The following is a 52,522-nucleotide window of genomic DNA, read 5'->3' as shown; positions in this document are numbered from 1 at the left end:
TTTCTATAGAGAACATAGCCTCTGTTTCACAAAGTTTCACAAACCTGACCGACATGAGTTGTCCAAACGTCCCTGTAGGACCACGGAAAAACTTTAGCTTGTGGGCTATTGAATTCAGTTAATCTACTAGACAGCCAAGTATGCGGTCATCCACTAAATTTCAATAGGTTGCTTCTAAATCCAATTGTTGCCACATTTCTCAGAAATCTGATCAGCTTTCTGAGAAACTAAACTTTCGGTTCCAGTCCAATTGTTTTACAGGACAGTTACTGGTAAAAAAAATATATAGTGTTTTAACCATTTCCCCAGAGACTCCCAATAGCTGTCTTGCTCTGATGCAAAAGCCCAATAGCGTATGAGGATATTATCACAACAGGTGTAAATACCTCAATGAAGCAAGTACGTGTAAACGGCGCTAAGCGCGGGAAAATTCGTGTGAGCAAGGCACGATTGTTTTTGATTTGGCTTCCCATTGGTAGTAAAAATGGTGCGAATTTTTCTAAACATTTACAGAGAGCGTTGTAAGGCAACATCAACACAAATGCGAAATACTTCCTACGTCCGAATCAAAACTACTCTCTCAGCGTAATTACTAGCTTTGCTACTGGCATCCAAAAGAAGAACAGATCAAAACAACAAGCGGTGAATATATACACAACTCCTCTCCTTAAACAACAAGAAGGGAAACTATGTTAGGACTATTAAAAACGCTACCTTGCATCTGGCAAGGGAAAAGACTATTCTCATAACCAAGTCCTTTCGAGGGTCACGAGCCTTTCTATCACAAGCTTAATTGCGCAAGTCAAGCGGGCTTTCAACATGGCAAGAGTTTTTGCACGTACGGATTGACAATTGACCTTCGTTGAGTGTTTTGGTAAAATTAATATGCTCGACACAATAGGCTTATTTTGGTAGCTCTTATAAGTCAAAGCGATATTAATGTTCCTTCCAGTTGACAACCTACTGAATGCATAACACCAGTGGATTACCCTTTTCGTTTTCAAGCTTTCTGATAAATTCAACACTACGTTTTTACTGAACAATTTGACTTCAAAGTTAATGGCCACAGAATGTGTTACAGCAGAAGTCAGGACCAGTAGAGGCACGAAATTCTGGAACAAACATTCCTTTTTCTTCCAAATAGCAAGTAAAAACTCACAAGATCTGAGTGGAATTCAAAGCAAAACTAACAAATACCATTTTCTTGTACAGTTCATGGGTTGGTTCTTACATAATAAATGCTGAAGAGAGCCTGGAAAATCCGATACAGAAAAGAAAAAGAAAACAGCTTTATAAAATCTACGCAGAATTCCAAGCCAAACTACCGAGTACGACTTTTTTGTTCAGTTCGTGAGTCAGTGGTCACAATAAATACCACACCGCACGAAATCTAAATCCTTTTAAAAACCGAGAAATTAAATTGCTGGACAGTTGCAGAAGCAGCAAAGTAAAATAGTTTTGAAAAGCATTTCCGTTACACAGTTTTATCCGACTTAATATAAAACTAGGTGTATTAAACTTGTTTCAATTAAATTAATTAAATTACCTTGAACGCCTTGGCGAAGTAATAAGCAAAAGCTAACCAACAGAAGCAGCATAGTTCCTCGACTCAATCCCATGATTTGGATACGCTGGAGTGATTATCACTTCAAAGAGTAAATAGAGACTCCTCTCAGACAAGTTTAGATATACATATATATATATTTTTCAAAGTGGTCCAAAAAGCAGCGTATTCAATGACAGGTGACAATTTTTGAATGCTTAACCTCATAACTGAACCATATTGTGATAATCCTACAACCAGGCTAATCGTGTGAAGGTTCCAAATACGCTGCCAGCATTGTTTTTGGTGACATTTGAAGATTTGAGGCTAATCGTTTACAGTAGTTTTTTTTTTTCAACAATCGAAGGTCGGTGGTTTTGGTAAATATAGAGATTAAAGCGAGCAAAATCCACCCTAAGTGCCATTGCTTCAATTCCCTTTGACGAATTTCTCGAAAAAAAAAATTGACTTAGTTCTTTTAAAGAGAAAAAAAAAGGCCAACTGGAGAAAAGCGTTCCTTTGCTTGATGCATGGAACTGGAGACAGGAAAAGGGACAAATCAAATCTGGGGGTTAATACGGAATATAAAAACAAAATGGAAAGTGGAAAGTGGATACATTATATTTTCTTTTTTCTTCTTCTTCTTCTTTTTATTATATTCTCTTTTTCGAGAATAGCACATTTCACTCTCATCTCCCTCGCACCGTTAAATCTAAAGAGAGATCGGGAGAACGAATTGAAGTCGAGTGATTTCAACCTACTTAACGACCAGAAAAGAGATGAAAGGCCCATTTTTAACCACTTATTGTTACGTGAGCAAGGTAACTTATCGAAATGTCTAAGATTTTCACATATATATTTTTTGGACGATAAAAATGATCCAAATAACAAGACACCAAGTTAACAGTACTTTTCGTGTTTTCTGTCTTCATAAATAGAAAGATGGAAGATCGAAACAGCTTATTCCATGGTACCATATTGTCGCGGTTTTCGTCAGTAAAAGGGTGACCCTAAGATGTTTTACCTTTTGTTAATACGCCAGGTTTTCTTATCGAGGTTACTGACCTTGTTAAACAAAACAAACTGTTTTCTTTTCATTGATCGCCAACCTTTTAGTTTTATTGACAGTAACAACGAACTTTTTAATACACGCAAATGCACGGAACAAACTACTTTCCTATTGTATGTGTCTGTAACTTCTTTGTGCTGTCTTCAAGTTATTTTAATGCCAACACAGCATACCATGTCTGTAGGTATTGTACTCTTATCTTCCTACTGAAAAGGCTTATATAACAGTACCTGCGTAATGTTTGTCACGGAATTTTCCACAACACGAAAACTTGTTCTTACACGTACCATTTAAAATGGCCGAAAATTAAGGAACCTTACTCCCCGAAGCAATCCTGTGACTATTACAGTTGTGTTAGCTAAGTGCTGAGAAAGTGTCTTTACTTGGTTCCACTTTTGTGTCTTGTTTAGTTCCACGTCAAGACGGTCGACTTATTTAATGCTTTATTGTTTGCTATATTTGTGTCATGACGATTTTACTAGCTTTAATTTCCAAGACTTAATTTCCACGTCCTCCCCAGTTATAATGATGGAAATTTAGTTTAGTATTGTCGTACCTACCCGCCTTGACTAGCTTTGGCTATTTGCGGGTAGGTATATACCTATCTTGTAACTTTCTGTTTTCAATAAAGTGTTGTTGTTGTGTTGTGTAGGGTTGTGAAAATTTGTGTCGGGATATCCATTTCCTGCACTTGACACATTTTTTTTTTTAGAACAGATTAACAATCCATAAATTTCAATTTCTTTAGCGCCAGCTAGACGCAAGGTCAGGGTACTAAAGTCAGTTCAGGCTTTTTTTTTTTTTTTTTTTTTCATTATTTTTCAGGGTAAGGGGGGGGGGGGGAGGGGGGAGGGTAGCTTACTCGAAACCAGTTGTAGTGCAGTGAGATGCGTGGGCTTCTGGGGAATAAAGACATTTTTTTTTGTTTAGCTCTCAAATGTAGTTTTGTTTGTTTCTTCTATTTTTTTTTTTTTTTAATCACATCTCTAAATTGGACATAACTACCAGGTACGGCGTAATTAACTTTTCAGTTCTCTGAATCTAACTTGTATTTTCCAACCAATTCCTTAGACATAAGACGGCGGAGGAAGGGGGGGGGGGGGGGGCTGGGGGGAGGTAGAGGGTAAAGGTATTCCATGTTTTTCTGTCATTCAAAAATAATACTAGAAATTGAGTTTATGGAAAGAAATTGATCTTTTATCTTTTTTTCTTTCTTTGTTTTAGTGCAAAATGTAAGTGAAGCTTCCTACAATTGTCTTAGTTTACCAGTGACTGTACACACATTGCCCTTCTGCAACTCTCGACAATTCAGTCTTTCATGCTTTAAACAAAATGTTTAGCCTGGGTTTATCTACAGTTTTCAAAAGAATTAAGCAAGATTGTTTACGAAGTCAGTGATTTACATAAAAAAAAAAAAAAAAATACTTCGGTACGCTATCTCAAATCAAAGTGCCCATCCTCTGCTACGTCACTGAAGCCGACCCCTCAGTTATCTCGAAGCTTTTGTTCAAATAATTTGGGTTCAGCGACCTTAAAGTAATAGTGATATTCCTTGGTCTCGCTTTCAGTTTTCAGTCTTGCAATAAAAATAAACAATAACGCAAGGTAGATTCGTCTGTGGTAAAATAAAACACTTTTTCAAATAGCTTCCTAGTTATGCGCAAGGCTTTAAAATTACTTTTGAATGATAAGAACAAGATAGAGCGTGCCAATACCAATTGCGTGTGAGTATATTTTTCATCACTGAAGCCGACCCTTCAGTTATCTCGGTTCTTTTGTTCAAATAGTCTGGGTTCAGCTACCTTAAAGTAATAGTGATATTCCTTGTTGTCGCTTTCGGTTTTTAGTTTTGTAACAAAAATAAACAATAACGCAGGGTAGATTCTTCTGTGTTAAAATAAAATCAGTTTTTCTGTGTTCAAATAAAACACTTTTTCAAATAGCTTCCTAGTGATGCACAAGGCTTTAAAGTTACTTTTGAGTGATAAGAACAAGATAGAGCATGCCAATCCCAATTGCGCGTGTGTTTTCGTTCGGCTACTTGTTTTATCAGCTCGTCAGGGACATATCCATAGCATTTTTTAACACTTTTATTTCTGATCCACTTCAACAGCATTAACGGAATTAAATAAATATCATCTAAACATCAAGTCTTTGGCTTTTAAAGATTTCATTCTCTCCTTTTAGTGACAGAAAGCAAAGGAATATTGTCTCTAATTTTTCCAGGCTTTTTCCATCGATCTGAGACACAAGGCTTTAAAGTTACCTTTGACTTAATAAAAAGAAGATAGGGCGTGCCAATCCTTATTGCGTATGAATATGTTTTCATTTCGCTACTTGTTTAATCGGCTTACAATTTAAAAATTGTTCGGGAATATGGTAATGTCAATCAACTTGTCAACAATCAGTGATCTGACCAATCAGAGGTTGCACTAGAATCTAGTGCACAGCGGGTTCCCTGGAACGGCGGCATAAAACCTTTGTCTACAGGCTACGCCGCGCCCTTCCTCCCCCCAGTCCCCCCTCGGCCAGCTCCCCTCTCGGCACAGTTTCCCCCCGGCTCGTTTCGCTCGTGGTGTTTTCTTTTCGTCATATCCCCTACTGTAGCCTGTTCACAGGCTAAAAAAAATTAACAAGAATTCAAAACAAAAAACAAAAAAAAAAAAACAACAACAACAACAAAAAAAAAAAAAAACATAAAAACGAACGTTACAGAACAGTTTCATTTTCCACTTTTAAAGATGTTAGAAGCATGATGACCATTGCTTTGCTCGAGGAACCGAAATGTAAAACTAACAAAAAAAAAAAAAAAAAAGAAAACACTTAATCGGTAGAAGGTCAGATCATACAGCTACCTCCAATTGTTTAGTTCTCTTCACCAAAAGTGAGGAGGAGGAGGACCGATCAGAATATTACAGTTCCTAGGTGTTACAAATGACACCTGCATCCTCGCCATGGTGACAGCCAACGTTTCCCCAGCCGGAATGACTGCAATCAAGCAGTGAAGCCTCTCCCCCTCCACATTTAAGGCCATTATCCAACCAGATAGGGTCAGATCCCTGACCGTATCGTGCACAGCATTCAGCGGAAGAGGCACTAGGGAAACCAAGCTGACGACACACCACGTGAGCATCATTGATATCCCACTCATCATCACACACTGTGCCCCAGATTCCTTTGTAGAAAACCTCAACCCGGCCGTAGTTAGCTCCTCCATTCGCTAAACGGATGGGAAGGCACTCAACACTGGCATCTCTGCTGTGAGTGCAGTCATGGTTTCCCCATCCACGGTGTCTGCAGTCGTAAAGATGAGACTCGCTTCCTGAACAGGCTACATCATCCATCCAAATGGGACCGGATCCCTGACCGTGATAGGCGCCTCGGAAAGCTCGTGTAGCATTGGGGAAACCAAGCTGTCTGCAAACCACGTAAGCATCATTTATATCCCAGGCATTATCGCAAATAGTGCCCCACCGATTATCGTAGAATATTTCCACTCTACCAGCGGCTAATGAATTACCACTCAAACGAAGGCTGCCTGTTGTGATAGCTAAAACGGAAACATAAGAAAAACATATTAAGTAAATATCACAGAATAATGAGGCATAACCTTTCCGTTGTTGTCGTTGTTGTTTTACTTTTTATTTTGATTCTTTTTCTGCGCATGTGTAAGATCAAAGAGAGATGACATTTTTATTCCTTGAATTTACCAATTTGAAGTTTTGAGAAACGTTTGGCCAAAAGTAAAAAGTAAAAAAAGTGATGTTAATGGTTGAAAAATGCTTTAAGATGCCAAGTAATTAGCGAAGAATTGCATGGTTATTTTTGTTAAATCACCGATTGCCGAATCGTAAAATGCTCAAGCAAAACTCACTCTTGAGAGACATAATTTGAGAAATACAGTCTAATTTCAAATGCATTTAAAAACACAGAAATAGTACGTCATTATCTAGTAAAAAAAGGACTTTATATTTGCCTTCTTTAGATTTTAAATTTTCCAAGCGCTTCCAGTTTGGACGCCATGACGTTAAACGGTTGCTGCCTAATCAACAAACGTATGATGTCATAAAATGTAAAATGGTGGCATGTGTCGTGTAATTAAATTGAAAGTCAAAAGTGGATGGTAACCATATCTAACCTAAGCACACTCAAATGTTCTCTTCTTTTTTTCAACTAAGCTTTGGAATTCAGATAACCTCGGTTATTGTACTGTATGATTTTATCGTAGTGTACAATTTTCTTTTCATATATTATATTGAATTGTAATTTTCTTTTCTTTTTTTTCTGCTTTTGAAAGTCTAGCTTGGTGTACTTTTTTGTGTTTGTTTGTTTGTCTTTTTTTAATTTTTTTTTCTATTTTATTTACTTATTTATTTATTTTTTTTTTTTTGCTCCAACCCGTCTCGATTAGCTTCGGCTCTTTCCGGTGGGAACTGTACGGTACTTCAACTCTTTGTTTATATTATAATAAATGAATAAATTTAGACATTATTTCAAACTTTCACGTCAACTTGTTGCAAGAGTAGTGATTTTACAGTATTCGTCACCGATATGCGTGTGTGCTTTTGTTTGTTTGTGTTTTATTTATTTATTTATTTATTTATTTATTCATTTATTTACTTTTAAGGGATACGGATAGATTCAGTCTTAACTTTGATTCGTGTATCAAAGTCACGCCGTACAAAAGCTTTATTTGAAACCCGCGGGTTTACCTAAAACCCGTAATGTGTTGTACACGATACCACAAGCTTTCATGCACATCGTGTATAAATAAAGGCAACCTACCTACCTACCTACCTACCTACCTATCAACTCTTCTCAAGACTCACAGTCTTTGCATGATAATATAAAAAGTCTTGAAACAAGTCGGTAACTTAGATTTCATTTAAAAAAAGCTTCGAATTGGCACCGACCCTGGATAGAAAGCGGGCAAAGTTATTTATTCATTTATTAACTCTTCCGTCGGTCCGTCCGTCCGTTCGTTTGTCCATTCATTCATTCATTCGTTCCTTTGCTTGCCCACTCACTCACTCACTCACTCGCTCCTGGTTCTGTCATGCCTGCTGGCATACATTCCTACGTTCAGTCATGTATGCATGTATTCATTTATCCACCTTTTTACAAAAGAGTGTCGAGCTGCCGGTACAAAGGAAACGATGGCCTTTTTTGAAATGCAGTAAGAACTTAAGGAGCCTGTGAACGATTTCCCATAATTTAGATATCGCAATAGCAGGAAGTAGATAAAAAAAATATATATATATTTCATATCCTCTAATTCCAGATACCTTGGAAGCAGTAGATCTGTTGATTTTGATTAAGAAGTAATAAGTCTAAATATTTTAAGCCCCGTCCCCACTTATATGACCAGAAAAATTTTTGAGCCATAATATACGTTAGTCACAATATTATGACACGTGTGAAGATTTGTTTCCATCGTGAATGCGTTAATTTGACTACGTACTGTACCTGGCAAAATATAGCCTGCGAACAGCAGACGTATTTCCGGTCGTACCTCCGAAAAATAACGTTGCGATATCGAGCTCCGAAACGATTTCCATGACGTCAATAGTTCTTCAACAATCAGAATTCGGCTCCTCTGTTTGTGGAGCTAACATGCGTGGGCTTTACGTGGGGATCTCGATGTCCGCGAGAAAAAAAAAATGGCGGAAGACTGGGAGAGTTCACTAGACCACGCGTTTGCCAAAGTATGGGACATCTTCGGCTCTGACTCCTGTCATGTTTCCATAGGTTTCGCATAAATAAACTTTTTCCTAGAGCGGTTTAACTCACTAATACGGGGATAAATAAATGTTGTTGGTTTCCAAAATTAACTGCATATTAAACTGGAATGATTAAACAAATGTTTTCTGACGTAAAATAATATGGTTATCAAATGGTCCTTGATTACGCATCTGTCACTTCTCAAACGCATATATGAATTCACAAAGACACAAAAATAAACAAAAGCTTTTCCAACAAAACATTTTATTGAAATAAACAATACGTTTGCTATTAGAGGCAAAAACCTTTCAGTTTTTTGCGTGCGTGCAAACACGCATGTAAAATTTGAAGACACTCCGTGTTTGTTTAAAGCGATCACTCGCAGTAAATTCGGGCACGTTTGTTATGAAAATTATAGAAGTTACAGAATTCTGGTTCAAATCATCACTTAAACCATTTGTTAAAAGCAAATCAACATCGGAAAACATCATTTACCGTGTTGTCGCCATTGTCCTGGTCTTACAAAGTCCGTTTGAAGCCCGAGGTTCGGTTTTAATTTTTGAGTCGGTTTTGTTGAATCTTTCGATAATTTTTTGATACGGAGAGGTCCGTTATTTTCAAACTTCTGCTTGATAGCATCGACGATCTGGTTGATTTTTTTTAAGGCCTTGCTGGAGGCATTCAACATGTTATAACAATAGGTTCTCGCTGCCAACGTAAACAGACAAATCGACTCCAAGTGAGCGATGAATTAACGCACCAATCTCCAGTTCACTCTTGCCAAAGATCTTCACTTTCTCCTTCAGACTGGAAATTTTATCCTTACACAAAAAACAATCTCCTTTGGCCGAGGTAACTTTTTTCGGCGTTTCCGCGCTCATGGCTACTTATGCCGCTTCTGAAGCAGTTGTCGGTCCTCGCGATTTCGCGCGTGTTATCAATAACATCTTTCTATCACTCAATTTCATTGGTCGAGTAAAGAAGAAAAGAAATGGCGTCACGGAAATAGTTTCGGAGCTCGAGATCACAGACGTTATTTTTTGGAGGTACGACCGGAAATACGTCTGCTGTTCGCATGCTAGTCAAAATACCATCAATCGTACACATCTCTCTCCCCAAGCTCTTCCGAAAGAACAAAAATCTCATACTCTCAAGGCAATAAGCATACGACAAGTTACACAGAAAAAGAAAAAAACAAAAAGCCGGGAATTAAAGGAAAGTCTTTTCTGATTTACGAATTCCGTGCATTTGATTTAATTTAAAAATACATAGATAGGTGTCGTTCTGATGTGTTTTAAATTTTCACGCTTTAAAGGGACTGCTTTAGAGTACCAACACCATAGGCTTAACTGCAGCAATTGAAATCTTAGGCAAACTTTTGAAAATTTCACTTTTAAAAACTTTACTGATATTATAATTCTTCCAAGTACTATAAAAACTGTTTCCCAAGTGACTTTAACCTCCGTTGAAATTTTCATGTCGAACTTTCATTTTGTGTGTATGTGTCTTATTGCGGATTCCGGATTTCTTGTTTTAGGTAAACCCGGCACCGGCTGGGAGCAATGTGACACGCGACAATACAGATTTTTGAACATTTTTCTTTCTCTCACTGACTGTAACGAGGAAATGGGTCTGTAACCTCCAGATTTTAAAAGAAAAATCTTTGACGCTTACGTGGATATCTAATTTACGTGGAATGGTTGGGATTTTCTTTCGTAAACGGGCGCCTTTGTGTTGCCGTTCGAAAATATTTTACGAGTGTAAAGTATTAATGAGTCAAATGAGTCAATGAGTCATGAGTCATGAGACATGAGTCAATGAGTCAATGAGTCAGGTCTGAAAAAAGAAATTCTGTAGAAACAATAAAATTATGCGTTATGTTTACTTATTTTGTCTAGTTGTTTTATACATACATACATACATACATACATACATACATACATACATACATACATACATACATACATACATACATACATACATACATACATACATACATACATACATACATACATACATACATGCATGCATGCATGCATGCATGCATGCATGCATACATACATACATACATACATACATACATACATACATACATACATACATACTTTATTGGCTCGTCCCCACGGGGCGTTTTTTATTGCTGCCTGCACAAGGCAGCTAGTTCCCTTTTAAATCTCGACCTGGGCTGTTCGTTAGCAGTTCCCAGGCCCTGCCGCGAAAAATATGGCGGCCTAAATGTTATAAATGCTGCGAACGAAAGTCTTTAATTCCCTTTGAACACAGCGCTTAAAGTGAATTGAGTTAAACCTGTTATGGAGTTTCCCAGCGCTCAAAGACTCAAATCTGTGAACAGTCGTTCTTTGACATTCGGTGTATTGATGATTTGGCCCGGTTTGAAGTAGAAAATCGGTCGCTCGGAGTGCCAAAGAAAATTCTTTCGCACACTTATCGGTAAGTTACTGACTAGTTTGTCACGCTGGTGTAAATGAAAAGGGGAAACCCTAACCGTAAATCACTCTTTTCACCCTTCCCACTTATCCCCCACGCCACTGCTTTGTCGTATCTAGTCTAAGTAGTTTTATCTACTTTTGTCCTCCATTTACCGAAAGCATGTCTTACCAGATGGACAAGGATTTCACTCACCTCACGCTTCGCTGATTGGTCCGCCATTTTGGGTTGGAACTCAGCAGGTCCGATCTTTATAAAAAAACCGCTGAACCGACCTGTTGACTCATTGACTCATGACTCATGACTCATGACTCATGACTCATGACTCATGACTCATTGACTCATTTGACTCATAAAACATCCGTTCTAATATTTTACAAGGCGTTTTTGAGAAATATTTATAGGGCAGAGAGTCTGGGCCTAGGACTGAAACACGCATGCTCAGGGTGGGCTGCTACCGCTTATTCGAAAACTACATTAAATGTGGCGCATTTTAATGTAAAATTCATGAGGGTTTGTTGAAGTTTGGTTTCATAAAATGGTCGTTTTCATTTTTCAAGAAAAGAAAAATTAAAAAGAATATACATTTAATTCATTTTTTATTTATCAGCTTTCAAAAAGAATAAAATTAAAAAAGCATTGAACATTCACTTTCAGTTTTCATTTTTAACTTTCGCAAAAACTGAATGACCTTAATATAAGCTAATATATACGCATTATTTTGGTAAAATTGCTTACATTTTCAGACCTAAAATTCAACTAAAAGCAAAGGCAGGCCCAATTGCAACCGAGTCCAAAGGCGTTCTTTATTTCCGAGTGTTTTCTGTATGAAATCAACACCCGATGGTAAACGCCAGGTCTTAAACCCAGGATTACTTAGCAGGCAAGCACACAGGCCGTTTTTGCAATGAATCTTGCTAATGTTGAGAAACTGCACCATACCTCTGTAAAATGCTTTGAATCCTCGATCGTAACCTGAACCATCCGATGTAAATTGCAAATAAAGTTTGTTAGAAGAACTCACGATGGGGGAAGGGAGAGAGCGTCCACTAAATCGACCAATCAGAGGAGAGGACGATGACCCGCCATCGTAGATAGTTAAGTAGTCGGCGGATGAATGCGTCCTAAAACTTGCAAATTGGAGTTGCAGCAATGTGTTTGAAGACAAAGTCCATCGACAATCAGCATTATTTTGGTAGGAGGTGCCATCGCGTGTCTGTATTACACCTTTTGTGTTGGTCAAATGCACCAGTGGATTACGTTCAGTACAGGAAGTGGTAGCTGTCACCAAAGGTGCTGTAAAGAAAGAGCAGTGTTGTAATTATGGCTTAATCTAAGATCGATAGCTTTTTACATTAAAAAAAAAACATCCTCTCGCGATCCCCCACCCCCCCCCCCCCCCTGTCACTTCCTCTCTATCCCCCACCCTTCTCCCGCCACCTCCAAAAATAGACCAAAACAAAACAAAAAGCTATCATCTTATCACGAGTAAGTTGCGCAAGCGCCTGGTCATGGGAAAGCGCTACCAGGCTAAGAGTAAGTAATCTACAAATTAGCTAACAGTACAAGAACAAATCTTACGTTTTATGAAAATAGCTTCAGAAGGCACAAATGTGAATCAAATCCTGTCTGTCTCTACCTTTGCCACAAAAATATTTAATACTGCTGAGCGTTAAGTGACATCGCGAAACAAAGAAATTGTGACTCATGGTTAATGACCTTTTAGCCTGGCTTATTTTTCTGATGGTGAAAGTCAAAAGTAATTGAATTGCGTCAGCAAAACCAAATAGTATACAACAATAATTTGGTGTTATTCAAGTTATATTAAGGAAGGAATTTCCTTTCTAAAACGGTTTGCGTTGAAGAACTAAGAATAGTAATAGCACAGAGTTAAAATACGCTGGAAAACGTACCTTCGCAGTTACGTTTGCCGTCGCCTATATGGCCAATACATTTACAGGCATACGAACCAGGGACGTTGATACAACTGGCCTTTGCATGGCAGGAGTATGATCCCACCTGGCACTCGTCCACATCTGTTAAAGAAAATTTATAAGAGATTCATTTATTTCGATTCAATATAGTTTGTTAAAAATGCAAGGAATTTACATTCTTGAGTGATTGGAAATGCACGTTATAATACACACGAAGAAAGCATTCGATAATGAATTCTTGACATTTAATTATTAAGTTGTTTACTTGTTGTTATTTACTTTTTGGTTTGTCTTTTCTTCTTCTTCTTCTTCTTCTTCTTCTTCTTCTTCTTCTTCTTCTTATTATTATTATAATAATAATTATTATTATTATGTCATTCTTTTGTTTTTATTCTGTTTTCGTAGGGTTGCGTCAGAGTTAAGAGGCTCAATGAGCTGTTTTGAAAAGAGTAAGACTGATGTGTGCGATGGAATTACAAACCTGTGCAATTGTTTCCATACAGACGATATCCAGAATGGCACCGACAGCTGTAAGAACCATCATTGTTCACACAAGTGGCATTGACTGGACAGTTGTGGGAAAATCCTTGGCACTCATTGTAATCTGAAGCGATAAAATGTCACATACAATGTTTAGACAGAAAACTCGTCAAATGTGAATCCGGTGTGTGACGAGTCTCCTGTCTCAATTTATACGTCTAACTTTCCCGGCCAAACCGACGAAAAATTTAGACGAGAAACTCGTCAGCGACGAAAATCCGTCCTAAATTCCTATTAGACGTGACAATCGCCACGGGATTTCTGTGTGTCCTACGATTTAAAACTGGACTGAGAGATCCCCCAAGTGCTTCTGGGATAGAAAATCCAACATGGCGTCGAAGCTGAATTTCACATTACTCGGAAAACTAACACGGTTAACCGTCCTTAAATTCATACTAGTCGGGTTTTTGTGAGACGAAATTCCGTCCGAGACGAGTTTTCCGTCTTCTAATACGAATTCAACAAATCACTTCAAATTTAGTGGCTGTTTTCAAGCATTTTTTTTAGGGTTCTCTTCTTTTTTGCAGGGCCCTTATTGATATCAGCATTTTATGCTAAAGAGGTCACCCTGGTTAAATAACATTTATTATTATTATTATTATTCTTCTTCTTCTTCTTCTTCTTCTTCTTCTTCTTCTTCTTCTTCTTCTTCTTCTTATTATTATTATTATTATTGCTTAGTGGTAAAAAAGTCCAACCAGTTATCTGGGAGGTATGAGTTCGATTATCGGTGAGGGCTCAGAATTTGATTTTTCAGATTAAGACTGTCACCGCGGCATTTTATGCCTCTTTTTACTATTATTACGGCGTAATGAAATAATTAAAAAAAATACACAAATGGTTTAAAAATGAATCCAGGTCTGCCGGGCTGGAACTTAAAAGTCCTAGGTTTTATTTTTTAACACCAAATGAGCTACACTGCTCAGTCCTGGCTTTCAGTGTAGGCCTAGCGACTGATAAATGCCATTATTTTTTTCTGTTCTTGGATACGAATAATAACTTCGTAGGCAATCGTTTTGTGTTTAAATTTTTCCAGCCGATTTTTTATGAGACTATTTAGCCTTACCTTTTTTGCAAGTGAACTTGTGACAGTCCGAACAATTGACATCGTTCCATTTGTACTCATGGCCACGAAGTAAGCCTAGAGTGTGAACACAATCTTCATCGCGAAAGTTGTTTGGTTGTTTGTTTGCCCAGTAATGGAAATCAAAAGGTGTTCCATCACTCCAAACAAAGGTTCCTTCAGCGTTGATGTCAGACAGACCCAGCCAGGCTTGTTCCCCGCTGTGCAGGTTTTGAACGTACACATTTTCTTCTTGGTTGTGAATGCTGGGAAGATTAGCTCCCAATGTTGAACATTTTCCCTGGCTGTTACTCCAAGAATCACAGGAAGAGACTTTGCTGTAGCAGTATCCCTTAAAATAGCTCCAGCTATCGGGACATACGTCTGTGAAAAAGATGTAAATTTACATGTGTTTCTGCAATGGAAGCCTACCTCTTATTTTTTCAGTTAAATTGGGTAGCTTGGAGGCTTCTTGCATTGTAATTGCCATGATTCAAGAAGATTATCTCAAGCTTTTAGACTGTAATCGGTTGCTTTGGTAAACACTCTTTCTTTATTTACTAATAGCTGTAAAGCTCTAGCCATATTAATTCATTGATGGAATCGGGGAGAAGCAAATATATTACATCCATTGTGAAGATTCCAGTTTCTTTCCCAATATGCACAATCGCAGTTCAGTTACTTTCAGGACTTGTACAAACTACTGGGAAATGCTATTTACCTGATAATACTGCGTATGACACAGTCAAAGGATCAAAGCGTTGTACAAACAGCTCCTTGAGGCAAATCCTAAATCCAGAGTTGCTGATAAACTTCAAAAGAAGACACAACCTCAGTATTTTCTTCGGCTGACCAAGAAAGCACAGGAACAAGCCCTTAACCCCCACCCATGCACCCCTTTTCCCCGCCCCACCATCCTCGCTTCCCAAAGGAAAAACTCTCCTAGGAACAAATTGCATTTTTTTCGGCTCCAGCAAAAGTTCATATAGAAACGATAATATACAGCAGATAATTAAATGGGGTTTTAGTTCTTTCGAAGGAGGGAGAATGATGCAGCACTGAAAAAGTGAAAAAAGACCATTTAAACTAACATGCTATGAATAAGAATGGAAAAAAGAGAACACTGGAACATGTAGCCCAAGAAATATCAAGAATGAAGTACAACCGACTTGCTGTAAAGCTCAAACATAACGACGGACACTAAGGGAACTTCTCCAAGGCCTTAGCCTAGTTTTCTTAGATATTAAATACTAAGTATGTTGGTATAGATAGGATTAAAAGTGTTCTTTAATATGTTTGTTTATGGAGGCATTTTATTTTTGTCTGTACTTACCTCAATCCAGGTTACAATCCCGTTACATTCTGGTACGGCATTTCCTCCACTAGTTGAATGTTTTGCTGATAGTAGCACTGTCGGATATTTGGTGTAACTCCGAATAAAATTCACATCCTAAAACGCACAAATAGTTCTGATTAGTCTCGTTTACTTATACTGCAAGATATGTGCCATTATTCACCTGGGCCATACATTGTGCAGAAAAAAAAAACTGAGACCTATTAATTACGGAACAGATTAAGTTTATGACTAATTGAAAGCCTTAAATGCAATTTTACGTACATGCATGTGGTCTTACGATATTTTTATATGTCTGGCACACGACCGATTAAGATGATTCAAATCCTGGAGTGTGATGGGCAACCTGAGCGGACAAGCTAATTGTTGCCTGCTCGTGGTTACCCGTTGCCCCGGCGTTCTTTCTGCATAGCAGGTTTAGTGTTAGCTAACAATTCAAGCTTTTCTTGTTCTTTTCAGGCAAACATGCATTAAAGCATTCGAAATTTTATCAATATTTTCCTAAAGAAAAGGAAAAGGGAGAAAAAGACACGAAGTCATCTTGATACAGGTTTTTTGGCTCCTCTGATAGTGCCGTCGATCGGTGAGTTGACCTCAATTCTCACTATTACAGAGATTATATAGAGTTTTCTAACTTGTATATCCTACTCCAATTTCTGCTGCGTTTTACAAAGCCACGATCGCCTTAATTATGAAAGTTGACCAAAAAAAATGTTTACAGGGTGAGACAATTCCCTTCAACATGCTATAAAGTGTTTTGAGGTATCTGCCTTGGTCTTTGGAAGTGAAACAGTGTGGTGGAGAGTGGGTCAATTGCGTTTCAGTTCCATCTTCAAATGATAACGTTTCTAGGTTCTGTGTTATACGTACTTTACAAAAGGCAAAGTTATGATTCTTGGAAGGCAATTTCCTGTTTTGGAAGCTGACATCATTATGCTCTGAAAACAGCGGCCTATGTAACGTCTTAAACGCCAGCCAATTCTGAAACAAAATAAAATAAAGAACGTCCATTAAAATATGCCTATGGCTCAACCCTGCGCAGAAAATAGAAAATATCAGTAACAACAAATAATTTTTAGTGCCATCAACCTGTAGCTCTAATATAGCTATTTGAGGCACCAACTAAATAACGCAATAAAACCAAAAATGTAAAAATCGACAAAAACACACAACAATACAAACTATGCCTGTAAAATTCAACTGTTAATTTAAAGTTACATAAAACACATTCTATTCTACATTGACCATCTATAAGATCAGATAAGTTCATTTTCCTAATGTTCATTTTAAAGCTATTCAGCTCACATAGCAATCTTATGTTTGTCGGTAATTTCCTCCATAAAAAGGGCCTATATATTTCATTCAATGTTTACCATATATAGGTAACAGTGTTGTATCTAGGAATTGTGAAATCTAAATTAAACCACGCAAGCTATACTCGACAAGTTGTAATAATACTCAATCGCGTACTTGAGGTCAAATCCAAAGGTAACTAGAGTCGAGATTGCAAGAACAGTGTTCAAATTGGAATATAGAATAGGGTCTAGAAGCACAAAATGGGAAGAGATTTGAAATAAGATCAGATGGACGTCACTAAAGCGTTTAAATGAAGACAAGAGAGAATTGGATTAGATAATAATAAAGGTTAGAGAAATTAGATGACGTGACGTGATGTGACGTGACGTGACGTGACATGGCGTGACATGGTGATGATGGGTTCAGGGCAACAAGAGAAGTAATATGACACGGGATAAAAAGTCAAAAACAGAAACGGAAAGTATGGATCGTGCTGTGGTAATTTATCTGTATAATATAGACATCATTAACATTTACTCACCACAGAGATGTCGTCATGAACTCCTGCAAAGTTTTGAAGTTCCCGGATACAAATCTTAAACGAACTGGCCGAGACGTCTTCGAGCCATACAGTGGCTGCATCATGTTTCAAACTGGATCTTTGGTGCTCCGCCGTTACGAATATTGTTGGCGAGGCAAAAAACTTCCCCTGCAAAGTATAAAGATAACAGTTGAGCAAGCATTATTGTTTACAATACGGATAAATGAAGGAATTCGTAACGGTTGAGAAAAAAGCATTATTTTTATTTTTCAAATAATGATTTTCAAATGGTTTTTGCTTCATACTCCATGAGCATGTTGACTGAAATTCACTTCTAAAGTATAACGCAGAGCAGAGAAATTTGGTGATCTATAAGGCGCTTGGTAAGAAACTGAATCTTACCTGCAGGATCAGAAATAAAATTGTATTTTATTTCTCAAGATAAACGGAAACGTACTATTAGGAGCACGGGGCCTTCTTCTAGGCTACCGCTGGGACAGAAATGACACAAAAGCGGTACACTCACGTTTGGCAAGGTTACCGCCTGACAACTGGTCCCTGTCCACCAACGAGAAAACGTTTCCTCTCCAGCCACTCCACCAGAGGGGGCACCCTGGTAAGCGACCCAGTCGACGGTAGCAAAATTATCTGTAGGGTAGTCATTCCTTCCTGCTCGAGTTACACAGGCGGTAAACTGAGTGCTATTAATGCTTTCAACCCACGGTGTGGTGGCCTCATGCACAAACGCTGCATCAGAGTAGTTTACATGGTTCACGGTGAGCTGTATGAAAATTTTTTGGTGAGGGTAAAATATGAACGGTTCAAAAGGAATGGTTTCACACTGATCTTCTGCCCAGGATGGATGGTTTTGAAACGTGTGTCTTCCTTTCTGTAGAGGAAAGCCTGCAAGTACAAATGAATATAGATCCATTGGGAAAAAAAAACATTAAATTTCACTGTTGGGGCAAGCGAACAATTATTGCGACACGAACAAACATATATAAATAAGATTGTTTCTTCTTAACTTTAAGATCTTGCTATTAAATTTCAGGTGTGACATCTCAATCGCAAGTCTTAATTAATAAAGAACAACACCAAATAATGGCGTTTGAATGTTAAACTGAATAAGCATACCGGTGCAGCTTCCGGGATGATATTCTGTGTAGTTTCCACGTGTTTCGCAGATCTCTCTCTTCAATAAACACAGGTTTCTGAAAGTACGGCCGTTAGAAGCGCACATCTGCTCTTGGTATGATGGACAGCTGCTTTCACATACGCAGGCAAATTGTTGTGGAGACGAAGCCTCGCAGTGACTGTAATATTTGCAGCTGGCGTTATTACAGGGATCAAGATCTTAAAAAGAATATAACAGAAATTAGACTTATGACTTATAGGGACCTTTCACCGTTAAGATGTATATGCTGATGTCCGATCTCACCCTTACACTTGAGTAATGTAAACTGCTTTTGAATATGTATATAGAAAATTCGGTATATAATACCATTACAATTACCGTGAAGGGACAATTAGGTAGTAGATTTAGTAATCGTTTCATGATAGGAAGAGAAAAGTATACTAAGATTACACCGGACTTTTCGGATTTTGCAACTGTAAAAGCTATGGAAATGAGGCTTATAGGATAGATAGGACGACCCTACCGCCCCACCCCCCCCCCCCCCCCCCTTTCCGCTGTTCCCGGTCTACATAGAGTTAAACTCGATTTCTTATTTTACTTTTAAATGGCACTACTTTAAGTGATAAAATCGTTCCTCGTGTCGTTTTTTAATAAGAATGCATTTGTGTTGGTAACTTTCTCTTTTTAATTTTTTTTAAAGCTAGACAAAAATTAGACCTCGTTTTTTTACAATTACCTCCAATAACCATGTAATCCACGGCAACACTGCTTCTCTGACCATCATATCCAGCATAATCTTTGATGCACACACGAAAATGGGTCTTAGTAACTTCCTGCAACACATATGACCATGCGTAAGTGATCTCAATGATGTGAATTGCATGTAGCAGTATAAATAGAATCACTCTACCATTGTAACGAAAATAGTGAATATAATTTTTTTCTTTTTGCTTTGTGAATGTTACAGTAAATGATACTCGAACGTCAAACACGATATTCAACTAAACTTTAATGTTTTTTTTTTCTTTTTTTTTTTTCTACTAAAGTTTTTAAGGGTTTATCATCGAATTTATTGCAGGCTGTGCTAGTTTTCCTTGAGAGATACTCCATGCATATAATGGCATTTATGGAAAGGCTTCAGCCAAAGCGGGGTCATTTTTTTATTTCTCATATCACGCAGAAACATTTTCTACAGATGACAACAAATTTGTTAGCGGGAACTCCAACGTAAAGATTACGCTAGCCGGAAGAAGAAAAAAAGGCAATCTTTGAGTAACATCTTTTACCTATAGCTAAAGTGTAGTTTTTTTTTTTTTGGCAGTTTGTATTTTGTTTCCCTTTGTTTATTTATTTATTTATTTATTTATTTATTTTTTGCTTGTTTTGTTTTCTTTGTTTGTTGATTTTTTTTTTGGTTTGTTTGTTTTGGCTTTGTTTGGTGTAGTGTAGATATATGAAAAAAAGGTTATGGGCAGAAACTGCCTGAGGAACCTTCTAGTATGAAATTTTATTGAGCGTTTCCCAGGTTTTTGCGCTGCCAGTTGCGGACTCATTAACTGACATGTACTATAATTCTTTATCAGATAAATTAATGGAAAAATTATTGTGTCAATCATATTTTTTGCCTATTTTTTTCTCATTCAGCTTCATAAAATGAGTATAGATATAAATGAAATTCTTCCTTAATTTTTTTATTCTTATTCACGTTTTTGCGGAGTCATGTGTTAAAAGATGTAGTAAAAGGATGCCTTACCTCCACCCAACTGGTCAATGGATCCTTCCCTAAGCATGCTCTTTTGGAGTTGTTTTGGCATTCATTGATAACAGTTGTGAGGACCACTGGTGCCATGTAAAACACTTTTGTAAAGTTGATAGTCTGCAAAAAAAATGCAAAATTGTTCAAATGGAAAGTTAGTTAAACACTTAGGTTTCGCAGGTTTCTTGGAATGAAGAAAATTGTATTACAATGTTGCTCTGCTTACTATAACTTCACAAAAGACGAAAGAGTAACAGCATGCTGAAATAAAGAAATAAACTTTTTGCTGATATGTAATTTTGAAACTAAAATGGATAGACCCTTTTAAAAATAGCATATAAAGCAACAGCTTTCGCTAGATTGAAGTCGTTTTTCAGGGACCAACTAAATTTTTAAAAAAAGTTAATCACACTTATCATGATGACATACTTTACACAGAGCGTAATTGTCAGCAGCAGTTGGAATCTCGTATTCAGAAAAATGAACCTTTGATGACTCTTTGGCATCCCACGACGATGGAAAATGTTCATATGCCATCCAGTTCTAAAAAAGACATAAATGGTGGTACATTAACAGTTAAACATACATAGAATGATAAAGAATAGCCTGGAAACATTTATAGTGGTTTGTTTTCAAAGATCTCCCAATTCGACAACTTAATTAAACCCTATCTAAACCGCGTTTTTGTTGTCTTCTGGGGCCGGGAGGCCTCCATATCTTTGACAGCGTTAAAGTTATGCCAAAAAAAAAAAAAAAAAAAAAACTTGAAGGGTAAATAGGACGTCCGAGAATATCTCTCAGAGGTTGGAAAGTGGTGACGCCATATGGCATGAGAATTGCATCATAATTTGGAACATGCGGCCATCTTGGATTTCCGCTCTTCCCAGAAACTTTCTGAAGGACACCAACTTGATCAACACCAACGGAATAACACTTAAACAGTTAAAAACATAAAAGGTAATGAACGAGGGTTGATAGCTGTCGATTTTAAACAAGAATATTAGAATTTCTGAAAAAGCTGCTTGTCAAAAGTTTGTGGCCGTGGCAACATCAAATTTAGTAAACATTTACTTGTCACACAAAATTGTGCATAACTGGAGACAAAAAAAATAATTTCTAAAAAAAATCGCCAAGTTTGGTAACGCTTGCTCACATAGTTAAAAAAAAGTTATAAAAGTGCAAGGTCCGCTCACAACCTTCCCACTCTTGATAACTCCAATTTAATTATAAAATGTTAGCATACCACTTTAAGATTACTGTGAGGTCCATCAAATGTTCTTGATTCTCGTAGGCAGACTTCAAACTGTCCTCTGGAGATACTTTCTATCCAAACATCCATTGCATCTTTCCTTTGATCAAGAGTTCCATGCTGAACAGTAACATGAACTTTAGGTGTCGTTGAAAAGGCCTGTGAGAGAAAAAATGCAATAAATGATTTTGAAATAATGATATTTTAGGTTTATTTTAAATCGAGGTTGACCAAAAAAGTAGAAGGTTTTTTTTTTTATGAAATATATCTTTCATCCGCAGTTCAGAATGCATCTTTCATATGTTTACATTCATATGTCTCTATCAGCCACTATAATTTCGGTAGTTTTTGACTAAAAACGATTACAGATGCTCATGCAAGTTCAAACCAGAAGTGAAATTGCCTCAATTCAAGAAACTAGCATTGGGAATATGGTGTGTCGCACGGGAAAGTGGCTTCTGAAGACCTGTTCGGATCTGCAAATGGCAATTCAAAAAGCCACCGCCTACCTAAGGGAAATTTAAGAGAGCAAGATTAAGAGGCAACTGATTAATTTGAGCCTATTACTTTGAAGTCACCAAGTCTCACTTTAATATCTCTGAAACCAAACAACGAAAATCGAAATCATAATAACATACAGCAATTAAAAACAGGATCTCACCTGAGAAAACGCCACCTGGTTGCATTTTGTCCCAGTTGTAAACAGAGTAAATCTCGTTTCGCCATGTTGAACGCCCGACTGAGATCCTTGAAAAGCGAACCAATCGATGGTGGTGTTGCCACGGGAGTTCTGACCGCCTATCACAACACACGCCTTGAAACGCCTGATTGTGATCCCTTCAACCCACACAAGAGCAGAATCGTGGACTTGGGATGATTCGTTGCCTTGATTAACTGAGGCAAACACTCGAACGGGAATTCCACTGGAAAAACTGCTGCCAAGTGAAGCATATTCGCAATGGTAAGCATCGTTGTCCACTGGTTGGACGTCAATTTTCCCTCTCTCAGCTCCTATTACATAAAACACAGAAGGCTTTCTGAACCAAACTATTTTCCAAGCTCTATCAGTCCATTAAGGCTAGCAATAGTAGTTGACTGTCGGTCGTGATTGATTGGCACGAGAAATGTTACATAATTTAACAATTTACAAAACAAACAAACTACCGAGTTGTACAAGGAAGGCGTTTGATGTTCTATGTTGTTTTCTTTCGATTTTGCTGTATGTCCTCAACCTTCCACACGCCTTTGAAATACTTAAAAAAATATTTACCGTTTGGATTGAAGTATAGTAGAATTCTGAAAGTAACGCCTTCACACTCGAAAGTAACGTTAATTTTTATCTTCTTATTGAACTCCGAAAGTAATAATGCCTCACAAATGCTGTAAGAATACGTGACATTTTGAGTCACGCAATAACTGTCACGTAATAACTGAACGTTACAAGGACTGAACAAGAAAAATAAAAACTGTCTAAAATAAACCCAAAGTAAAATAAGATAGGCATAAATTATGTGCCAGAAAAAAATTTTAAAACTATTCCGACATTTTTTGTATTTATTTTTATGTCAATCCCATCAGATAACATTTTCAAGTGTCACGCATTGCCAGCGAACACACCGTTCACCCTTTTGTTATAAATTATGTGTACTGGACTGTATTTCCTGGTTAAGATCTATGCAAAGTTCTTGCCTTAGTTGATCATTAGTTAGATTTTTTCCCTTTTAAACTAAAAACTAAGTTCCGCATGCAATAAATCTGTCGCGTGGTTTAAACACTCAGTCTGGTTCTGGTTGCCTTGACGGCTGAGAGACCCGTAGTGTTGGATAAATCCTTTACCTGCCCTCTCTTTGAAGACGGTGAATGGCGGATAAAAACTAATTTCTTGAATATTGATTTCAGGGGCTTGTAATCTGTTAGCACAGATGAGGTCGTCTCTCTCGGGGCCAGGTACTGGTCGAACCTTTAACGTCGACCGAATCTGTTTCTTTTCCATCGCCGCGTAAACCTTGTTCTGTCGTCAAAACAGTCCCCGGAAAAATGCAAATTAACAGCAATATTGCCGCGATGGTTCACTGGACTCAATGATAGCAGGAAATTGCGAGAGGTACTTTAATGCTGCTTGCTTCCTTCCATCTGGTGCTACATCTTGTGCATTCGAGGACAACAGGTAGTAATCTCGTAGTTACCGGCTGCTGACATATTTATGTCGGTATTGTCGGTTTTCACTGTCACGCCATTGAAAAAAAAAATCAAAACTATTCCATAAATGAAGCCAAGAAATTGACATGGTATAGAGGATAAATAAATATGGCATCTGTCCAAGTCTCAGGTCTGTGCGGCATTCCGTACTCGAGTTATTTGACAAAATGTTCCACATAAGTTTATAGAGCTTAGTGTGGAGACGCCATGTTTGTGTCCCTCTGAGGGGCACAAATATGGCGGCCGGAAATAGGAAAAAACATCTGGAGTTCACTTTTGCAAGAAAAGAGGTTTGTTTGGCCTTGTGAATTTTCGAATGTTTAGATTAATATTTCTCCTCAAACTTAAATTGTTTAGAATGCTAAAAATCACCCGAAGAGTCATTTTTAAGATACGGAAAAGCTCTGTCACGGCCGTCCTCCTGATGTCACGCACGATGGAAACTTGGAAATTGAAACTGCTCTATTTTCAAAAGGAAGCACGACATCGAGCTAAGAAATTGTGAACAGGTATATTTTTAGGTAATCTTTCCTTGAATGAAGGTAAAAATTTGGTAGGCCTCCCAGTTTTGAATTCTAGAATTTGGTGACGTCACGTGAAAACCAAGAATTGCTTAGAAAATAGAAACTGCAAAGGGGGGTTGATCAACTTTGTAGCTAGCAATTTTCATCTGGTTAGAGCGAGTGCATGGCTGAAAAACCTACTCATACTGAAAACGCGATAGCTCTTGGAGACGCTAATAAAGTCTTTGTTGTAACCCGTTTGAAGATTTCCTTCTTGTCAGTGTTATATAATATCACTGAAGCTGGAGAACTTAGAGTCACGCAACGACAGTCACATAAGAAGTGCATGTCGTAACACTTTTTTACTGAAAGTCCGTGGATGAGACCCTGAATCCAACGGGTCGTATTTAAAATGATTTGTTTCAGTGGCAGTGTATATTTTCTCTTTAATGAAGCTCTTACGTTTGAGCCTGTGGATAGAAAGCTAAATAAACTTATAAGTAAAATTAAAGTCTCCTCCTGCCCTTAAACACTACTGTCTATCGTTCAGTACAGTATAACGTGTTTACATAGAGACCGCGGGTGATATTTTAAAGTTTGACTAATCGTATAACAACTCCATTCCTGAGTCCCATTTAGTGATACTTCCGTGCAGTACCTGTTAATTTGCTGTACAAAGTGCTTCGAACTTTTGAGTCTCGATGAAATGCATTGTTAACTGTGACCAACCCAATACCAAAAAGCTATTGAGGAATAAATTTATTGTGGTCAATAAAACGCCAAAAACCTGGTGCTAACTTTTGAGTCTTGGAAGAAATACTCCAAGACTATATTTATACGGTATTTCCTGATAAACTCCTCCGGACGTGCAGTTTGTGGTGTTCTCGGTCTAAATGATTGTACGCACGAACAGTGTGGATAAACAGGGCGTATTTGCAACACTCGAGGATTCAGTGTCGTATCTTGCAGTCAAAATATTTAGGTTGGGGCCATTAACAGTTTTAAAAAGCATTAAAGCAGGTCACTGACTTAAATAACAAAACTACTCCAAGACCCCATACTCTGCTATTGTAAGTATTGGCACCGACCTTCCCGTTGTCTCGGAGTTCTTGGCAAAAAAGTTTGGGTTCAGTGACCTTAATTTGTCACAGCTAAAAGATGGCATTCCTTGCTGTCACTTTCGGTTTTCAGTCTTGTAAAAATAAACAACAACGCAGTGTACGTGCAGTCTAGATTCTCAATGGAATGGTTACCTGTGACTAACCCAATACCAAAAAGCTATTGAGGAATAAATTTACTGGGGTTAATAAACGGCTAAAATGCTGGTTCTAACTTTTGAGTCTTGGAAGAAATACTCGAAGACTTTATTTAAACGGGATTTAATTCACCGATTAATTCATCAGACGTGCAGTTTATGGTGTTCTCGGTCTAATTGATCGAACAAACAAACATTGGATAAACAGAGCGTTTTTGTAACACTTGACAATTCAGTGTTGTATGTTTCATTCAAAATATTTAGGTTGGGTCCATCAACAGTTTCAAAAAGCATTAAAGCAGGATTTTTACGAGGTCGTTGACTTAAATAACAAAAATACTTCAGCGCAATATCTCTAATCAAGCCCCCACACTGCTATTGTAAGTATTGCAACCGACCTTCTCGTTGAATCGGAGGTCTTGTCAAAAAAGTTTGGGTTCGGCGATCTTAATTTGTCACAGCTAAAATATGGCATTTCTTGATGTCACTTTCGGTTTTCATTCTTGTAAAAATAAACAACAACGCAGTGTACGTGCAGTCTAGATTCTTTTATGTTAACAAAACCAGTTCTAAAACACTTTTTTTCGAATAGCTCCCTCGAGCTGAAGCACAAGGTCTTAAAATTACTGTAGACTGATAAAAAAAAAAAAAAAAAAGACGAAATAGAACCTTTTGTTTCAGGGTCATCCACTTTCAACGGTTTCATCCTCTGTTGCGTGACTAAAGCCGACCCTTCAGTCAGAACTCGGAGCTTTTGTTCAAATAATTTGGATTCAGCGACCTTAAAGTGATAGTGGTATTCCTTGGTGTCGTTTTCAGTCTTGAGATAAAAAAAAAAAAAATAACAACAACAACAACAACGCAGAGTACGCAATTTAGTTTTTCTTTTTATGTTAACAAAATCAGTTCTGAAACCTTTTTTTAAATAGCTCCCTCGAACTGAGGCACAAGGCTTTAACGTTACTTTTGACTGCCGAAAACAAGATATAGAACGTGCCAATCCCAATTGCGTAAGGCGTATTTTCATTTCGCGGCTTGTTTAATCTGCTTAACGTCAAAAAAAAAATTCTTCATCAAATTTTTCCGGACATGTCTGATAAGCACAAAACACTTTTGTTACTGGCTGACCCACTTTCGACTGAATTCAAATATCACGGACAAACAAGACTATCGTGGTCTTTCCCGGTATGGTGACACAAAGCAAAAATTGTCCCCTTTTTATTTTAATTTTTTTCCAGATGTTTTTATTTTCTTATAAACGCCTAAAAACCTGGTGCTAACTTTTAAGTCTTGGAAGAAATACTCTAAGATTATATTTATACGGGATATTCCCGATAAATTAATCAGACGTGCAGTTTGTGGTGTTCTCGGTCTAAATGACTGTGCTCACGTACATTGGATAAACAGGGCGTTTTAGCAACACTCGACAATTCAGTGTTGTTTTATCTTTCAGTCGATATATTTAGGTTGGGTACATTAACCGTTTTTAAAAGCGTTAAAGCAGGATTTTTACGAGGGCCTTGACTTAAATAACAAAAAGAAACTTCAGCACATTATCTCAAATCAAGACCACATACTCTGCTATTGTAAGTATTGCAGCCGACCTTCCCGTTGTCTCGGATTTCTTGTCAAAAAAGTTTGGGTTCAGTGGCCTTATTTGTCACAGCTAAAAGATGGCATTCCTTGCTGTCACTTTCGGTTTTCAGTCTTGTAAAAATAAACAACAACGCAAGGTACCTGCAGTCTAGATTCTTGTATGTTAACAAAATCAGTTCTAAAACTCTTTTTTTTTAATAGCTCCCTTGAGCTGAAGCACAAGGCTTTAAAATTACTGTAAACTGATAAAAAAAAAATCTGAAATAGAACAAAATTGTTGTTTCAGGGTCATCAACTTTCAACGGTTTCATCCTCTGTTGCGTGACTAAAACCGACCCTTTTGTTCAAATAATTTGGATTCAGCGACCTTAAAGTAAAAGGTGATATATCTTGATATCGCCTCGTGTCGTTTTCAGTCTTGTGATACAAAAAAAAAAAATATATAACAACAGAAGCAACGCAGAGTACGCAATCTAGATTCCGTTTATGTTAACAAAATCAGTTGTAAAACCTCTTTTCAAATAGCTCCCTCGATCTGAGGCACAAGGCTTAAACGTTTTTTTTTTTTTTTTTGACTGACGAAAACAAGATATAGAACGTGCCAATCCCAATTGCGTGGAGCGTATTTTCATTTCGCGACTTGTTTAATCTGCTTACCGGGAATTAAAAATTCTTCATCGAATTTTTCCGGACATGTCTTATTAGCACAAAACACTTTTGTTACTGGCTGACCCACTTTCGACTGAATTCAAATATCATCGACAAACAAGATTCCCGTCTCTCCCGGTATGGTGACAGAAAGCAAAAATTGTCCCTTTTTATTTTAATTTTTTCTAGATTTTTTTGTTTTGTTTTTGTTTTTTCATCTTATGGAACTGCTCATTTCCAAAGTGGTCGATGTTCAACAGAAAATGGCTCGCACGATTGACTTTGCTAACCAATCACAGAGCATAGTGAAGCAAAACCAAAGCACACTGGAAATTACTATTGACACTCGAATGAAAACCGCTCTATGAGGATAATTGCCACCTTGGTACTGCCAGCCAAAAGAATAAAAATCAAAACAACGCGAAAGAAGCGAAACTTAATATACTAAAGAAATGTGTGATAGAAGACACTTAGCTCATAATTCTACTTTACATCATTTCACAATGACGATAACTTTTTAGATTATGTATATACAGTGTAATAATTAAATTTAACTATTTTTAAAATTATTTTTCACCCTGCTTCTCCTTGCTAATTTTTTTTTATTATTTTTAAAGGCCACAAAAGAAAACTACTGGGTCACCAGTTATTGTGTTTAAACCCAATAAATATGTTATTGTTTTTATAAAGTGTTTTGCTAAAATAAGTTCGACACAATAGGTTTTCGATACCAACAAACTATCAGTTGTTATTTTGATAACCCTAACAAGTCAGTAAGATGCTAATCTTCCTTCCACTTGACAACCTAATGGGTACCACCAGTGGACGAGTCTAATTAATGGCTTTTTTAGTAGGAAACCGTTCTATGCTTAAGTGAAGCGTATGTGTTTTTATTTACTTTAAGATGTTGTTCGTGCATTGGATCATGGAAGGAGAGTGAAACCAAAACCGTCTAAACGGTCTTTTGTTTTCTTTCTTCTCTCTGATATTAGTAGTTGAATAAAAAGCCTTGACCGATACACAATTTGCACATTTCAAAGTGATGTTTTGATTGTTTTCATTGTTCTGTGAATGTTAGCTTTAAAATACTACTGGGTGCTCTGACTTTTGCTCTCTTTTCAGCAAAGAAATGGTAAGAAATCGAGTTACACATATTTTACATACATTGCCGAGAAAATAGATAGACAGCTACTGAAGCAGCAATATAGTGTTTTAAAATTTGAGCAGAATTCAAAGCCAAACTTTCGAGTTCGACTTTCTTGTTCAAAAAAATTACAGGAATGTTGCTTAAGCAGCAAGAACAACGCCTAGCTTTGAAAAACATACAGCTTTATACAACTTTATATAAAATTAAGTATATAACAATTAACGGAAATCTAATTACCTTCAACACCTTGGAAGCATAACAGGCAAAAGCTAACCAACAGAGGAGGCAGACTTCCTTGACTCAATCCCATGATTTGGATGTCTTGGAGTGATTATCACTTCTAAAAGTGAGACTCCTATCTGGCAGGCGATATATATTTTTTCCAAAGCGAAAAATGCAGTGTATCAGATAACAGGTAACATCTATTTTTTTAACTTCATATTACTTAACCATGTTTTGATAATCCTACAACCTGCCTAATAGTATAAAGGTTCCAAAAACGCCGCCAACATTGTTTTACGCGACATTTGAAGATTTGACACCATCCCTATATAGAAGTATTTTCTCAACAATCAACAGTCAATGATTTTGGTAAATAGCGATTGACGCCAGCCAAATCCATCCTTATAAGAAAGTATTTCAATTCCCTTTACGAAATTCACAAAAAAGCCTTTATTCTTTTGAAGGAAAAAAAGCGTTCCTTTGTGCGAGGCGTGTTATGGAGTTTAATTCGGGACAAAAAACGGGATACGTCAAATTCGGGTGTTGATGAGGAATACAAACACAAAACGAAAGGTGGAATGCATTATAATTTCTTTGCAAAAGCTGGACGTGAATCGTAGAAATGGGATTCATAAATAGCACATTTCTCCCTCATCCCGAGTCCCCAATACCTCCAAAGAGAGATCGGTGAACGAATGGAAATCTGGTGAGAAGCTAGATAAAAAGACCCATCTTTAATCTCGTTGTTTTTCCATGTTCTAACAATATGTTGTTTTGCAAGAACATGAAAGATCAAGAAAAGGTATTCCATGACTTGTTTTGTCAATACAGTTCCCTACTGATGGAGGTTAGTGACCTTGGTTAAACAAACCAATCTGTATTCTGCTTTGTTGTTTGAACCTTTTATCTTTTAATAACAAAAATAATTCCACAATTTATTCACGCAAACTCCCTTCCAGTGATAGGGGAAGTTTTAACAGTTTAAATACAGAAAAAGAACTGCGCTCCTTTGTTTCCGTATCCGCTTCTTGAATTGGTGTTATCTTTAAGTTATTTCAATGCCGAGAGGCAACTTGCAGCGAACCATGCGTGTAGGTATTATACTCTTATCTTCCTACCGGAAAGGCTTACATAACAGTATCTACGTAATTTTTGTCACTGAATTTTCCACAATGCAAAAACTTGTTCTTGCACGTACCCTTTAAAAAGGCCGAAACCTAAGAAAGCTTACTCCAGGAAGCAATCCTCTAACTCTTACAGTTGTGATAGTTAAACGCTGAGACAACAAACATAGTTGGTTCTACTTTTTTTTCTCTTGAATATACCAAAAGCCATAAAAAATTGAAATATTTTAAATTCTTAGACTTCTTAGATGCTTTAACGTTTGCAAAAATTTGTGTCATGACGTGAAGATTTTGCTGGCTTTTAATCTCAATTTCTACGATCTCTCCTGTTTGAGAGATGAAAATTTAACACATTTTTCTTTCGAACAGGTTAAGTATCCATGGAGCGCCAACTAAACGAAATGTGGGTGCTAAGGTCAGTCAACGGGTTTTATTTTTCCAGGGTGGGGGTGGGGGGTGAGAGCTAACTCGAAACCATTTTAGTAGTATAGTGAGATGGGTGGGCTTCTGGTGAATAAAAACGGCTGTTTTCGTTTAGTTCTCAACTGTGTTTTTTTTTTTTTCTTATTCTTTTTCTATCACATCTCTATTTCTGTGAACGCAATCGGTCTTTTACAACAAATTCCTTAGACATACTACCGTGGGGGTGGGAGTGAGGGCACAGAGGGTAAAGGTATTCCATGTTTTTCTGTCATTTCAAAACAATGCTACAAATTGGTTTAAAAAAAAGGATATTTTATATTTTGATTTTTCTTTCTTTCTTTTAGTGCAAAGTGTAAGTGAAGCTTCCTACAATTTTCTGAGTCTACCTGTGATTGTACACACAGGGCGCTTTTGCAACTCTCGACAATTCAGTCTTTCATGCTTCAATCAAACTGTTTAGCCTGAGGTCTATCTTTAATTTTCAAAAACGTCAAGAAGGATTTTTTCGAAGACAGTGAATTAAATAACAAATACACTTCGCACGGCATCTCAAATCAAGACCCCATCCCTGCTACGTGACTGAAGCCGACCCTTCAGTTATCTCGGAGCTTTTGTTCAAATATTTAATTTGTGTTCACCAACCTTGAAGTAAAGAATGTTGTTACTTGGTATCGCTTTCGGTTTTCAGTATTTTACAAATAAACAATTACATAGGGTACGCAGTCTAGATTCTTTTGTGTTAAAATAAAATCAGTTCTAAAACACTTTGTCAAATAGCTCCCTAGTGGTTGACAAGGCTTTAAAGGCACTCTTATATGACTTACCTTTTGTCAAAACAGTTCGGTCCAATGGAGGTTAGTGACCTTTGTTAAACCAGGCTTTAAAGTTACTCTTGACTAATAAGAACAAGATAGAGCGTGCCAATCCCAATTGCGTGTGAGTGTATTTTCATTCGGCTACTTGTTTTATCAGCTAACAAATAAAACTTTTCGTCAGGAACATGTCCATAGCATTTTTTTAAACTTTTGTTTCTGATCCCCTTCAACAGCATTAACAGAATCTACACAACAACTCTTTGGCTTTTATAGATTTCAGGCTCCCCTTTTGGTGACAGAAAGCAAAGGAATTGTCTCTAACTAATGTATTTTTGCAGGCTTTTTTTTTACTCATACAAAACAAAATAGAGCGTACCAATCCCAATTGCGTGTGAATTTATTTTCATTTCGCTACTTGTTTAATCAGCTTACAATTAAAAATTCTTCATCATATTTTTCCGGGACATGTCTCATTAGCACAAAATACTTTTGTTTCTGGCTGATACACTTTCATTGCGTCAACTGAATTCAAATATCATCGACAAACAAGACTCCCGTCTCCCACGGTATGGTGACAGAAAGCAAAAATTAACCCCTATGTTGCCATTTTTTCCTTTTTTTTTTTATCTTATGGAGCTCATTCGACCCATTTGTTTATTTCCAAAGTGGCTAATGTTCAACAGGCAGATCACCCTGACAGTAAAGCTTGTATTTCTGTCGAAGACGTAGCCTCTGTTTCATAAGGTTTCCCAAACCTAACCGACATGAGTTGTCCAAACGTCCCTGCAGAACCACATTTTAAGCTAGAATTCAGTTAATCTCCTAGATAGGCAAGAATGCGGTCATCCATTAAATTTCAATAGGTTCCTTCTAAATGCAATTGTTGATACATTTCTCAGAAATCTGATCAGCTTTCTGAGAAACTACACTTTCGGTTCCAATCCAATTGTTTCACAGGACAGTCACTGGTTAAAAAAATAAATTAAAGTGTTTATGATTTACCCAGAATGAACAAGACCAAGAATGAACAAGAATGCTGTAATATGACAGACTCGAACAATAGAAAACTCCCAAAGCACAAACTCAGCCAAAACGCTAACAATTTACAATGTTTACTCAAGTTTGGGCTTATAGAAGATAATTTCACAGTTTTTCAATGACCATGGAATTCAGAATCCGGGTAGTAGTTACTCAATGGGGCCCTGAAAAAAATGAAGGAAAAAAATACGAATTTTTAAGAAATGCTTTTTTTGTGAGAAGGACTCTTAAACGCTGACAAACGTCAACAAATAGCTAAAACTATTATTTCTATATGTTTGCATTGCTCGAAATCGGGCGCATTTACAAGGCACTATAGCTTTTTGCTGACTTGCAAGGACCCATCTGTTATAAAGATCTCCAAAATTAAGGAATAAATCTCATAGTTCATTAGCTATAATCGTGTAAAGTTTGCTTATCATTTTTACATAAATTATGACCTAAATTTGGAAAGCACTAAATTTCTCGAATTGGGTCTTTGCGATTTTGGTGAAACTCTGTTCAGCGCAAGGCACTAATGCTCACTATGTGTGGCCGACAGATTTTCACGAAAAAAAAAAAAAAAAAAAAAAAAAAAAAGCCGGCAACAGCAAAATTTCGACTCAGACCTCAAAGGAGCGTGGCACTATAACCACGTGACATTTAATCCGATCGCCAAACTTTTTTTGCTACATTGTAGATTGATCTGTGTGTTATCCATTCTATATGTTAGACATACGATAAAAGTAAAGGTGGGGATACCATTGAGCTTCAAAGTAGGATGGTACCGCCAAAAAATAACTGGGTCGAGTCAACTTAAGCCAATGAAAATGTCAAACCAAGCCTTAATGGTACCCTGAAACGCACTCATTTTTATTCCAGCGCTTGGCACCGCTTACATGTATCTAAATTGGTTTCTTATAGGTTGATTGCGCTGTTTGCGCCTGATGTCATTGCTGACCAACAACTTCGGTTTTGCTTTTACGACACTCATTTGAAAACGGATTTAACATGGAGTGAACTACAGTGTTTTGAATCAGGAAAATGATAATAAATAGTTTCTCTTTATACTCATACTTACACTTTATTTATTTATACACTGTAAAATCTTCAGTATTACATTATAATAAGAAAGTATTAAAAACTTCACAAGTTAAAATAAAAATACTTTTTTTACAAGATTGTCATCATTTATTTAAATAGCGTGGATAATTTCTGCAATCCTTAGCTACGACGTCCTAGTTATTCTGTAGTATTTTTCAATCCCGCATTCGTTAAAAAAATTATTCGTGCAATTTATTTCAACGTGGCTTCCCTGGGTGCCAAAGTCTTTTCATGCGCGGTTTCCGGTTTCTAGTTTTCAAAGTGACCCGTGTCTTTGGCCTCCTCGTCGCACGCGAGAAAAAACCTCTGGCATCCAGGGTAACAGCAGGCGCGCTCAATGTAACATCAGTTTAGTCTCGAGTTTACCTATGTATCACATGAGAAAGTCGCCCTTCTAATTAAGATATTTGTTCAGTTACTAAAATTCAGGATCCATTAACCCATAAATAATGATGACTACTGGTCCCCAGTCTTCCTTGGTTAAGTCAACCGAAAGTTGTTCCCAGACCGCTAAATATTAGAGGCACCATTTACGAAAACAGTGGCACCATTTACAAAAACAGCGAAACAATTTACGAAAACGGAGGCATCATAAACGAAATTAGAGGCACCATTTACGAAAACAGAGGCACCATTAACAAAAATGGAGGCACCATTTACGAAAACAGATGCACCATAAACAAAAATGTGGTCACCATTTACAAAATTAGAGGCGCCATTTACGAAAACAGAAGCACCATAAACAAAAATAGAGGCACAATTTACAAAAACAGAGGCATAATTTACAAAATTAGAGGCACCATTTACGAAAACAGAAGCACCATAAAGGAAAATAACAATGGCTGAATTTTGGCGGCAATGGCACTCCATACTCCTCCCCCATCCCTTTTTTGGACCTCAGCTCAAGAAATCCCTACCCTTCTATATACCTAATGATTCTGAATGAGGTACCCCTTTCGGGCAAATCCTTCCGGTAAAGTCCCTTATAGGGACCCTCCTCCAGAGGGTTAATATGAAAGGAAATATTTGCTGGCAAATAAAATGTTTATGTTTTTGTTTCGGTCTTTTCGAGTGTTGAAAGAATATATTCGACAGCCGTTATCACAATGTTATGCATTCGAACAAAACATACGAGGTTTGCGTCACAGGCAAGGGCTGGGGGTTGTGCATTTCAATTAATTGAACCCCATATCTGTTGTCGGGGTTAACTATTTGTGACCTTGCTACCACAGTGGTCATTCGTTAGTTACATTCGTCGTATGAACATGTTGTCTGTTTCCCTTCTCCTCCCCTTTTAATTTTTTCTGTTCGCCTTTGGTCCTTGTTTAGAATTAGCCTGCATGACAGGCGCTTTATGAGCCAAGCGGGGCGAACGCGATACAGTTTCGCGCGCAGCGCGTCACGAGCGCGAAGCGCGAGACGAGGGGAAGAGAAAAATAAGGCGCCTGTCCGCAGTCCATTGTTCTTTCTGCTCCGCCCACTTATGCCCACCAATAAAAGTAACCACGGTGATGTCAACAGAACCAATAAAAAAACACGACCCATTATCGCGCGAAACTTGTCATCTTTCTGGCGCGACGCGTCTGCATTGCAGTAGAAATGAGGAGTTACGACTGTTTCATGCTTCCATGGTTTCGCGAACTCCTACCAAAGTTTACGGACCTAAATAATTTCATTCTTTATGTAGATTTTTGCAAAAACCTTTCCTGCAAAATTCTAGTTCAATTCCAATTTTTTTCCGTAACCCAAAGGCAAGAATGCAAGGGCGTTCAGCTGTCAAATCTGCTCTCGGAGCACGGTATTTTTGTGCAAGACAATAGCCCTTTCCACGGTTAACTCTGCTCATTTGAATTACAATGAAATGTAGCATGTATATGAGGCAATTTCGGGATATTTTTTTAGTTTTAGCCCGAAATTGCCTCGCATCCACGTTGGATAACATTGTAATGCAAATGAGAAAAATTAACCGTGAAAAGGGCTATTCAAGCCTGTCCAGTTGATCGTGTCCGAAATGCGCTAGCGGCATTTTAACTTCATGTAAAACTTTGGAAGAAGTAAAGCAGGCAGCTCAGGCCGGGCCATCGCCAAGGAATCCGTCGGTGAAAAGATTAGCGAAGAATTCGCCAAGCGCTGGGCCATGTGTTTCCGTGGATGGTTCGAATTCTCATCGTGTTCATTACCAGAGAAGAGCGAGAAAAAAGTTATCGCTGAGTAAAGAGAACTTGCCAGCCAATGAAAGTATATCAGAAATAAACCGAGCAGAGCGTTTGGATGAGGAAATCCGAGGTATGGTGAATGTTCTAGTAGAAAAAACACAAACAATAACTAAGGTATTGGTAATTGTGTAATTACGACACGAGCGAGAGATTTGTTATTACCTTGTTGTTTACGCTTGATATAAATTAAATTGAGGATCAGTTATTGTTCATCGAATAATTATTGTAGTCTCAAACCACTTTAAATCTTCTTTTGAATTGGTTTAGAACAAATTTTGATGTGATTTGAGGCCTCTGCTCAGGTTTTTGTCCAAAGGAATAGCTTAGATTAAGAGGACCGGGTAGTTGTTTTTGCGAGGTATCCTAGTTTAAAATAATTTCGCTCGCTCGTTTTATTGCAGTATTTGGATCTTCTCATCAATTCGCTCTCTGCTCACTTTAATTCTTTGATGTCTCACGAAGACTTGGATTATCAGGCTTTGCTTATGCTTGTATCCTTCCTTACATGCCAGAGAATTGAAGCGGCGAAAGAATTTGTTGAGTTATGGGAGGAAATCATAATTGTCAAAGATCCTGGAAAAGAGCAAGCCGTTTAAGCTTTTACCAAATCCTGTTGGTAAAAAGCCCAACACGTCTTTCTTCTGAAGCAGTGCTGCGATACCTTTCTTCTGTTTATCCTTTGAACAATCGATATTGGGAAAACTTTCGAGAGCACTTTTTATCGTTTCTTCCACACTCAAGGCCGCATTTTTTTGTTTACACATCTTGAGCACGCTACGACATCATCACGTGGTACTAATTGACCAATCAGCATGACCGTCTACCTGATGGACGGTCGAGCTTTTAAGAAACAGCAAGAACAATGGACTGCGGACAGGCGCCTTATTTTTCTCTTCCCCTCGTCTCGCGCTTCGCGATCGTGTCGCGCTGCGCGCGAAATATTGCGTTCTCCCTGCTTGGCTTATAAAGCGCCTGTCTTGCAGGCTAGAATTCACCCTGGCCTTTTTCTACCCTCATCTTTACTGGGCTTAGTGTGTTTCAGATTTGAAGAAGTATAAATTAATTCAAAGAAATTAATTATTCATCAAATCGGCTTTGCCGTGCGTTTCTCAAAGCTCTCGAAGAGCTTTTGGGGCTGAAAGGTATTTCTTTATATGAATTTTCTACAGATTGACGGCAATTTTTCGTACAAAGTAACTCAATGTGTTTCTTAATCAGTGGAAAACTAACAAAGTTTTTGCATTCAAAATTATAAAAATTGAACTTCTATTAATGAATTTTGTGTATGTAAAATGGTTTCGGGAGTTTGAGAAACGCACGTTTCTAAGCATTAAATAACTTTATTTATTTATTTATTAATTTATTTTTTATATCAAGGCGAACATTACTTAACTTATTGACTTTTCCTAAACTTTATCTGGAACAGTCTGATCAGCGATAATTGGTTGATCACGTGACATTATTTTTTCCAGGGCAACAAAATTTTTACAGCCCTTGTTTTTCTCAAATTTGGATTTTTGATCTCTATGGCAAACGTTAACATTTTACACCAAGGCATTTGATTCTTCCCGGGAACGAAAAAAAAAAAAAAGGCAGACTGAAGAGGAATAAACAATTCAATTTACTCATTCAAGGAACTGTTCTTACATTAATAGCTATTGTTTTGTTTATCAAATGTATTTCTATGACCTTACTAGGTCTTACTAGGTCAGTGTGGAAATAAAATTATCGCATTTTGTATGGCGGTCAATCCAACACTAATTAATCGGATCCACTGGCCACACAACTAAATTTACCAATCACTGTCCAAAGTTTTTATCAAACATTATAAGTAATCCGGCATTACAGATGATTAATAAAAAGCTTCACGTCTTGACTTAATACTTGAAAGCGCTCTCATAAACATCAACAAGAGCGCTTATTTAAACTAATCACAATGAACAAAAGATTCAAGCGCCCAATGCTTTCCTAGGCAAAACCTATGGCTCGTTAATATGAAGTTGTTAGTTTATTCTAAACCTGTTTGTAGTCTGATGATTGAACACAGTAAAACACAGCCAATGCAATTACTGTTGTCGGGGATGTTAAACCCTCGTGTTTACCCTGAACAACGGACTGAAAAGGATATAGGTATTTGTAAAGCTTTTAATTTGGATATCAGTACTATGGATGGAAAACGTTTGACCCTCTGATTTACTTTTTCTAGACATGAGCCATAGCCGAGATTGGCTAATTTATTAACAAACTATCCATATCTCCTTAAGGTTTTCTCGAAATAGCTGTATACAGTTCAACAAGGCCTCGTTCTTTTCGATCTTTTTTTTTTTTAACTGATTGTAATGTGGTATTCAGTAAAGGAGTAATTCCTTTCAGCAAATTAAAAAGATACTGATAATTATAAACTATTATACAATGAACTGTGTGAAACTCGCGTTTTGATTGGTCTGGAGGAGTGTGTGATTAGAGTATAGACGCACGATTGACGTCATCGAGTGGTGTGACCGGCGCACGTGATCAGAGTCTAGAGTCCAGCCAGAGCGACTGATCAACAAAGTTTTACAAACTGTTTTTGCGAGAAGCGGACAAACACAGGCAAATTTTCTGAGGAAAAGAAAACTGTCCATTAAAAAAATGGACAAAGACCATTGAGAGTGACCTCAACCAGGATAGGAAAGCTAGAACTTTGTTGTCACGTGAAAAGGAAGCAAATATTTGTCGAAATATGTCGCCGATAGAAATCCGGTAATGGCGAGTAATCGATTACAAATCGCAGTGAAGCGACTTACATGCTGTAATATTTTGAGGTCAGGATTTCCTTCTGGAATAAAGGTTAGTTTTGAAAATATTGTTAGTGAAATTCTTTCGGATTATACTTTAATTTAGAAGATCAGTAGTCCAAAACTGAGTTTGCTGGAAAGTTTTTGACTCAGCTCAGACAACGCGATGCTCGCTCACGAAATGTGTTGAAATGTCTTGGTTATTGTATAAAACAAATAGATTCCATTTTGCCGTGGGTCTGTACTCTGATAACGCACAGAGGACGTCAAAACGTGGTAAGAACATCAGTCACGCTACTCGCCTGCGGCTCGTAGCGTACTTCTTTGCTCTCACCACGTTTTGACGTCATCTGTGCGTTATCAGAGTACAGACGCACGGCAAAATGGAATCTATTTGTTAATTAAACAAAAGCTAGAAAAAACAGAAATTTCTCTTTTTTTTTTTTATCTTTTTTAAGCAAAAAGCAAAATTAAGTCGTTTTTTTCTTCCTTTTTTTTCAGTCTAGTTTTCCTAGACTGTCTTAGTCAACCCTTAACGCCCTTGATCTAAATCACTAAGTCGCTCCGAACACCTGCCATCGTCATTGAAAGAGGAGAAACTATTATCCTATTAAAGAATAATTAAAGTGTAAGGAGTACTGTTTCTCACGCAGATTTAAAAGGAAATATAATCAAATTAAAGAGCGTCAGGTTATTGGCTACTGTCTTGGTCTACTTATTAAGACTTAACACAACTGCACACGATATCATATATAGTCCTTACTTTTAGCGAAAACTAGGTGTTGCAAATTACACTTGCATCTTCGTGATGGCCACAGCCAACTACTCCCCAGCCATTATGAGAGCAATCAAATATCGAAGCTTCTCCTCCACTGCATCTGACATCATCCATCCAGATAGGGTCAGATCCCTGACCGTATTGCGCACCATGGGGATATGATGATGCACTTGGGAAACCAAGCTGACGACACACCACGTGAGCATCATTAATATCCCAGATATCATCACACACTGTGCCCCAGATTCCTTTGTAGAAAACCTCAACCCAGCCGTAGTAAGCTCTCCCATTTGCTAAACGGATAGGGAGGCACTCAACACTGGCATCTCTGCTGTGAGTGCAGACATGTTTTCCCCATCCACGGTGTCTGCAGTCGTATAGATATGACTCGCTTCCTGAACAGGCCACATCACCCATCCAAATGGGACCGGATCCCTGGCCGTGATGAGCGCCACGGAAGGCTCGTGAAGCTTTGGGGAAACCAAGCTGTCTGCAAACCACGTTGGCATCATTTATATCCCACGCGTCATCGCAAATAGTGCCCCACTGATTATTGTAGAATATTTCCACTCTACCAGCGGCTAACGAATTACCACTCAAACGGAGACTGCCTGTTGTGATAGCTAAAATGGAAACATTAGAGAAAAATTATTAAGTAAATATCACGGACTATTGAGGCATAACCTTTCCGTTGTTATTGTTGTTGTTGTTGTTGTTTTCGTTTCAGTTTTTTCCTGCGCAAGTTTACAGAACAAAGAGAGATGACATTTTTATCCCTTGATTTTCACAATTTAAAGTTTTGGGAAATGTTTGGCGAAAAGTGACATTAAAGGTTGAAAAATTCTTTAAGATATCAAATAATTAGTGGAGAAATTTTTTTTTTGTTGAATCACATGATTGCTAAACCGTAAAATGCCCAAGCAAAATTCTCACACTTAAGAGACGTAATTTGGGAAATACAGTCTAATTTCAAATGCTTTTAAAAAGGGGACTTTATTATTGCCTTCTTTACATTTTAAAGTTTCGAAGCGCCTCCATTTTGGATGAAGTTAAACGGTTGCTTCCTAACAAATGTATAATGTCATAGAATTCAAAACGGTCGCATGTGTGTAATTTGAAAGTCAAAAATGGACGATAACCATTTCCAACTTTAGCACACTCAAATGTTTTTTTTTTTTTTTTTTTTTTTTTGAACTAAGCTTCGGAATTGAAATCACCTAAATCGCCTATCTATTCTCCTATGTTGTCTTCTATAATTATTTTGTATTGTATAATTGTCTTTTCCTATATTATATTATATTGTAATTTTCTATTCCTTTTTTTTCTGCTTTTGGAAGTCTAGCTTGGTGCACTTAGCTTTTGGCTCCCACCCGTCTCGATTAGCTTCGCTACGTTCAGGTGAGGACTGTACGGTACTTCAACTTTTTGTTAATATTATAATAAATGAATGAATGAATAAAGTGTAAATAGGCGCTATTGTGTTGCCGTTCGAGGATATTTTACAAGGCGTTTTTGAGAAATATTTATAGGGCAGAGAGTCTGAGCCTAGGACTGAAACACGCATGCTCAGAATGGTCTGCTACCGCCAAATTCGAAATCTGCATTTTGATGTATAATGCATGAGGGTTTGTTGAAGTTTGGTTTCGCACAATGGTCGGAACGATGAAAATTAAACATACGTTTTCATTTTTCAAGAAAAGAAAAATGAAAATGAACATACATTAAATTCATTTTTTATTTATCAACTTTCAAAAAACAAAAACAAAAAATTCAACTTTCAGTTTCATTTTTCATTTATCAACTTTTGGAAAAAATGAATGACCTTATTATACACGTATCATTTTGGTACAATGGCTTACAAATTTCAGAGGTTTAATTTCAATAAAAGCAAAGCCAGGCTCAAATGCAACCGAGGGCGAAGGCGTTTTCTATTTCCGAGTATTTTCTGTATGAAGTCAACACCCGATGGTAAACGCCAGGTCTTAAACCCAGCCAGGATTACTTAGCAACTGGAATACGCTTTACTTGGCGGACAGGTACACAAGCCGTTTTTGCAATGAATCTTGCTAATGTTGAGAAACTGCACCATACCTCTGTAAAATGCTTTGAATCCGTAATCTGGATTTGAGCCATCCGATGTAAATTGCAAATAAAGTTTGTTCGAAGAACTCGCAATGGGAGAAGGGGGAGAGCGTCCACTAAGTCGACCAATTTATAGGAGAGGACGTTGAACCACCATCGTAGATGGTTAAGTAGTCAGCGGATGAATACGTCCTGAAGCTTGCAAAGTGGAGTTGGAGCAATGTGTTTAAAGACAAATTCCATCGACAATCAGCATTTTTCCGGTAGAAGCGGCCATCGTATGTCTGTATTACACCTTTTGTGTTGGTCGAACGTACCAGTACATTACCTTCAGTACAGGAAGTGGTAGCTGTCACCAAAGGTGCTGTAAAGAAACAGCAGTGTGGTAATTATGGCTTAATTTACGATTGATAGCTGTTTACATTTTCCAAAAAAAAGAGAACGCCTCTCGCGTTCCCCTCCAACTCCCCATATCCCCCCCTTCAAAAACAGGGAAAAACAAAAAGCTATCATCTTATCATGAGTAAGTCACGCAAGCGCCTGATCATGGGAAGGCGTTACCAGACTAAAAGTAATTAATCTACGAATTAGCTAACAGTACAACAGAAAGCACAACAACAGAAGGCACAAATGCGAATCAAATCCTGTCTGTCTCTAGCTTTTGCCACAAAATATTTAATACTGCTGAGCGTTAAGTGACATCAGGAAACGAAGAAATTTGTTACTCAAGGTAAATGACCTCTAAGCCCGGATTATTTTGCTGATAGTGAAATTCAAAAGTAATCAAAATGCGTCAGCAAAACCAAATAATATAAAACAATAATTTGGAGTTACTCAAGTTATAATAAGGAAGAAATTTCCCTTCAAAAACGGTTTGCGTTAAAAAAAAATATAAGTAGTAATAGCACGGTTAAAATACGCTGGAAAACGTACCTTCGCAGTTACGTTTGCCGTCGCCTGCATAGCCAATACATTGACAGGTGTACGAACCAGGGACGTTGATACAACTGGTCTTTGCATGACAGGAGTGTGATCCCACCTGGCACAAGTCCACATCTGTTAAAAAAAAAAAAAAATTAAATGGAGATTTATTTTTCTCTGATTCAATAGTTTGGTAGAAAAATGCAAGGAATTTACATTCTTGAGTGATCGGAGATACACGTTATAATACACACGAAGAAAGCATTCGATAATAGGTTCCTGACATTTGATTATTTAGTTGTTTACTTTTTGTTATTTACTTTTTGGTTTATTTTTTTTTATTCCGTCATTCTTTTGCTGTTCTTTTCTGGTTTCGTAGGGTTGCGTCAGAGTTAAGAGGCTCAATGAGCTGTTTTGAAAGGAGTAAGACGGATGTGCGCAATGGAATTACAAACCTGTGCAATTGTTTCCATCCAGACGATATCCAGAAGGGCATCGACAGCTGTAAGAACCATTATTGTTCACACAAGTGGAATTCAGTGGACAGTTGTGGGAGAATCCTTGGCACTCATTGTAATCTGAAGCGATATAAATGTCATATACAAAGGAATGCCTGCGCAATGAAAAAGTATGCGTTTACAGGTATGTTGTCGTTGTTCATACCTTGGGTGACGGAGGTCCTATGGCTCATAATCTGCTTACCTTCCCCCCCCCCCCCCTCCCCCCATATACCCTCCTTCCTATTAGTGGAATGATGAAAAGATAGGCTTTTCTTGCTAGCCCTGCTTTTGTAAATCACAGTTGTTTTGTCTAGCAATGTAACTGCTGTTAGTAGAAGGGCCTAAAGGCTAAACTTTACAGGTTATTTCAGGATATGATGAATGCAAGGAACTAGTTAGCCTTTGCTTTGTGTCACTCATAAACTGACATGATTTCTTACCTAAAATTTAACTGGTGGAGGCACTATTATCTCTTTATTTGGTTACTACAGTTTATCTTGAAGTGATTAATGATACAAAGGAGAATATCAAGCCGTTCTGAACAATTTGAGCCTAAATACTAATAATATCTGTCTGGATTGAAAAGAACATACACTCAGAAATCTATGATTTTTGTCAACTTTTCTTAACATATAACCTGTTTTTTTTTTTTTTTTTCATTTTTTTTCATTTCCCATTAAGTTTAAGGATGTACGATACACGGGTCACCAGCAGTCATTTTTAAGACAAAAGCTATTTTTCTCCTTACCCCCCCTCCCCGAAAATACCCGATGTAGACTCATTTAATTGTTTTGCCCAGCTAGCCCCATTCTCTCTCAAACGTTTATACAAGGCACAACGAACTCGCTTCGCCTAGCGTTTTGTTTGGCTTCCTGTAGCAAAGTTTTCCTGAGGACATCATTAAGTCTAGTGAGGGAACAAGTCTTACGAGTGCAGTTCCTGCCTCGTCTAATATGCTTGCTACCAGTAGTCCTGTTTTGAGCTAAACGGGTAAATTTGAGTTACTCGGGCTTGGAGTAAGGCTGGCATATTTTGGGGTTTTCTTGAGGAGGTGACAGTCTTTGGCTTTAAAAAGTAGCTCTTAAGGATGATTTCTAGTCGGGCAAGATGAAATTATGGGGAAATTTTAAATTGGCCAAAGACTTAGTTTATTTTCTTGTTGAAAACCGCCATATGTGTTCCCCGTTCCAATCTTTTTGTCAACATCCGGGACTTAAAGTTATAGGACTAAACACAAACAAGAAATGGCAAGGATTTTCTCTTCAAAAAGCGTGAGTTTGAAAAGCTATTCGATTATTTTTCGCCATTATGACTGTAGCATTGTTAGGCTGGTGATCGATTAGTCGAGAAGTGCGGTTTTAATCGGGGCAAGACAGCGTTTTAAATTGATTTTCCGTCTTCATTGTAAATTCAAGACGTAAAGAGAATCACGCCGAACGAACATCTGGAAATTATTTATGACATTGAGTCCGGAAATCCGACCAAAATCGCACCTCTCGATTGATCGATCGCTAGCCTAACAACGCTACAGTTATAACGGCGAAAAATAATCGGATAGCTTTTCAAACTCACGCTTCTTGAAGAGAAAATCCATGCCCATTCTTGCTAGTGTTTTCCATATCAGCTTAAGTCCCGGATGTTGAAATCAACATTTGAAAAGGGAAGGGTTAGCGTCCTTTTCCACCACAAAAAATATACTAAGTCTTTGGCTAGGTCAACAATTCGCGGAAATTTCACGTTGCCCGAATAGACATCATCCCTAAGACCTACTTTTTAAAGCCAAAGACTGTCACTTCCTCAAGCAAAGCACACAACATACTATTCTTTATAGTTCACGCCCGAGTAACTGAAAGTTACCCGTTTAGCTCAAAAAGAGAACTAAAAAAAGGAGGATATTAGACGAGGCAGGACGCTGCACTCGTAAGACTTCTTCCCTCATTAGACTTAATGATGTCCTCAGGTAAACTTTGCTTAAGGAAGCCAAACGAAACGCTAGCTCTAACGACTTAGTTCTGAGCTCAGAGCGCGCGCCCAATTCAAAGCCAAATCGTTGTGCGGTTTAAAGACGTTTGAGAGAGAGAGTGGGGCTAGGTTAGCAAATTAGGGAGGGAGGAGGGGGTAAGGAGAAAAATATTTTGGTTTTATAAATATTTGCTAATGACCATTGTAATCTATCAACTTACTGATGTGAAATTTAATAGGAAACGCTAAAAAAATAAATAAATAAATATCTTAAGAAAAGGTAACAAAAACGTCAATTTTCGCTTCTGTCGCCGAATTCTTGAAAGTTACTGACAACGGCTCTTTAGTCCGCAAGCCAGTTTTATGAACGAAGATGAAAAATTTAGGCTAAAACTCGTGAAGGCGTTACCGTTATTGACGCCACAATTTTCTCCATCCCACGGCTGTCTGCACGAGCAGGACAAAGTTTCCTTTTCGTTGTCAAATAAACAAGAGCCTCCGTTTAGGCATCCGGTCACTAGGCATCCCTGTAATAAAAAAGATAAAAGTATAACAACAGCAAAATTTTTATTTTATCAGGGGAATCCAGCAACAAAATTAAAGCAAAATACTTAATTAAAAATGTTGTCTACTGTGTTTCCAGATCATTTTGTCCCGTTCGTACAGACATTTCATGGTAAGCAAAAAGGTTTGATCTTTTCCCATGCTTAGGCTGAAATTTAACTTGCAGAGAGTCAATTAAGGACACGGAATTTTATTCCCGGAAGTTATTAACTGTTGTTGGTTTTATGAGAATACTGGCTGATCATTTGTTCGCATGTTTATTAAGATATTTGCCATTCGAAAAAGAAAAGAAAAAGAAAAAGAAGGAAATTATTTAGTTTTAAAATATGCCTTATCACGGTTTTGGACGCCATTTTGACGAGTAGGCTAACAGGTTTGAAATAACCGTGTTTGTATGAAAATCCGATGTCAAATAATTTTCATAAAACATCGCTTCTGAAAAGGTCATGAATTGGAAATCTTGGCATTAGGGAAAGGATTTCGAGAAAAAAATTGAAAGGATGCAGCTGTGCCAGAAAGCGTCCAGTCATGTTTTGAACTTTCGATGCATTTCCCTGTATTTTTTCCCGCCAACCTTTTTTAGTAGCAGTTCACGGCTGGCTCGCTATACACACAAATTTATGGAAAGTTTAAAACACGACTGGACGCTTTCTGGCACAGCTACATCCCTCCAATTTTTTTTTCTCAAAATCCTTTTCCTAGTGCCAAAAGTTTTGAATTCATGAATTTTTCAGAAGCGATGTTTTATGAAAATTATTTGACATCGGATTTCGATACAAACACTGTTATTTCAAGCCTATTTGCCTACTCGTCAATATGGCGTTGAAAACCGTGATAAGGCCTTTTTTTTTTTAGCTGACATTTTGCCGAAGAAAACGCAGAATTTCTTAAGCCGGACCATCATAACAGATATCTACTAAAATAAACATGTTTGGTGCCCATGTTTTATGGGAATGTGTGATGAACAACTCAAATTTTAAGCTTTCTTTGTATCCACTATATGTAATGATGAGTTCTTGCGCTTTCCAAATAATTAAGTCAACGTGAACCCACCTTTAGAAATATTGAGAAACTAACACCTGGTTGATCAACAAGCTCAGTGTCTTCGTTAATGGCTGCGCTGTCGTGCTTGTTCAGTTCACAAGTTCCCTTATCACGTAGCTTTGAAGACTCCTTAAAGTTTGTGGAAGTACACCATGAGCTTCTTAGACATGACTGGCTGCAGGACATTAAACTTGGAGATCCAAACCGTTTAATAACATGACCTAGCAGTCGCTTATTTTCCCGCGTTACGAAGTAACCAGATCAAGAATTTTCTTCAGCAGCAAAAACCGCTGTGGTATTGAATAGAATTTCATGTAAAATAATAAGCAAGAAAATCGCGTTTGGACGATTTTGTAGCACCCCTGACTTCACCATGGTGCACGTTCCTGAAGAGTAAGGAGTCAAGTATGCTTTTCGCAGGAAAGCAGCGCTTAAAACAATCAAATAAATGGTTTTCGTTTAGTTAGCATAACAATGACAGACGCCGAGTTTGATTGATGTTCTGCAAAAGCCAAATTGATTTTTGCCGTCTGTTTGTGCCCACAAATTTACAACTTTATAATTTCACGCGGTATTCTGCATTAGTTATAATCTTCATAGCTTGGTGGTAGATAAAGGCACCAAAACAAGAGTCTTAACATTATCCAACAAATAGTTTTATCATACAATAAAGTCTCATTTCCAGAACACATCCTGTAGATCAGTTTATAGTTTCTCACTTCTTAGCGATAATTGGGCTTCTGACGTCAGACTTCCTTTTATTGAACTGAAACAGTTTTTGTGAATTTAAATCTTCATCATAATGGACATCAAAATTACCAGATAAATAGTATTTAGCATAAGAGAGGCAGAATTCTCGTTTTGACTGAGCTATCACTCTTCGTCGGTTGTTAACCACAGACTCACTTCGTTGGCTGCAAACCTGTAGTTTATTAACATCTTGTTTGTTTTGTATACATCTTGCTAGATTAACAACAGACCGTGAGTTGTAGGCAATCCGGCAGTCAGTTTATTTGTTAAGGTCTTAACTTGTCTAGTAAATGATGCTATATCAAATAAACATATTTTTTTATACTTCCGCAGGAAGAGAAAACTATGATAATTTTAGAATTTCTTGCCGCAAAAACCATCGATAACCACTCAAATCAATTTTCGGTGCCCCAATAATTTTTTGAACATTTTATATTCTTTCGTGCAATTAGACGTTCAACTACTTTGATCCTTAGGGCTTCTTAGAAATTCTCCATTTGCCTTTTCAGAAGTGAAAAATATTTGTTCAACATTTTATATTCTTTCGTGCAATTAGACGTTCAACTAGTTTTGATCCTTAGGGCTTCTTAGAAATTCTCATTTTGCCTTTTCAGAAATGAAAAAAAAAAAGCTTTATAAGAAATACAAGGTAAACAGTTAACGTGGATAGTTTAAAGAGCAAAGGTAGAAATCGAGACTGCCTGACGTCTAGCAAAAGTAAACTTTGAACTCCTTGCATTTGGTTTGCGTTTGAGCGCCCGAAACGGACCATCTGCTAACTCAATATTTTTGCTAATTGTCTTTACCTTTTAAAGTTCGACTTCTTACAAATTGTTTTCATTTCAGTTATATAAACAAAGGCAGCAAAAAATGGAATATTTATAAGAACCTCTTGCATGCAATACGTTAAAAAACCAAATCATCTTCGTATAACTTTAAAGCACTCATATCTTTACCATTTTGCACCCTGGTATATTAGTTATGACCCTCATGGCAAATCTATTTATTATTATCATTATCATTATTATTATTGTTATTATTATTATTATTATTATTATTATTATTATTATTATTATTATTATTATTATTATTATTATTAAAAAGGAAGAAGAAGTGAGAGACGGTTTTCAATAAAGCGAACCAGATAAAAAGTTTTAATATTAAACACCAAAAAGTCACAGTACAGATGGGTTCAGTTGACATCTGAGAACGCTACACATTCAATTTTTTGCACTTAGTGTGCCTTTTGACAAATTTTACTTATTGCCTTCCACTAGTTTAAAACTGTTTACTTAGTGTAGAGGCAGCAGGTGATGATCAGAAAATGAACGTAACGCTGGAGTTCGCAATATTCACTGACAAACTGTTCTACCCTCCGCGCTTTCCTGACAGTAATAACATGAAATTATTTAAGACCTAAATAAGCTATTCCAGAGAACAGCTGCTGTTCTTCGTAATATATATTTTTGTGCCCAACATTTGCGATAAGAGTTGTCAAAAGCCGCAATATTCGAAATAATATTATAGACAACATGTAGCTCTGGATGTTGTTTTGTTGTTTGTTGTTTCAGCTTGTAGAATCACCGTTTTTATGTAGTTGGGAAAGCGTAATCCATGTGAGACGAACTTGTGAAAACATCTTTAGGCATCTGATTGTGCGTCTGTTATTCGTTTTAGTATAAAGATACCCACGAGACCAGAGATTACAACTCCCCCGGATACGAATCGAATCCCCCGGTCACCGACTACGGGCCACAAATCCCCCAGATAAAAACGTCGTTCGGATAAGTCTCTATAACCAAAATTCAGTGAAGCTCTTATTTTACAAATATCCACAAAATTTCTGTTTTGTGAGTTCATGACGGTTTTCTTGGTAAATTGTTTTGCACATATATTCAACCCATGTCTTAAAGATGATTATGCAACGTTGGCAGCACAAGCCCTGGCCTTTATTGACATAAAAAGACAGAATTCTAGTTAAGTGACTCAACTCAAAACTATACTTTCACTTCTTTGTAAATAGCTGGCTCTTCAATGACAGCGCAAGAATCAGCGGAAACAGTTTTTATTTCATAGCACAAGCAGGTGATGTTCCAACTAAAACCGATTGAGTTTCGAGAAAGTCTCCATTTTGAAACAGATTTTGAAATCCTCTGTTTTAAGCAGAGTTTTCGGCCCTTTTGATATAGTTTGGTAGGTGAAAACATATCAACACGTACACTGGCGCTTGTAAAACGAAAGTCCGTTACCTGGATGGGGCCTTTAACCGGCACCACTGCGAAACAGTAAGTAATATTAGGTGCAGTCGGGGTGCTAAACGTTTCGTGCAACATGTCGTCACAAGTGCCATTTAGCTTTCTTCCCTTACTATTATTCGCTAACGGTACAAACGCAAAAATAAAACATTAACTTCATTATTTTTGCAGTGTCTTTCTTGGGTGTTTGCCGCTCGAGCAGGTGACAAATTAAAATATTCAAAGTCCCCTTGATGCGATGCAATTTTCTGACCGTATACAGACCGAAAAGTTTCTTTACAGTTCGTATAAACTGTACGGATTGTACAGCGCCTCATCCGCTCGTTCAAACAAGATGTGAAAATCCCCATGTTATGAGATGTAATTTCCCGACAATACACGGACCGAAAACTGTTTTTACATTCTGTGAAACCGTACGTAAGGCTGTTTCTACCAGACCGGACCGTATTAATAGAGTGTGTGCACGACGGCCATGTTGGAGGACCAAAACAATACAATGATTTTCCTTTGGGAAATACAGTCATTTCAACTAACGTTGTCGGTTCAAAGCATGAAGCTAAAAGACAAGAGCGAAAGTTTACGTGGGATTTTTATGAATAAATTCATCAAAATCAGTCATGCCTGGAGAAAACAATAGGTTGTAATTAGCAGTACAATGACCTGCACGTGCAGGGATGATTTTGATGATATTATTTATAAAAAATAATCCCACAAAACATTGCGGTCTTGTCTTTTAGCTTTATTTTGATCCGACAACGTTAATTGAAATAGCCGTATATTCTATTTTTATGCAAAAATCTTCTATTGTTTTAGTCCTCCAACATGGCCGCCGTGCACACACAATATTTGTTTAAATTGGAAATGACTGTGTAATCGTATTCTTAACTATTTTTAATTTGGATTCATTTGGAAATCTGAAAAAAAAAACCCGTACGTTTTATAATGTGAAAACGTCCATGTTAACATTCGGACTCTTTTCGCTTTATCACTTGCCGTGTAAAGCATTCTCAAAGAGAAAGGGAGAGGTGTGAACTGACACGCGAGGATGGGAATAACTAGCCGAACACGAGCCGAAAATAGAAGCCACCACAGACTGTGAGCGCGGTGCTATTCAGTTTATCGGCAACGGAAGACGAGACCAGCGAAAAATTAATTAGCCAAAACTATAAACCGGCTACGTGATATTACCCGAAATGTTGCAGCTGCTGGCCAGTGTTGTGGAAGAAGAACCCGATTCTACTTCTGCAACAGTTGAACAGAAATAATTCAAGAGATGGAAGCAGGATGCAACTTGCGTTTAGTTGTTTAAACATACCTGTTATATGAGTTTTGAAATATTCAGACTCACTCAATAGTCACCCAAGAAGTCTTGCTTGTCTTCATGTATTTACTTTGCAAACCAGGATGTCTCAACATTTTTAATTTGAGCTTAAAAATATTCCGTTTTTAATTAATATGTTGAGCAAATTTTGGCATCTTTTTTAATGTAACTATAAAAAAATGCGACAAAGTTGAAAAGTGTAAAAAAGCGACGACGTTTCGACGTTTGCTTAACGTCATTATCAAGTCAACACACAGGCAGCCCAAGCTCAATATTTGAGAACCGTTGAATTATAAGGATTTGTGTGGAAATAAAACGGATTTGTGTAAAATGGTAGAAACTAACATCGTTTTCTCAATAAAATCAACTTACCCTGTTTCTACTTGTATTCTTTGTCATTTACCAGCTTTTCGAGCCGATTTGAAGCGATTTCGGCGAGTTAGCGTCATTCTGGTTTCCACTGTTAAGTGTAACGAAAGGCCGAACAGTATTTCAGCCATGTCCGAAGCACGAAACGGAATAAATGCGTTGAAATCATCCCTAGTGTCCCAATTCCTTCATGGAATCAAAGTAGAGATGCATATCTATCCTGCCAGTGCAACTCCGACTCAATTGAAGCCCTATCACGTTTGCTAGAAAGATTTTCTTTCAAGTCAGCTCGCTTCTGAGATTTCGAAAGATGCGCGGCCAGAACGCCATGGACACATTGAACGTTCGAACAGCACGCTGGGTAACAAACGTTCCCTGGCACGGGGGGGAACAGCGGCCAGCATGCAGTTGTCCACAGGCAAACAGATTTGTTTCCGGGGCCTCCTCGTGTGTTACTACCGGACTATTCAACCTAAATTTCCGGCCCAGAACCAAATATATGGACTACCTGTTGTCCTTTTTCCCGGAAATTTGGAAATTCCTCGAATTTTCCTTTCCATTGGTCATACCATTTCACCAGATGCTCAGCCCCAGTTTCTTACGTGATTTAAAAGTTATCCTCGCGTTTTCTGAATAAATTTGCAATTCTACTGATTTAGTTTGTGTAATGTGGTCGAACTATCCAGGAGCTTACGTCGTAGGAACGGCATTTTTATTTCTGGGTAGTTTCTGTAGAATTTGAACGAGTTGAAATAATCGCGAGGCAGCATAAATAAAATAAAGATATATTTTCAGGTGACTTTTTCGTTATCGTTGGGACGTGCAGAGACGACGACGACCACAACAAGAACGTCAAAAAACAATAGTTTTAATTAGCAAAACACTGGCTCTGCACGTGCGTTAAAAACTTTGATACCTTTCTTTGTCGTCATCTACAAAACAGCGACGTGTAATCGCCATTCAAGGTTTTATGAAAAACGTGAACACATGATGATTTAATTTCCTTTTCCTTAAAGCCGCTCCTACGACGTTAGCTCCTGGATAGTTCGACCACATTACACAAGCTAAATGAGTAGAAATTATCGCAAATTTATTCAGAAAACGCGAGTGTAATTTTTAAATCCCGTAAGAAACCGGGGCTGGGCCCAGCAATTCAAAGCCCGCTAATTCTGGATTAACAACAACTTTGGTTAGACTTTAGTTACATAACAATAAATATTTTTCAAAAAGATTTTTGTCCCTCAGTTTTGACGTTGACTTTTCTTTACCACTGGCTTAAAA

The 52,522-nt window shown here is 37.6% G+C and overlaps 1 protein-coding gene and 1 pseudogene across 3 annotated transcripts; both read right to left on the bottom strand.

Annotated features, from left to right (window-relative positions):
* Positions 1-5,293: 5,293 nt before the first annotated feature.
* Positions 5,294-29,338, bottom strand: LOC146485294 (uncharacterized). 3 transcript variants are annotated; one of them, XM_085103641.1, is made up of 17 exons: positions 29,235-29,338; positions 22,311-22,660; positions 21,644-21,808; positions 20,830-20,943; positions 20,398-20,520; positions 19,381-19,477; positions 18,644-18,862; positions 18,036-18,412; positions 17,510-17,677; positions 16,543-16,653; positions 15,652-15,768; positions 15,040-15,130; positions 14,322-14,702; positions 13,197-13,319; positions 12,695-12,817; positions 11,724-12,077; positions 5,294-6,162 (listed from the first exon to the last, which is right to left on the bottom strand). In XM_085103641.1, exons 1-17 carry the CDS (start codon positions 29,305-29,307, stop codon positions 5,534-5,536), a joined length of 3,615 nt encoding a protein of 1,204 aa, XP_084959767.1. In that variant the 5' UTR covers positions 29,308-29,338; the 3' UTR covers positions 5,294-5,533. The 3 variants fall into 3 exon arrangements, with proteins under 3 accessions (XP_084959767.1, XP_084959769.1, XP_084959768.1); XM_085103643.1 differs by lacking the exon at positions 14,322-14,702 and having other exon boundaries at positions 5,296-6,162; XM_085103642.1 differs by lacking the exon at positions 15,652-15,768 and having other exon boundaries at positions 5,296-6,162.
* Positions 29,339-37,526: 8,188 nt separating this feature from the next.
* LOC146485293 (scavenger receptor cysteine-rich type 1 protein M130 pseudogene) lies at positions 37,527-40,178 on the bottom strand (annotated as a pseudogene).
* Positions 40,179-52,522: the final 12,344 nt, after the last annotated feature.

The sequence above is a fragment of the Pavona decussata genome, unplaced genomic scaffold, assembly GCF_977016875.1.
Source record: "Pavona decussata unplaced genomic scaffold, jaPavDecu1.1 SCAFFOLD_27, whole genome shotgun sequence".
Taxonomy (NCBI): domain Eukaryota; kingdom Metazoa; phylum Cnidaria; class Anthozoa; order Scleractinia; family Agariciidae; genus Pavona; species Pavona decussata.
Note: the sequence above shows the minus strand (reverse complement) of the source record. Positions and strands in the feature narration are given on the sequence as shown.

Excerpts from the sequence above, each read along its gene's own strand:
- LOC146485294 (XM_085103641.1), bottom strand. The coding sequence starts at position 29,307 with ATGGGATTGAGTCAAGGAAGTCTGCCTCCTCTGTTGGTTAGCTTTTGC. Across the intron at positions 22,661-29,234 it reads ATGCTTCCAAGGTGTTGAAG|GAGCTGAGAGAGGGAAAATT; the intron begins GTAATTAGATTT and ends TTTATGTAATAG. Across the intron at positions 15,769-16,542 it reads ATAACTTTGCCTTTTGTAAA|GATGTGAATTTTATTCGGAG; the intron begins GTACGTATAACA and ends TGTGCGTTTTAG.